The sequence below is a fragment of the Xenopus laevis genome, chromosome 1L (genome assembly GCF_017654675.1).
Source record: "Xenopus laevis strain J_2021 chromosome 1L, Xenopus_laevis_v10.1, whole genome shotgun sequence".
NCBI lineage: Eukaryota > Metazoa > Chordata > Amphibia > Anura > Pipidae > Xenopus > Xenopus laevis.
The window spans coordinates 162,356,896-162,428,984 of record NC_054371.1 but is presented as its reverse complement, the minus strand read 5'-3'; the positions used below and the strand labels follow the sequence as shown (position 1 = coordinate 162,428,984).

The following is a 72,089-nucleotide window of genomic DNA, read 5'->3' as shown; positions in this document are numbered from 1 at the left end:
ATTTACAATGCCTCTCGGTTCATTGCACAGATGACATTGGAGAGCCAAAGGGTAGGACTCCTGTTCCTACGTGGAGATCTCTTCATTCTGACATCTCCAACAGATTTGGGACTTTTGTGGCTGCCCTTACTTGAAAACTGTTCAACAAACAGATATTTTTGATGTCCTTTTACTACAGGGCCACTAATGATAGGTGGACTATTTTGCTTTAGGTTGGTACTTGCTTAGTGGCATACGGATTTCCAAGGCTTAAAGTAAACCTCATATTTTTTAAATTTTTGCCACAGTATGATACCAGTGTTAATTCTTCATCCAACAAGTATTTATGCTTCACTTTCCTCTCTTGTAATTCCCTATTTAAATCTGGCAAAACGACTATCTGGGTTAAAGGAGGGCTTTTTGTATGTCTAAATGGTGTATATTTTCTCTTTCTGCTTTATTTTGTGTTACATGGCTTGTTTTATGAGAAAAAAAAGTTTGATTTCCCCCTGTTGAACTAAATAAGCAAACAAACTGACTTTAAAAAAAAAACAACATTCAGTTCTACAGTTCAGACATTTATACCAAGAGGTTCAAATGTATTAAAGTTGTAATTGTTTTGCACATAACCATACAAATGATGCTGCTGTGTTGTTTGTTAGGTGTCTAAAACATACATTGTCTATCTAAAGAGATTACGGCAATGCTAATATATATATATATATATATATATATATATATATATATATATATATATATAAATATATGATGTATGTGTATGTTAAAATGATTTGACGGAGATCCTTGGTCTTCATTCCTCCAATGAGGTTGAATTAGATAAGAACATTCAGCATCCTGTACTTTTTGTTCAGCAATGGTCTGAAAGATCCATGCATAATTGAATACATTTCTTCATAAATGTCATGGGGGTAAAGATTGTCAATAAAATATATAATTACGTTTATTTGCTTATGGTGCTTATCATTTCCAGGTTGCAGCCATAGTCATTGAATGCAGTTATTTTTGGATACTTTGAACATTTAAATGTCCGAGATCTAACAACAATTCCCAATAGTTTAGTAGTTTTTTGTTTATAATCAAAAATGTACTTTATAGTTTTACTTTTTTTAATATTAGGATATCCCTGACCACTGGTTTACATAATATGCATATTAAAGTCTAATGCTATGCACATATTTGATAAGCTTGGCAGAGAGGATTTGGGCTATTGGTGGTGCTGGGAGATATATCTGTATAATAAATGCTACTTGCTCATTTTGACGCATAATTATAATTGCTTGCTTAAGACTTTTCCAGACACTGCTACAGGTACTGTTGTGCTATCTTTACATTCAAGTGGAAAATTTATGGTACCCATTTTTCTACCCGTTTTGTGTCCTTGCAGTCTGCAGGGACCAATGCAGTCACCTGTGCTTGGCCCCATGAAGATAACTCTGGCTATTACTGACAGTGAAAATCTGTCAGTAATAACATCCTTCTCCAGCCTGAAATTATCAACAACACTGACAGTGAATCAATCCGATAACTACCAGTTTTTCCCTTGAAATACCTAGAAATAAGTGTTGCTTTGAGTGTTACTGTGATCTTTGAGGTTACCCCATGTTTACTGTCCTGTAGTTCATATGGGGAAAAGAAAACATCAACTTGATTATTGTGACATACACATATATTTACTGTAAAATGGTAAACAAGATTGAATTATCAAGTTATTTTCTATACATACAACTATAGAAGAAAATCCTCTCAAGACCCACCCTCCAGGTCCTGCCCAGTAGTTCCTCCAAAAGCTCTATGTGCCACCTTCCTTCTGGGTGCTCCCAACTGTACGAAAAATGTTCACAACTAAAAGACAGCACTCTCGTATATAAAAATGATGGTTTTATTCAGTGGTCTGCTGAATGCACATGGCCTGATGCATTTCAGGTGTATTACCCTTAATCATAGGCTCCAGGAGTTTTATAAGGAGCATGGTCATATTTTCTGAATGGATTCACACCAAGAGCACATCACTCCCCAAAATTAATAACACTGGGTATTCATTATTCCATCCATGTCGGTATTCCTAAGGTGGCAAAAAGAGTCTTCTGGATATTACAACAATTCACCGAATTTGCCACAACGCAATTTGTTGCATTTATTTTGGTTCTTATATTTACTACATGAGCAAATATAGTGGCAATTTGTAACCTGCTGTTTAAATTATGGAAATCTATTATCTTCTGTTCTTATAAGACTAGGCTGTGGCACTCGAGCTGCTTAAAATTCCATTGACTTGCTTTGTGTTGCTTCCCAATTATTAGCAGCTTGCTAATAATATGCATGATGCAAAGAGATAGCATTAGATAATCATTTGGCTGATTGTTCACATCACTGAGGAAGTGACATTCATTGCTGTCACTGGAGGTCATCAGCAAACTTGTATTTTTTGGTGGACTGTAAAATTATTGTCCAAAACACATTTTTGAGGGGACCTACCTAAAAACTGCTGGTCATCCAGTTCAGTTGAAAGTACTGTTAGCTAATATGGTTAGAAACAAATATCTCCATTTTGACAGTTCCAGCCCTTGTTTGGCTTTGAGACTTGAAGGAGTGACTCAATATTCAGAGGGCTTCTTAGTAAACTTCTGATTTGTTTTGATCAACTTAAGAACCAGAGAACTTGAATTACTTACTTTCAGTTGTAGCCTTTTCCCTGTTCTGTGCAGTTGTCCTGTTTAGTGCAAGAAACAACAATAGGTGCTTCAATAGGCAAAAATGTTGTTCACCACAATCCATATTCATTGAACTACTTTTGAAAGAAGTAAGTCAGATCTGTAGGACATCTTTTATCTGAATGAACAATAACGATGTTTTAATAGGCGTACTCACTACCATCAGACCATATGTTTTGGAAGTCCAGCTCTAATTACCATTAACTAGTATTAAATGACATTTAGTCCATTAATCCCACTGTATATAAGTAACAGTACTGCAGTTTTCATAAAGATTGGTGGATTATGTTTCAGCATCTTTTGGCCAGAAATGTAGTGATAGAAATATTCTTTTTAACAGATCAATCAAAGGAAAATACTTTTTGAGCTTCTAAGGGAACTCAAGTCAACAACTTGTAGAGCAGTCTACATCCTTGTTTTTGGACCATTACTAACTAAGAGGCATGTTTGGCAATTTGTAATCTTGTGAGGGAATGCTGGGCAATCAACTGATGGTGTGACATACATTACTATCTTGGAACCCATTGCAGAGATATCAACTAATGCCATGTCACCTTCAAGATAACTCATCCAATTCTACTCTTCTCAGCTCATATAGTGATGTTTACCATTTGACATATAGTGGAAAAAGGTATGGATTGTTTATTTTTTACTTGTAACCTGGATTCAGCTTTCCCAAAATGTCACCTTTAAAATCAGTCCATATAATTGCAATAAAATTGTTAACATAAAAAAGAAACCTTTACAGAAAAGGCATTGGGATAATCTCCTTTAGCCTAGTGGTTAAAATTCCTTCTCTTCTATAAAGACTTTCTAACATTTATTTAGGTTCTCAGTTGATTAGAAATCTGCTGATTAAACCAAAAATACAGTATCAGAGCTATTCCATGAAAAGGACCTCTATTTCTATATATGGTTTATTTTTTTATACAAGCATAAATGAAGAAAGACTAGAATTATACTATCTGTACCCAAGAGTGAAGTCGTTTAGCTCCGCAGCAGATTATTTAAATATATATATATATTTATATTTATATTTATATATATATATATATATATATATATATATATATATATATATATATATATATATATATATATATATATTAACATTATATGTGTTCTAACCCATGAAACAATTGGGGGCACATTTACTTAGCTCGAGTGAAGGATTAGAAGGAAAAATAAAATCGAATTTCGAAGGTTTTTTTTGGCTACTTCGACCATCGAAATTGGCTACTTCGACCTTCGACTACGACTTCAACTTCGAGTCGAACGATTCAAACTAAAAATCGTTTGACTATTCTACCAGTCGAAGTGCTGTCTCTTTAAAAAAAACCTAGTTCGCCACCTGAAACCTACCGAGCACCAATGTTAGCCTATGGGGAAGGTCCCCATAGGCTTTCTAAGTATTTTTTTATTGATCAATTCAAAGGATTTATTGTTTGATCGAAAGAATTTTCCTTTGATCAAACGAAATACAGTAAATCCTTCGACTTCGATATTCGAAGTCGAAGGATTTTACTTTGATGGTCGAATATCGAGGGTTAATTAACACTCGATATTCGACCAATAGTAAATGTGCCCCTTAGCGTTTTACAGTGTTACAATATGAACATGTATAAAATGACTTAAATATTAACTACATAGTCGTGTTTATTACATAATGTAATGCACAGATGTCTGACCACTGTCATCTATCTGGTGTTGAATTGTGGAATTTGTAAGTCAGCAAAAGATGGAGCAATTCTCATCCTTCAGTTGAAGTGCAAATTCCTGAATTCTTCTGAAAAGTGGCAGGAAATGTACTTCTTCAATTATTTGAATTAGGTTGTAGTTAATGGATCTTAATATGAGTATTTATGCCCCAAAGTCTAATTAGTGGCAATCACAAATTAAGGTGACATGCAATAATTCACCATTTCAACACCAAACAAACCACCATGTTAAGAACATGCCAGTATTTGAGAGCTGTTTAAGACAGGACTGTTTTCTTGGAAGTATCTATTTAATGCAAAAATGGAATTTTCAAAAACTGGTTGCAAAAACCAATAAGTAATGTATTGAAAGCAATGGCAATAAAAGAGGCACCAAATCTACCATATTTTGAATTATTTTATTACAGACATTACATGATATTTCTTTTGATCTCATGTTTAATTACAAAAACCTAATTTTCATTCTTAAAAAACAAACAACAAAACATAAATGCAGTTACATAAATGACTCAATGTATCCTTGATTTTTTAAGGCTTTAACTTTGAATTGGACTTTTTTTAAAGCTCTCTTTCTCAAAAAATGTCAAATCATTTTTTTTTTTTTTTTACAAAACAAACAATACGATCCATGTCAAAATGTTATGACTTGTTCATACTTGCATAGGAGGTATCTTCATTATGTTTCATTCAATTGTAAATGTAGGGCCAGCCATAAGTTATTTCAGGTAGACAATATTGGATAGGCACTGACGTAATCTATTCTCTTATTTGCTAACCATTTGGTGATGTCAGTGTTGATATAAGGCTTTTTGGGAATGAGTGAAGGTTTTCTCTGCTCTCTTTTCATTTCTAGATGTCATATCCTGTCATTGGGAAATATAGTCTTGATGTTTATGATTACCTGTTTATCTATGTATAATTTTGGGTTTGGTATAATTTAACTGTTAAATAGAAGCTTTAAGGAAAATGGGAAAATGTTGTTATCTCTTGAGTGCCTCCTAGGGTTGCCACCTATCCAGATTTAAGACTTTCCAATTGTCTCTCTTGGATTCATTAGAAAAGCAGACAGATCACATATACTTTTACCACCACTATTCCACCCAGATTACTACCCATACACCCAAAGGTGAACTATGAATTTCATCATGTTGTCCCTTTCCTTCCTTACTTGCTCAGGTTATCAAGAGCATTCGGTCACTGTTTCCCATTTATTTTATATTAATACGAGGTATCAGTAGCCATTAAACACCACAATATGATTATGGTGGACAAACATGAGTAAAACAATAAGAAGAAGTTAATGCAAGTCAGTCATTATGTGTGGGATATTTTGGCTTGAAGGGTTGTTTTGGTCACCCAGATACACAATTCAGGTTTTTCATTAGCAGTGGTTTTTGTTTTGGTTGATAAGCATCGGTGCTCCTGTACCACTGGTTGATAAGCTAAATCAGTGATCCCCAACCAGTAGCTCGTGAGCAACATGTTGCTCTCCAACCCTTTGGATGTTGCTCTCAGTGGCCTCAAAGCAGGGGCTTATTTTTGAATTCCAGGCTTGGAGGCAAGTTTTAAGTCCATAAAAACCAGATGTACTGCCAAACAGAGTCTCAATCTAGGTTGACAGTCCACATAGGGGCTACCAAATAGCCAATCACAGCCCTTATTTGGCACCCCAGGAACATTTTTCATGCCAGTGTTGCTCCCCAACTCCTTTCACTTCGGAGTGTTGCTCACGGGTTCAAAAGGTTGGGGATCCCTGAGCTAAATCAATTGCCTTAAGGGGCCACACATGTGCAGGATATCTGGTTAGACACCAGGAAACATCTGGAAGTCAGTATTAGTATATTGTGCCACACTCAAAATGTACCAATTGATTAAAAATAAATTCAGGTTGTTAGCCTGCTTGGTATTATTTTAAAATATGTATTCTAGCATTTATATATTCTAAATATCCATATGAAGTATGTTTATATTTGCAAGCATACACCTTTCCACTGCTTCCGAAATTTGGCCTGAAGTGAATAATTAAACTTGGTTGGCTGCAAGATGACAGGGTGCCATTTTAAAAACGACTTTGGTATTTTCTTTGTGACAGCTCCCATACCCTTGACAGTTTTAGGAAATCTATAGAAGTTATGCACCATTAGAACCACTTTACTCAGAATGGGCTGATAATGACTGACATGCTTCAGGCTGATTCTGGTATATGCTCGGAATGTTTCAGCAGTGAATTTTCATTGATGTTTCATCATTTAAATGTATAGCACCTACAGCTCTGAAAGGGGCCATATGGATTTCAGATGTAGACTTCTTAATTGCTAAACTATCATAGAAAAGACCATTGATTAGAACAGTAACATTTGCTGTAAACCAAAAAATTTGATTTTAAGAATCTTTCCACTATTCCACAGTTATTTGTAAATATAATTGTTATTATTCTTTTTCTAGCATGTGTCTACCCCATTCAGTCCTCTGCACTGTTGGTCATGACTATAGAAACATTGTTCCAACAGTTCCCTTGAAATTACTTTTAAAAATAAATTTAAATTTACTTTTAAACATTACTAAAAAATTTAAAGAATCCGTAGAATAACACTGGCCTTAAACATTGGAGGAAAAAAGGACAGTCTGCCCCCATCCACAGTGCACTGACACAGACATAGCATTGACCTGGGAGCGCACACACACGGAGCAGATTTTTGAGCGGAAATACAAAAATATGCATCAGCCTTTTCTCCACCTGCCTTTCTACTCAGGCGGAGAAAACGCCTGGTGTGCTACTGGCCCAACAGTGTAGTATTTGTTAAAAACAGCTGTATACACAGAAACTCTTTTTTTCTAGAAATAGTGGTAAATATCAGAGGGGGGCATGCATGGTCCGGAGTTTACAGATACTTAAAGCAAATACTGTTCACAGTGATACCATTTCAATGGTTCATAGAGAGACCAGATGTTTTTACCTTTTAATCCAAGATGGGGCGGTGTCTCCGTGATTAGCCAATAGGGAATATGTTCAACTTTTAATGATACAGACTTATTATTATACACCACAAGCTATTTTGTTTATTCATATGACTTTTGTAAAACTCCTCATTGATTGGGCTACATCTTCAGTGAAGCGGTTCAAGGACTTGAAAAATACCCTTCTAACTTGTGTTTAAACAAACCCTCTTAATAATCTTTTTTACTCTCAAACTGGCCTACAACATTTTACAAACCAGGCTTAAAGATGGATTCTGTTGTACAGCACATTGGCCCTTTATAAATATGTGTTGTTAATAATAATAATAATAATAATAATAATAATAATAATAATAAATCCCCATGAGTACAATAAGTGTGTCTCTTGCAACTTCTTAAGAAAAATGGTACCAATTGGCTTTTGTTTTATCTGCATTTCCAGAACATCACATTAATGGCACTGTGTATAGTGAGTTTTCTTTTTTTTTAAATGATTACTTTTGTTTTTTAAATCTTTCTTCATATTTTTGTAAAAGTGCTGTCAAAATGGTTTCTTCCACAACCTAAAGGCAAAAACAGATGTGTTTTGAACATAAGCCCATTTGGGTATTACATACTGAATTTTTTTTACCCTCAGAGTGTTACAGCTTTAATATGTTTGTGAAAATTAAAAACGTATGTCTAAACAGCCCTCCAAATGTTGCCAAGCTATGACTCTTAAAGGGATTCTGTCATGATTTTTATGATGTAGTTTTTATTTCAAAATTACATTGTTTATACTGCAAATAATTCACTCTACAATACAAAATGTTATTCCTGAACCAGCAAGTATATTTTTTTAGTTGTAATATTGGTGTGTAGGCAGCCAACTCAGGTAATTTTCCCTGGTCATGTGCTTTCAGAAAAGAGCCAAAACTTTAGGATGGAACTGCTTTCTGTCAGGCTGTTGTTTCTCCAACTCAATGTAACTGAATGGGTCGCAGTGAGACCTGGATTTTACTATTGAGTGTTGTTCTTAGATCTACCAGGCAGCTGTTATCTTGTGTTAGTGAGCTGCTATCTGGTTACCTTCCCATTGTTCTGTTGTTAGGCTGCTGGGGAGGGGGAGGGAAGAGGGTGATATCACTCCAACTTGCAGTACAGCAGAGTGACTGTTTATCAGTTTGTCAGAGCACAAGTCACTTGACTTGGGGCAGCTGGGAAACTGACAATATGTCTAGCCCCATGTCAGATTTCAAAATTAAATATAAAAAAATCTGCTGTTTTGAGAAACAGATTTCAGTGCAGAATTCTGCTGGAGCAGCACTATTAACTGAATTTCCATGACAGTATCCCTTTAACATCACCCAAGAGCCAAAGGTTGGGAATTGAAGTTCATGAAATGCTGGAGTGGCATTGATTGGTCTACCATCTTATTTGTAAAATGAACACTGGTAATCAGTACTGCATAGCAAACCCTTCTTAAAAAGTTATTGCACATGTAAAATATGGGAACTTTACTTTGCTGTGTGTTAAGAAATCTGTAATCTTTTATTGAATATTGTTAAATTCATTTTTAAATGCTTGTTTGGAAGACTGTGACAATAGCTCATGATACTGAGTGTTATTTTTCTTTTTTTCTCTCTCTTTTTTTTAAAATATGTAAAGTGCAGTCTTCTGTATCCATGCATATTGTACATATATGTATATGTTTTGCTGAGCAATTAAATAACAATAAATATGATGTTAATGGTGATCTTTGTCTTGCGCAATATATTTGCTATTGCCTTTTAAATGGTGCATTTAAAGAGCGTGCTTGCTCCTTGGTAACCCAATTTTAGTTACACATAGGTCCAAACGGCCTAAACAAAGACCCAAAGGGCCCCCCACCAGCCCAATAAATAGTGACTATGGCAACTTACAGCAGCTCCTCTGGCATTTTCCAGAACCTAGAGATTGTCAATGCAGGCCTGGCCTAGGGCACCCAGCTGGCTTGGCTCTAAGCTGTTGCCAACCACTATACCATGTCATGGTAAACACCATATGGTGGTCCTACTATTTAACTCGGTGAAGGAACTACATTGTAATAAAGATATGACCTGCTAGTTGATAATCCCTGGTAGTCAATGCTAGTATGCTTGGTCACTCCTTGGTAATCCCCTGTAGCGAGTGCACACATGCACAGACAACACTAGTGTTAGTGGTTGGGGGGGGGCAAGGAGGCCAGCTGGGTTGTGTAGGGCCCAGAGCTGTTGCCAAGCCACTATACCATGTTAAGGCAAATAACATATGGTGGTCCTACTGTTTAATGCTGTTCATATTTTGAATCCCCCTGCTTGGTTGTATTTCTTGTTAAATGTTTCTCTTTAACAAAGCATTGGTCTCACAGGTATGTATAGCAACTGAGAATACAAAGGTCTAAAATAGTAGTTTATATAAATAATATAATACATTACACTTGTGGCAAATCCATATTTGACTTTTAGATGTTACTGTTTTAAGAACTAACGAGAAGATGAAAAGCAGTATGTACGAATCGTACAAATTGTCTATCAACTAAAAACTCCATTTCAGGTGATATTGCCATGAAAACAAAGGGTAGCTGCCTGCTTAGCCCTGCAAACATAGATAGATTGCACTGGGACGGATAAAGATTTTTTAACCTGGCCAATCAATTTTCTGACAGATGTCGGCCAAAAAATCGTAAGATGTTTGATCGTTTGAAGCCCACTAACCGCATGATAATTTTGAAGGATTGGTCGGATTTCGCTAAAATCAGTCGTTGGGCAAGAGAAATCTTTGAGTTTATGGGGACCTTAAGTCTTCTCCTGCACATATGGGATGCTACGGGTTATACCAACTCAGGTATGCATGATACAGAACATTCTGTTTCTATTGGACAGGATAACTGACCTCACTACACCTGCAGACATAATTATAAAGGTATGAAAAAGTGTTTTTGCAGGAAAAACATGTAAAAGTTGGTGCAAATGAATATATATTTAAAAAAATAAATTTAAATAAATATTTAAAGCTATGTTGTTATTTTTAGGCAGGAATTTATGCCATGAACTACAAAGACAAAAGCAATTTATTAAAAGCCAGTTGTATTTATAAAGGACTGCCTGGCAGGCAGTCAAACAAAGCACAATCAAGGAGGTACAACACAGCTATTAATTATGTCTAGAGTAGCATTTCTAAAAACATTTTATAGTGAAAATGCACATCATTTAACAGAACAGAACATCCATTAATATATGCAGCATCATTTCTCATCAGCACTGAATTAAAGGGAATCTAAAGCCTCCATAAAACTGTCCCAATGTGCCTCCTAGTTCTGAAAAGAAGTTGACCAAAATCTTGATTACAGCTGCAAGAGAATTCTCCAGTGAGAAGGCTGTGTTCCAGCACTTTGCAAGCATCTTGCTGTTATCTTACATACTGAGATTATTATGTAATATTGGCTTCATTAGATTACACTGTAATCAGATTTCAGAAGGGAGTACTTGTTGTGTACTAGCAGCACTGTGTTTAATCATTTCAACTCCAGCTGCAGGTAAAAAGAACATAGAGTTTGATTTACACACAGAAAGTCATTTTTTCATTGGAGGATTATTTAGCATTTAAGGTAGCTACTGGCTCTGGGAAGCTGGGGGTGACTGTTTAGATACCTGTTAAGACCCAGTATACTGCCTCTGTGTACATTGTCACAAAGCAGTGTTGTGTATAAAATGATTTATAACTCAGATCAGGTAATCATATTCAAATCAGTTTATATTCTAGTGATGGGCGAATAAATTCAGCAGGCGCGACTTTGCAGTGAATTTCCGCGTTTCGCTGCCAGCGAATAAATTTACCAGCAAAAAATTGGGCTCACCAAAAAAATTATTCGGGCGCCCATTGACTGTAATGCATTTGGACAAAATAGGAGCACGTTTAAAAATTGACGCAGGCTTTAAAATAATTTTGAGGCCCATTGACTTCAATGCGTTTCACAAATATGTCGCCATTTTGAACCGAAATGGGACAAATTCACCTATCACTGGGGAAGACTTATCCAAAAAGCCCATTGGCCTACCACCCATGTTGTGTATGGAGTAATAAGCCAGGCTTATTGCATATGGCCTTGAAGAGTAACAAACCTACTGTGGAATTAGACATTTTCAGAAACAACATTTGTGGCCACTTTGCCATATACAGTATTTTGGACATGCTGTAAGTTATTACAGTCTATAAACAATAATGGCAGGGTTCAGAATCATGTTTTACCCTGAGAGCACCTTGTGTTATTTTGCCTTTGGTTTAAGGTGCAGTTTGCTGGGATGACTCCTTGTGCCTTTCCAAATTTTATGGTTGATATGTACATACAGTACTGGCAAGCAGTTTAAAATTAGGCAAAAGCAAAAAGCCAAATAAATCATCTTTATATGTTTATACACTGTCTAGATCCTGGAGGGCTTTACTAAAACCAGCTTTCTAGAGTCCCTTTTTGAAACCAGCCAATGACCATGGAATGATCTGTTCCATAGTGCTAACTACTTGAGATGTGTTTTGCATTTATTCTTAATAGCATATATTACTATTGTACCAACACATTCTGATGGACTTACCAATTATCGTTATGGCGTGTATTCATCTGATAGTAAATGGGTTGTTCAACTTCCACCATTTTTTCAGTTCAGTTGGTTTCAGATAGTTCACCGGAAAAATACTTTTTCCAATTAATTTCTATTTTCTATGTGTGACTTTTTTTTTCTAATATTGAAGTGTCTCTTTCTAAAGCAGCTCTGGGAGGGTCTCGCCGTCTGTAACTGTTCTAAATTGATACATTTAGTTGATACATTTCTTATCTTTGTCCCTGCTGAGCAGAATCTTTGGGTTTCATTAGGGCACGAGACGCACGTGGAGATTCGGGGAGATTAGTCGCACTCAAAGCACTTAGTTTTCTGAAGTCACCTGAAGTTTCCTCATGAGGCAACTTCAGACGAAAAACGGTAAAAAATAAAAATCGGAATTGAAAAATAGGGCTTTATTTCTGAAAACAAATGAAAACAATTGAACTGAAAAAGTGTTTGAAAGGAACAACCCCTTTATACTGAGTGAGATCCAACCTCTTTGATCTAAGTCTAGTTGATGAGTTAGAAAAGTGAAAAAAATGACATTGCATTTGATCAATATAAATATTAAATATACTGTGAATAAAATCATTATCCATAGCCTTCTATGGGATTCAATGTATCTGAACCACCAACTGAACCAGGGTCAGGTGTAAGGGTAGGCAACAGAGACACGTGCCTTAGGTGCCATGGGGGCGGTGCAGTTGGACAGGAGTGATCAGCAAAGAAAGCAAGGAAGATGCCATGGGCCCCAGTACAGGGACCCATTATCCAGAATGCTTGGGGCCCAGGTTTTTAATATAAACATTAAATAAACCCATTTGCTTCCAATAAGGATTAATTACACCTTATCTTAGTTCCGATCAAGTACAAGGTACTGTTTTATTATTACAGAGAATAGGGAAATAATGTTTAATAAAATTTAATTATTTGCATGTAATAGCATCTATGGGAGATGACCTTTCCGTAATTCAGAGCTTTCTGGATAACAGATTACAGGACAACATATGTAATGCCTGTACTACTGTTGTTGCTCCTAGACATTTACATTTCACAATTTAATTAACTGATTTAGTAACTGATGTTTGCTTATTGCATCCTATAATGATGCCACATTCTTCTGCGTTTGCGTTTTGGCATACACGTCATGTCTGACATCATCGTGCTTGGCACGAAATTCAAATATTTAAAGGCGCCTTGTCTGTTTTTTCATTGCCCAAAGTAGGTCTATTGTGACATAGTTCCTGGGTGCGCTTATTGTTTGGTTTCCTGTTCTTGACCCTCTGTACTGTACTGACCTTAGTCTGCTACTGACTATTCTTCTGGATCCTGACTTTGTACTACTTTTAATGATTAGTTTGACCCCGGCCTGTGTCCTTGACTACGCTTCTGGTCCCTGATTCCACACTGCACCGTTTGATGACACCCGGCTGTTAAACTACTAAGTGTCATTTTTCCCCGTCCTTCCTGACACATGTTCCGGTTCCCTAGCCTGACCAGAACCCTTGCCTTGGTTCTATCACTATAAGATCTGGGGGCAACTGAGTTGTGTAGGGCTTCTCCTAAGCAAAAGTGTGAGCCGTGACAGGAACCTTGGAGTTTGTTCTGGGTTTGGCAAACCGGAATAGACATCACCAAAGTCTTCAGTAAAGGCATCCATGCACTCTCCAGTTAGGTATACTAATCCTATGGGCCAGAAAGAGTACAGGGAGCCACAGACTGCTCATCTTCACTTCCTCATCTGTCAAGGCACTAAGCCATCAGGAGAGAATGTTGTGGGCCCCTGATTCATTTGGGTCCCACGGCCCCTGGCACATTAATGGGTGACGTGGCATGCTGGAGTGGTGGGAAGATTGCTATTGCCCAGTCATTTTTGGTGAGGAGCTTGTGAAAAAGGAGACAAAAAGGAACACCAGAGGCGCCTGGCGTGTTTATACAAAGACACTGTTGTTTTTGTTCCCGTTCCATATTGCCTGATGAAGCAGGAAATGCCTGCGAAACGCGTTGCAATACTGTTTTGTGAATAAACTATTATTGAAAATTACCACTTTCGTTGGTGTCTGCTTGGAGGAGGTAAGTTCATTACTACCTCCTCTGAATTACCCATTGGGTTTTTAAGTGCTTTTAGATATTTTTATCCTTTTTGGCGCCTCTGTTTTGTCTTACTACCATATTGAGTCCACCCCGAGTGGAGGGGTATCATCCCCGTTTTCTTCTTCTACAGAGAGCGACGTTTTATTCCTGAGTGGGGTCAGGATAATCTCCCCACCTGCCTATACAGTGGTTGCCTATCGGTAACCCTGGTTTGTGAGTATTAACTTGTTTACTCTACCATTACTCCCTGTAAAAACATATTACACTATTGTTGCTCTTGGTGTTCCTTTTTGTCTCCTTTTTTGGTGAGGAGGAGCAGCAGTAATATGGCAGCAAGTGGTGGGCCCTTGACTCAAGTCTTCTAGTGGGCCCTGGATATACCCAAACCAACCAATATCCATAATACAAGGATATCAGTCAGGATTAGTGGGCCCACATATACACACATATAATCCTGTATTATGTTGGTGTGTGTGTGCTACTATAGAATTGGTACTATACAGAGAGGTAATATTCCTTTTTTACTATGATTAGAGATAAATAAGTTAGGGACCACCATGTGGGGTTTTACCTTGATGTGGTATGGTGGCTTATCAATATTATGATCATAACTTTGTAAAAAAAAAAACCCTGTTTCAAAATTACATGCACTTGCATATTTACTTGAATTATTTAGACAGGGCTTTAAACTTTTTTAAATTGGCCTCAGGTGTGCATCCACAACCCCCCCATAGTTATGTGTGCTACTATAGGGCAAATTTACTTACCTTCGAAAATTGCGCCAGCATTGGCTTCGCAGCACTTAGGCAGGCGAAGTTTCGCCAGGGTGCCGCTAATTTACTAAAATCTGAAGTTGCACTCAGGGAGGTGAAAGGTAACGAAGTTCCACTAGCGTTAATTCGTCAAGCAAAGCAAAGTTACGCTAGCTATGTCTAATTTGCATACAGCACCAAGTTAAAGTACAATGGACAATATATTGCAGCAAATACATTACACTACACAAGCCTGGGAAAGCTTCATAAAATAAAATAGAGTTGTTATTTGGCCCTACACATGTGCCCACTGTATAGTTTAGGTGCCAAATGTAGGGGGGAAGGAGGGTACCCCAAAAAAAATTACGATCTCTTTCAGCCTATCACCCTTAAAAAAGTAAAAGACGCCATATAGCAAGTCCTATCTACTCTATTGCACTTTGCCTGGTCTGAGGTGGCGAAGGCAAGTCTGGATCAAGGGATAACATTCAGTAAAATGCGCAAGTTATTGAATTAGCGTAGTTACGTCCCTTCGCCATATTATTATTATTATTATTAACATGTATTTATATAGCGCCAACATATTGCGTAGCACTGTAAAGTAAATGTGATTATACAACTACATCACATGAATTACATACATAGAATATATGGAGTAACAAACATCACAATCAATACAGGTACAAAAGGTGAGGAAGGCCCTATGCATAGGCATACAGTCTAAAGGGAAGGGAGTAATACACAAGGTGTGGGAGTGGGCAAGATCGAATTAAGTGGGAGAGAAATGTGGTATTGTATGTGGTGTTGCGTTTGGTAGTTAAGCAGAGTGAGTGTAGGCTTCTCGAAAGAAGTGCGTTTTCAGAGATTTCTTGAAAGTAGAAAGGTTGGGAGAAAGTCGGACAGACCGTGGGAGAGCGTTCCAGAGGAGGGGTGCAGCCCTTGCAAAGTCTTGAATGCGAGCATGTGAGGAGGTAATGAGAGAAGAGTTGAGTAGCAGGTCAGTAGAGGAGCGTAGTAAGCGAGTGGGTGAGTATATAGAGATGAGTTCAGAGATGTAGGGTGGGGCAGAGTTATGAAGTGCTTTGAAAGTCAGTGTCATTAATTTGAATTTGATTCTGAAAGGTAACGGAAGCCAGTGCAGGGATTGACAGAATGGCGAGGCAGAGGAGGAGCGGTTGCTGAGGTGTATGAGCCTCGCAGCAGTGTTCATTATGGACTGGAGAGGTGACAGTCTCTGGAGGGGGAGGCCAATTAAAAGAGAGTCAAGACGCGATATGATGAGAGAGCGCAACTTCGCCTGGCATAAGGGTGCGAAGTAGCGCTAGAGTAGGTCCACATCACGCTGTCGAATTTTCGCTAGCGTTAGCCACTTTAGTAAATTTGCCCCTATGTGATGCACATGAATTACTACCAGCAGTTGACATTAATCCTGGCAGGAAGGTTACTTCAGATACATATATATGACTGTGTGCTTAATTATAACCAGCAGTGCGAGTGGCTTAGTCAGTTCTTGTAATTTAAAGTGGGTTTCCAGATACTTTTGGAAAACATCGTACAGATTGGATCCATGATGAAAATCCTGATTATTTTCAGAAGCCATACCTTGATAGTAAAATGTCCTTGTAAACAACCAAATCCTATGAGCTTGTGTATAATTAAAGTTTTCAGCTGCATTCTGGTGCAGTAGTATTATTTTGCTTGCCTTTATACTTGGCTTCTTGCAAATAAACAAATACAATCTATCAAGTCAAAAATAAACAAAAACATAATATCATTTCTGGTTACCTATGGATTTTTAAGCATGAATATGGACCAAAAAAGGAACAAACTGGTGTTTGAATATAAAAATAGTGTAAAATTGGGTACAGTCACATACTACAGCCTTAAATGTTAGTTACTAATTACTTAACTACTGCATTAATTACTGCATTTTCGCTTTAAAGCACTGGAAAGTAAGAAATACCAGCGGAAAAAATAGACAATTTACTTCATGATCATTTTAAATCTAGTTGTTTCTGTGTAGGTCTGTTTTCCCTTCTGTCTCTCCACCTGGAAAATCCTTGCTTGTCCTAGTGAAATAACCTCACAATTTAATGTGTTTGGGTTAGTCAGCAGGGGGTTAATGAAATGCCCAACCCCATGGACACCCACCTTATCTAAAACCACGAATATATTGAAGAATGTGTTAATGTGGTTGATTTTATTCATCCGAGGTCAAGGCTTTTCAAATTCCTTCTGTGTCTCCTCCCTCCCCCATCTTTCCTTTCACAGGGAACTTAGAATGATGTTTAAACAAAGGTCTCCCAACACAAAGAACAAATTTACACAGTAAAGTTTTTCTGAAATCTCAAAGCTCTGTCTGGAAGCATTCCAGATTTATAAGGAGAGACTATAGAAGGGGAATTGTATTTTACCAGAAGCAAAAAAAATTCCCACCTTCTAGAGTGCAAAAGATCATTTCATGTAGAGTTGAAGATGGGAATAATATTTTTCTTTCTATACAATTCGCACCTATAGATTTTATATGGTACAAAGCATCAGTCAAACAGCTTAACATTTTCTATACATTTTATTATGTAAATTAACATGTATGTATTCATTATCTAGCCGTTATCTCATCAATTAAGGCATAATTATATATAAAGTTACAATAACAAGGGTTACTGTTAATTATGTCTCTTTGAAGTTCCAAATTCAAAAGTTTATGGATATTTCAGTTTTTGCTACTTATACAGCTAAAGATGCCCAAAATATATGCTAGTTGTCTGAAGCTTTTACAGAACCACGTCTGACCAGCTTTAAAGTACTTGCACAAGACACTGCAGATCACAATATGGTTGACTTAAAGGAAAATGTCACATAAGGTATTTGCTTGCCAATATCATCTCTGAGAAAATGGCAGCTTCACATGATAGAGGTAGAGCTTGTATTTGGGGCAAAGCACAGCACAAGGCAGCGTTGTCCATACTACTTGCACCCTAAGTCTCTTTTGCAGCCTCAGTACTTGAGCCCTTATGAATCTTAATGACGCACAAATTAGGGGGTGGGGAAGATGACTATGTGCCTCCCTCAACCCACCCTTATGAATACAGCACTATGGAACACAGGCAGAGATTTATTTATGGGGAAATACCAGTTCCTTGTGCTCCATTCTGGTCATAGGTGCCTACTTTTATCATCATTATCATCATCAAGAAAACAATCAAGCCATTCCTCAATTTGTTTAATGATCAACTCAAAAAAGTATAAATTAGATTAATTTCTATTATTATTATCCTTTATACTGTATATCGTTTCAGGGCATTCTATTATAACAATAACATCACTCACATGAAATGTGAGAATTGTCTAGAATCCAAAAAAAATATATTAAGCGAATAGGGTTATGGCACCAATGGTGGTTAACAAAATAAAGAATAAATGCAGTCTGTGGCATATTGTTCGTGGCTAGCTGGCTTTTCATTTTTATTAAAACTGCCCTGTTTTACTTAGTTTGCTCAGTCATTCTTGCAACTGGCTTCAGGCACATGGGGGGGGGGTCTTGACTGCTGCGGCCATAAGGCAGAAAACTGTGGTGGTCAAAATGTTCCTCTCAGTCTGTCACTACTTCCGAAAGTAATTTATGGCAAATGTGGTGCCGAAAGCAAAATAGGCCTTAGCAAACTCTGAGGACCCACCACCTTTCAAAACCAATGAAGTTGGCCTAGCATGAAGGCCAATTATAAAAAAATTGGAGGGTGAGTGCTTATGGAAGGTCTTGGATGTCACTGGAACTATAGGAAAGTGACTACTATGGCCATGTTTTCATTCATCTGTATCTTCATTATAAGCTAAGAAGACAACAAAATGTGGGAACAGAAAACAGTTTGAAGACCTGTGCCTTAAAATACTCACTGGTTAAAACTAGCCTTTGCTTCTTCCAAAAGCATTTAATTTGCTGCATTCGATTAATAAAACATTCTAACATTTTGGTTATTGTTACAGTCCCCTTTGTTTTAACTAACTACATGTTTAATTTAACATAAACAGATGAAATTTCACTAGCAGAGACTTTCGTCTTTGGATACTCAAAACAAAGACTACCCACAGGACTGGAACGAGAGCCTATTTTCGTGCACATCTCTGGAGCATTCAGCTTGATGTTGTGTTCAGCCTTTGGCTGCTGGTAATGTCACAAGTGTTTGCTTGGTTTTGTATGAGACTCAACTAGACAAATATTTATCCAATTGATTTCTAATAATTTAGTCTTTTTTTTCTCAGTTAGTAGGCACTTTGGCCGAATGTTGTAACAGCAGAAAGAGGTTTCCTAAAATACAAAAGGGATGCCACTTGCAAAATGGCAAATTATCCTCATGCATTAACAAAGTACAGTTTCAAGTAGAATTATCTATTGTTTAGTTCCAGTTCCTAGTCCACACAATTCCAACCATGTTTTAAAATTTCACTAAAATAGTAACAAGCTCATTTGGCATAAAAAAATACTAGTTTCCCGTCTATGTTTTATATTTCATCTAAAAAAACAACAGAATTAATATATAAATGTATGTATAAACATGCGTGTGTGTATGTAATATTCCCACCTAGAATTACTTCAGACCTTTTCATTGTCAACAGTGAAATTCTGAAACGTATCAAGTTGCCTTCAGTGCCAGTGAAAACATGCCTTTTTTGGGAAAGGTTAAATCAGTACACAGCATGGTTTATTTTTTCAGGAGATCTTTAATAGGGCAAACTAATGCTTACCCCATGCAAATGGAATTTGTCTGTATACCTAAGCAAAGAAGAAAAATGGAAAAAGAAGTAAATTCCCAGGAGATATAGCTAGAAAATGGCCCACGGTATATATTTGGTTTTTACAAATAGTTAATGTAAACAGTTACAAGGACCACAGTGGCTATCTGGCTAATCAGCTTTTCATTTTTGCTAGGAACAGAAGATATATTTAATGTTTAACTTTTCGCTCTCTCTCTGTTTACATGGCAGCTAATGTTAAACAGAATCATATCTTCAGTGCTTAAGAAACCTTATATTATAATATTAACAAATCTGCTGTCAATGGTATAAGATGACAGGGAGAGGACTGTGGCCACTACTATATATCTCGCATCCCCTACATGTATGATCAAATTGATAGGCCAATATAATTAGCAAAATGAAAAATACATCGACAAACCTTGCATCTGAAGGCTTGGTCTAAAGGAAACAAATCCCATAATAAGCTACAGGCACCCCATTTTTTTTGCCAGTGTTGAGTGACATTAAAATTGGGTCTGCCATTGTTCTTGCCCACGGGGGTCCAAAGTATGTGTTATGGTCATAATTGACTACAGTCAGTAATTATTGTTTCTCCCAGTTATATCCACCTTACCACTCACTTCTCTTCTGCCTACAATATTCCATTATTCCAACCTTTCCACTGGTTTCCCGTTGCTTCAGAATTACTTTTAAAATATTATTGTCTACGTATATAATACTCCACAACCTAGGCCCTCATTACATTTCTACTCATATATTAAAATACTCCTCTTACTCTACTCTAAATTCTGCCCATGATCAACTACTTTTGTGCTTTTTTTATGACATCCTCCTATACTCATCTCCAGAACTTCTTCAGAGCGGCACCTCAACTTCTTTATTACTTTTGAAAACTGGCCATATAGGGGCTATTAAAAGCTGTTGACCTGGCCCCTCTAAACTGTGTCAGCAACTTATTGTCCTCATAGTATCTGTCAGTTGACCCATCTGACCAATATGTGACTGAAAACCAGACAGATATCAATCAGGTTGGGTTGAAGGACTTTATATGAGTGCTGAAGTGGTCCTTTTCCAAAGATTAGTGTATGGCTTACTTAAGACTGTAACTGCTTTCAAGTAATCCCTTCAAACCAATTTTCCACAAAATTTTGTTCTCATCCTTAACAATAATTAACTCCACTCCCTTCTAAAATATTTCTTAAGAAGTTTCAGTGTCCATAGCAGCCTTGTTAACTCAGCTCTAACTTATATTGTGCATTGCTTAACTATTCACTAATACCCCATTTATGTTTTGTGTCCCAACATATACATTTTAAGGTATCACAGGCAGCGCCCTCAGACTTTAAGCCCCATATGTAATAAAAGGCACTACATTTTGGAGCAGTAACCCTTAGTAAACAATAAGATTTACGATGATGGACAAAACAACAAGAATGTTTGCCATCAACAAAAATTGCTTTTCTAGCAATATGAAGCATTTGTGTTAAGTAAAATGTCTAACATCCTCCATACATCAACAACAGAAGATGTCTACCTAATTGTTCAGACTTTAATTCTTAGTGTATCACTCACACGAAGTGGGTGACACAGACTGAAGAGACTTTAAGGTAAGAATTGAGCACACATACACCACTGATGTCAACAAAAAACAACATCTTTGATGGACATAAAGATTTGTAGAATAGGAAGTGGGTGTTTACACTTTTTCTTTAATATCAGTAAACATGGGTCATTAAATCATTCATACTCTGATGGAAAGGTTCATTTACTGAATTATATAAATCAGTTCAATTTGCCAGATGACAAAACCAAAGAATAACTAATGTGGATATTTTTAGAAAATTGTATCCCAACTGAATATCTACAGCAAACAGATTCAACCCCTACAGTGCTGTTTTCAAACAGTTTGCCCAAATTCCTTTATTGGCTTGTGCAAATACTATAACGGCAGGATTGTCTGTGAAGTTCTCATTCATCCAGGTCATGGTATATCTATAGTAATAAATCAAATCAACTAGACTTGCTGTATTTTCTTTTTCCTTGAGGAAGTTTTGTACAGTTGATGTAACTTATTACTATAGATAAACAGCAGAATAATTTAGAAAAACATGTATAATGTGCAGAAGGAAAACATGAGTTTGTGACTTGTTGATCTGATGCTGATCAGATCTGAAATTTCTGCCCTTTAGATGGGACCTTTGAAAAGCTTTTCTAAATAATCCTTACATTGTTCATTGTAAAAATAAAAACTGGATAAATAAATAGGCTGTGCAAAATAAAAAAATGTTTTCATTATAGTAGGAATATAGTAGGAATTATAATAGGAATGACCGAATGTCTAACATAATAGCCAAAACACTACTTCCTGCTTAGCAGCTTACTTGGTTTCAACTGATTGGTTAACGGCAGTAACCAATCAATGAGGGGGGACAATATTTGTCATTACTGTTTGGTTTTGATTCTGAGCTGCACGATGAGGATCAATTGCAAACTCACTGAACATATATGTCCCATGTGGGCTCCCTTCAAGTCGCTGACTAACTCACTCCAGCCTTTATACAGTAGATTACATTTTGAGCTAACTTACTATATTAGAAACATTTTTTATTTTGCACAGCCTATCTATTTACTCAGTTTTTATTTTTAAACTGAACTGTTCCTTTAAACAACAACCCCTGTAGAAAGGCAAGGATTAAGATACTAGCATATGAATATTTAAGCATGTAACAGGGCCTTGTAACTACAGAAAACAAACATCATGTAAAAATAGACTTTCAGCTTACTGAGGTTTTGAATAAAGCTACAGTACTTGACCAGTGAATATAAGCATTTCATCTTCTACTGGCTTAACATACTTAACATACTTAACATACATTCTGCTATTCATTTTGTGCTGTTGTTAAACAACTAGTAATTATAATGTGCTTTACAGTAAAAAGACAATAGCTGTATTTTATAGGTCTTCCTAAGTACCAGTGTGATTAGAGGAAAGGAGGTTTTATTTTTAGCTGTGGGAACTTTGACAGTTGTGATGCTGGCAGATACTGTTGCTAGCTTCAAGAAAGGGATGAGTTACTTCTCAGTAATTCAAAATATACAAGGCTAAATAATAAATGCAATGCCTAAGGTGTTGACCAAGAAACTGGTACAAATGCAATTTTTTTTTACTTTTTGCCACATTTAAGACAATACATTTTCTATACATTTTCTTTTACATAAACTACAAAAACAGCAAGGGAGGAATTCTATAAACGTGTTATTTTCCAAGCTAAGCTTCTATGTTGCATAGTTATTAATGGCAGGTTTACTTACAGTTCGTATTTACTAAACAGGCAGTTTGCTAATGATGACCCCCCCCTATAAAGAATGGAACTGTAGTAATGCAGGAGAGCCTCATGTAATCCAATATTTTTATTAAATTTGGGTTGGTTTATATGTGTATTTTCACTGGTGAAGTATGGCTGTAGTCATATAACTAATATATTGATATAATATCGGGGCAGTTCCAAGCTGGAAGATATAAGATAAGTGATATGATCATTTAAACTTGTGCTATATGATTTTATAAATTCCTAGTTTATACACTGACCAATACCCGGGATAGTTATTTAGGAGGGTGACTGTAGAATAATTGTGGGACAGCCAAATAAAACAAAGTTAAAGAAATTTTGCAAATTACTAATTATTTGCACACCCTGTGACTTCCATTCTAGTGGAACTTTGCACCTCCGGTCGAGCTCTTCTTCCTGCTCTTCCAGCTCTTCTCCAGCTGTCCCGCACATCACTATTTCATATTATGCATGGTTTCTGTTTATTTTTCTGTATTAATTCTTCTGTCTTGGTGATGACAAATGTTTATATGAACATTCTCCACTATGGGCCAAGTAAGTCCATATTTAGCATAACTGAATGTTCCTTCTGGGAGACAGCTACATGCTTTGGTATGGTACAGCTCTGTGGACGATTTACAAATAATAATTACATGTTGTACTGATTAACAGGGCACAATACTTAACCTGGGGGCACCTGAAGCTGCAAATATTGAACCTTATAATGTAGCATTTTTTCATACAGCTATGCATACGGCTATTGCTATGCACATTGAAACACATACAAAAGAGAAGAGAATAACTCAATTCCCTAATGTACACTTGACTCATAAACTTGATACACCATTATCAGTTTTCTTGTTTCATCTGTACCACTTACTCGCAAAAGCAATAAGTTCACCTGAGAGACTGTAGCTGTCTTGATACGTTTAAATATTTTATCATGGCTACAATTACAGATAATAGGAACCTGAAGGGAAAAGCATAATGTTTCCTTGAATGATTAGAAATGATTAAATGTACCGGTACAAGTTCGCATGACAAACAGAAATTGATTTATACGTGTGTTTACAAATAAATCTATATATCTATATCTGGGTAGGTGAGGTTTAATACCTAGATTACGATCATTCCATATGGAGTATATAAGGCAAACACATCACTTTCTGTGCCACAAATGCATTAGATTCATCACATGAGGCATGTACAGGAAAATATATAGTTAGAAACTGTGACTGACATAGACACATCCCTATAATATGCAAATTACATTTGTATCATCTAACCCAGAAGTCCAAACCAGCTGTTATTGAGCTCCAATTGTACAGGGGTGTGAGAGTTTTAATTAAGCAGCAGCTGAAGGTTATACAGTTGGAATCTAAACTCAGAGCACTACTGGGAATTGTACTTTTGGCACTTTAAGGAAATTCAGTCAGCCAAGAGCCGATAGGTATCATTCCGACTTGAACAAGCATTGTATAAGCACTGACATAGTTGCAAGCCTTATTGGCCAGGTAAAATGTATTGAGGCGACTTTTACCGTTAGATAAAAGATGTAGCAATAAGTATTTCAGCTAATAAACAATTGGTCCTGATTATTTATTTCCTTCTTGTCTTTGTTTTATTTTCTTCTTCTATAGGTGCATTAGTTGCTGTGAGCTGCTAATTTCTTCTTTCTGAATGGCTATGGGTAAAGCATTGGTTATTCTATAACCCCTCGGGGTTATTTATTAAACTCCGGTAAGGCCTTTTGGGGCAAAACTCAAATTTTTCTTTTTTTTAATTACAGCAAAAGCCTGAATCTGAAAATCTGCCATCTCAGACCTGCCAAGTTTGTATATAAGTCAATGGCAGAGTTCCCTATCCTATTTTGAAGTTTCTGTAGTCTGCGCTGCAATTATCCCAAAAATCCGACCTTTTCAGAGTTTTCAGGCAAAAATCTGAAAAATTCAGGCTTTCTGGGAAAAAGTCCAAAAAAAAATCAAACGATTCGGGAAAAACTCGGAAGAAAATCATATGATTTTGGTTTTCACTAAATTTTATCGGGTTTCTACCCAAACCGATTAAATCAAGCTTTTTTAATAATAAAGTAAATAAGGTCAAATAGGGGATTCTAGTTTGGTCTGGCTTTTTTTTATTTAGGTAATCAGGAAATATTAGATTTTAGTTAATAACCCTCCCCATGTTCAGATGAGCATCTTCAATAAAATAGTTTATTATTATAACATGTGGTACATTACTGTACTATTAGGACAAATACATTGGGCACCAGTGGTTATAAAAGTAAACCATGCAGCACAACAGAAGTATCAACAGTAACAATCAGTAGTTAATACTGCCCCTAGTTATCATACTAGGTGCAGTGTTGTTACTTTTGGGTCTGGATCACTTTAAGGAGAAACATTTCTATCTTGAACTCTTTTACCTGGAGCCTCCATACTAGATGCACTGCCACAAGAGTATTAGCTTTATTCCTCCTCGATGGAGCTATTGCACAGCTATTTAGTGCCTAATTGCCTTTGGTTCTGACAACAACACCACTTTAAGATGCCAATGTAACGGCTCTCAAACCTCCCATCTCTGACTAATCTGAGACCTACTCACACAAAGCTCTGTACACACACTTCTAAACTCATTCATAAGAGGGTTCTGTTAGAAACATATCGACCCTATCATTAACTCAATATAGTCCCCATGTTGGTGGCATTCTCCTGGCTGTCATATTGGATAGGGATGTAGCGAACTGCCGATTTGGTGTTCGCGAACACCGGCAAAAAATGCGAACGTTCGCGAACAGTTCGCGAACTTCGAACACCCGCTAAAATCGTTCGATTCGAACGATCGAAGGATTTTAATCGTTCGATCGAACGATTTTCATTCGAATCGAACGATCGAAGCATTCGATCGAATGCTTTTCATTCGATCGAATGCTTACAATCGTTCGAACGAATGGAAATCGTTCGATTTTTAGCGGTCGAAGGAATTCGAATGGTCGAACGATTTGTATTCGAATCGAACGCGAACTCAAAATGCGAACGTCGCACGACGTTCGCGAACATTCGGCGGACGCGAACGGTCGAAGTTCGCGCAAACAAGTTCGCCGGCGAACAGTTCGCTACATCCCTAATATTGGACACTTGAACACTGCCAAACAGCATCTGACTTACTCAACCACTGAACTGAACTCACCCACTATCTTATACTTCAGAAATATAATCAACATAAAGGTTAATTTTTTTCCTTCACTTTTTCACAGGGGGCATTATAACTAGACAAACATTCTCTTTCCCTACCCATCACATTATATTTCTGCATGCTTTCCATTATCACCCACTGTTCCTGATAAATTGAAGATTACATGGTCAGGATGGTAACCCCCACAACCTACTGAAGTGCTTCCTACAACAGTCTGTACAAAGTAAGCATGGTGCCAAAACAGCAATGAAGGCTACAGCAAATATATTATATTTGGGGGGAATATACTGTTTGCCTAAAGCTAAAAATCAACCAGAACAGTTGCAATGCTGAGTAAATGCGCATTTAGAAAATAAACTGGTCCAAGGTCACATGCTGCTGAAAGCCTGGATCTTTGACATCACTATAAAGCCAAGGGCACATGGAGCATTGGCTTGGCTGCTCTAAGTCTACAGAGAGAAGTGGACCTTCTCCATGCCCCATCCCCATTCATTTGAATAAGATCCACTTGTGTGCAGTCACAAGGAGTGGGGCAGAGGTTGACCGGGAAATGGCTGCGTTCGCATATTTGGGCCGACCTCCACTCCTCGTTTATTCAAATGAACAGAGATGGATCACGGAGGGGATTGGTACTCTCAGCCTGAAAAAAATATGCAGGCTGAGAGAAGTGGAGCCAACGCTCCATCTGCCCTTGGTTTTATTATTATTAACATGTATTTTTAGAGCACCAACATATTGTGCAGCGCTTAGATTACTTAACGTGTGAGTGCTTCCTTTAGGTCATATACAGCCATACAGACATGTTTGAGCCCTACAATTCCAATATATAAAATGGTTAATGTTGGAAAGAAAGATAATGTTCACTTGCAAAAGCAGACACACACATACACAATGCCTGAGTAGCAGAGCAACTACAGAAAACCAGCACGCACAATAGCATATTCCTCCCCCCTAAGAACAGTGACCATTCTGGCAGGACACATATGCTTCAAAATACAGAAGCTGAGCAGTGCAGCATATTGAATGGGTAGTGGCTTAACAGGGGTTAAACCTGTTTCTTTTATATGCTGGGTTTCCCACTGTGTCTACACCTCTCCCTGACTGTCACTTCACAGCTGTCCAGCTTTACTTTTTTGAGAATAAAATTTGGTAATATAATGAACTGTGTAATTGCTGCTAGAAATAAACTGCTAAACACACTGGGAATTCAGAACTTGAATCCCATCCACCCCTTTATCACAGCAAGATACAGCTCCAGAAAGCTTCCCTGAGGTGCCACCATGCACTGATGCAAAGTACGTGACCGTTTCTAGTCAGCACTTAGAGGTAGGTATATATATATATATATATATATATATATATATATATATATATATAATATGTTTAATATGATATTATTTGCACTAGCACCCAGGTTTTGTTACTAAACATGGTGTACAACCTTTGGACTATTATGTATATATATATATATATATATATATATATATATACACACACTCAATGATTTATATTAATAGCTTTTCCGTGCTCAAAAAAACTACATAGCACAAATATGTATTTTTTTAGACTTGGATTATGCACAAATGCTGTTGATCACTGGCTGCATAGTTCTGTGTGCATAAGTAGCTCTATTTTTAATAAATAAATAAATATATATACAGTATATACATATACAATACATGTTGTATGTATAAATATATATATTAGCATAAATCAGGATTTTAATTCCTGGAGAAATTCACTCTTCTAGATTTAGTTCTTCAAAATGAGTGGCTACTCTTTAGCTCCCAGACAGACTTTGATTATGTGCCATCTTTTGTTAGAGTCTTTCCTACCATCCTATTTCTCAGGGTCATGTTTCATAGATTGTTACAATACCTTTTATTGAAAGACCTTGAGGTCGAACCTCTTTTTGCATGAACAGGGCTCAGGTGTTAAAGTTTGGTTTGGGCAGCAGGGGGGCCACCAAAAGGATTATCCACAGTCTTTAATTTGTGGATTAGTGCGAGGCGACCTTCCCCCTACACTCTCTCTTTCTCACCGCATTTAATAGATTCCCTGTAGAGAATGCAATACGCATAATCAATAAAATGGCTGAAATGCAAATGTGCTAAAACAGACACACTGTTTTGAAAAGATGCCAGCGGCATGAAATGGCTCATTGTTCAATTCATTTTGCTATCTTAACTCGGACACCTTGATATGGTTATTGCTCTGCTAACGTTTGCCAGGTTGGGGCACAATTTCACATTTAGTTTCTCCTGGCTTGATGGGAATGGAATGCATACCAGTTGCTGCTGGTGACTTTATGGTAAATCATAGGCCTTTTTGTTCTCAGCTTGAAAGGGAGGGGTATTTGAAAAGTCATTAACTAATGATAATTGGCCTAATCAGTATGTCTAAAGTACTGGGCCAGGGCAGAAGGGGAGGAGAACTTCTCATTCTTGATTTGTGACCTTAGCAGGCCTGCAGTTAACATTTTCTTTACACAACAATCTGATTGACAGCTTAGTGAAAGTCACCTTTCTTGAGAAGTGCTTTAAAAAGAGTTTAAAAAAATAGTAGTAGTTTAGTCTCATGTGGCCCACTGTCACAATGTAATAAAGCATGCCTATACTTAGGCCTAGTCCCTTAACAAATAATATATGGCCTGAGGACAGGACAGGTAATGATAGGCCAGATAATTAAGGCATTTTATCTCAATTTGAGGTGTTAAGAAGTATCCCTTTTTTGTGATTTATGGAATTAGATCCTGACCAGAAGACTTAACCAGGGTCTAGTACAGCAGGCATGGAATGTTCCCAGTGAGACCACAGTAGGCCTATTACACAGAACATAATAGTGGCTGCCTCAGTCTTTCAGCACTTAAAGGCTGTTTGTCTTTGATTGGCTAATGCGTATCAAATGCAATACAGTTTCCCACTGGCTTCTCTGCTGGCCCCCTGATGTTTCTTTTTGAGGGATAATTCCTTCCTTCAATGAAATTTCTGATTTCATGCTAATGCAAAAAATAGGCTTTAAGGGAAATTTTAACCTAATTCACCGAAAATAGTCAATTTACACATCACACATCATTAAATAAGCATCACAGTGCATCCCTTTTAAAGGTATTTACTTAGAGACCAAATCGCACTCAGAAGCACAGATGTTAGAAGGAGCAGGCACAAAAGGCATGTTTAGCAAAACAATTCAACGCAACAGCCTGTGAAAAGGCAGCTCTGGAAAGAGAAAAATAATATTTCTTATGTATCCGTGCAGCAGTTACACGGGAGCTAGTTGCAGAAATAAACACGTCAAGGCAAGGCTATCAGAAGTCAGCTGCTTAGAATGGTTTCAGAGGCTAATTTAGCTTTTGTACACAGAATGCAAATGTTTAAGTGATAACATCTTTTGAGATGTGAGAAGCTGGGTGGGCAAGTATGGCACAGCATGAACGGGCTAAGCCACTAGAATTTCCTTCCTGAATTCTTCTTTGACCTTTTGCATGCCCCCCTTCAGCCACTGCCACAATATCCATCTGTTTTTCTCACCCTCATTAGAGGTCTAGGCTTCTCATCCAAAAAGCAAAGAATGCAATATAAATGAAAAACGGCCACCTTATTTAAAATGCATTCATTTTTTACAAGGCTTTAAATGAATAAATAAATAAATAAATAATGTAAAAACATTTTCTCTCCAAATTTAAATTCCCAAGCAAGCTGACCAAACAGCCAAAATCTGTTTTGTTTGTTTCTGGATAAACTGTGCAATGATCTGTTTTGCACCCCCTACCACAATCAATTTGGCTCTATCACAACAAAGTTATCATATTAAAGGAAGACTGGAAAATGGCCTCATTAAGCGCATTCATTTGGGTCAACCACTGACCCAGAAATTTCCTGGCTGCCCCATGTATTTTGAGTCAGAATCGAAAGTCTGCTAGAAAATCATGGAACCCAATAGTCTGGTTTTGTTTCAAATAAGGATAAATTATATCTTTAGATCGCTATGGGCTAGGGTTGCCACCTGGCCGGTATTTTTCTGGCCTGGCTGGTAAAAATGATGGCTGATCCCAATGTTATTAATAGGGAAAAAAGATAAATATATAGGAAGGCCGGTAATTTTTTACAGAAAAGATGGCAACCCTAACATGGGCAAAAACTGATTTTTCACCGATATGCCCACCTTGAGTGGGCAATATCTGGCTGATCCGATTGTGGCCCTAGGACCCAATGATCAGATCACAATGCTTGGAATGAATGGATTTTAAAGCCATCTGGAAATTTCTGGGCAGATGTCGCTTGGGGAAGCCTGTCTGATAGCCCCCATACACTTGGTCTGCTTTTATAGGCCTGTGTATGGCCATCTTCAGTTTGGATCAAGTACTAGGTACTGTTTTATTATTACAGAGAAAAGGAAATCATTTTTAAAAATGTAGATAAATTGGAGTCAATGAGAGATGGCCTTTCTGTAATTCATAATTTATGGATAACAGGTTTCTGGAGAACAGATCCCATACCAGTAGTTAACAGACAAGTAAAACTGCAATGCAGCTTTTTGGTCCCCTAGTTGTAACATGTATACAACATATGAAAACATTCATTTTGGTATGTATAGTGGGATTTTGTCTTTTTTCACCTAAATATTTTAAACACGATTCATGCATTTGCAAAAACGGATAAATGAAGATTTCCTGTAGTTTAAACCAAAGTTTAAAAAAGCATAGGTATCATTTCAGGAAAGTGCAGTCAATGTATGTGTCAAAATTAACGAACAAGTTGCTAGGCATTGTTGCTAGTTTATTAATAAATGGTTATCACTTCTCTAGTTGTTAAAACCTTGTGGCATAAATGTGTTTTCACCCTGTAAAAAATGGTACTATTTTTCAAAGTGCTGCTCCCGTATAACTTTGTTTTGAGCAACATTGATATTTCCTTTAATTCTTATGTAGTCGTGTAATAAAAAAAGGACAAATATTACCCAGGTCTAGTAACCCATAGCAGCCAATCAGATGTTTGCTTTCAAACAACCGACTTTAAAACATTAGCTGCTTATTGGTTCGTATAGATTAATAGACCTGTAGCAGATTGGTTAACACCTTCTATTGTGCCTGTCTGCTGTGTAATCGTTTTGACTAGCCTGAGAACAACAGAGGTCCAAAAAAAAAAACTGTGAAAAAACACCTATTGACTTTAGTGTATTTTGCATGAAAAAACGCCAATACATTTCACGTTTTTCAAAGTTTCACAACTTTTTCTGTGATTTTCCAATTTTTTTTGGCAAAACGGGACAGATTTACTCATCACTCCAACAGTGTCTGACAACTGGGTCTCACTTCTGTTCCAGGGTGGAGCAAGCAATGTGCAAGGATTTCACTTTAAGTTCTTTATGAGAAAAGCATCCATTGATGCCACTGAAACACCTGCTATACCTCCTTGTGCCCCAGACATATGACATGACAAAAGTCAGGCTTTCTGAAAACTTTATGCAAACAGTTATTTATTCTTCAACCAGTTTGTATGCATAAAGACACTGCGATAACTTGTCACTTGACTTACAAGACACATGCTGTACGTCTGAAGCCTCTTAAGCCTTCCCCTTCATCTTTCATTGTGGGAATTATTTGGAATTAGTCATAGTCACCTAACTCAATACCTACTGTGAACACTTGGGAACCTAATCTCTGCACAATGTATTTCCTAACACTTCCTTTCTTTGTCATGGGATCACTCTTGACATGAAGGATCACTGTCAAAATTCCCATCTCAGACCAGGTATGCTTCATGGTGATTAGCACTAGATGGAAGACTTTAGGTAAGAACTCAGATGACCACATTTCTCAGGGCTTTGGAAAAGGCTATCCATCATATAGCTTAAAGTTTTAAATATAAAAAATTAAACCTAAAGATGTTTTTGAAGGAATTACTATTTTTTTCTACTTAAAATGATCCTAATTGTTTGATCTTCTCTTTCTATCAGAAAGTGGGGTGGGTACAAGAAGTCAGTCCAGAAGGGATGAAAGTAGCCTACATCAAACATTTCTGAGCTAATAGGGTAAAACTATACATAAGGATAACCATTTAAAATAACAACAAAGATGAAGGAGGTACAGGGTTCCTTGGATGCCTGTTTGGGATCCACGAAATCAGTTAAAAAATATGTACCAGACAGAGAAAATAAGGCCTTTGTCATGAGCACTTATTTTGGGTTCTTTTGTGTAAAGATAACAGGCTGGATGTGTTTGGATGCAGATTGTTGCATATATGCACCATGAATCTCGGATGCATTCCCAGAATTAATTGCAGAAGCATTACTAAATCTTATAAAACTGTGGTCTCCAACTCGTGGCTCACAAACAACATGTTGCTCACCCACCCCTGTTATTCAAGCAGGTGCTTATTTTTGGCTTGGAGACAAGCTTTGATTGTATAAAAACCAAGTTTATGGCCAAACAGAGCGTCCTGTAGGCTGCCAGTCCACATAGGAGCTACCAAATAGCCAATCACAGCTCATGTTTAGCATCCCCTGGGACTTTCTTAATGCTTATGTTTTATATTATGTTTTAATATACAAAAAGTAGACCTCCTGAGGTCTGCGGTCAGTCCTCCACAGAGGAAAATGCTGTCCATTTCCAATTTTTTGTATATATATATATATATATATATATATATATATATATATATATATATATATATATATATATATATATATATATATATATATATATATATATATATATATATATATATATAAATTGAATATGGACACGCAAATTGAATACTATAAAATGTGACTTTATTCATCAGAACAAGATGGAGTCTGGTTCTTTGTGGAATTCTAAGATAACAAATTTTGATCCAGCACCCACCATCAAATTAACAGATCCGGATCAGAGTGCGGCTGCCTATGCTGAATTATATATATATATATATATATTCACATAAGCACTCATATTAGTTTTCCTTTTAATTATCCATACAAAGTAAACATTCCGTGAGACAAAAGCTATGAAACTGAAACCCTAGTGATGCTGCAGGATATCTCTACCAATGAACTTCAAGATCAAAGCTATGTATTTAGTTGCAACGTGTTGGAAATTTCTTTGACACCTTAAGACAATTTAATAATGCTCATGTTTAGTCGGTGAAATGTTTGCACTTGCACAGTATTAGAATGTCTTCTTTTAAAGGAATAATATATTGTAGTAAAATTAATATAAGGTAAAGGAAAATTAGGTAAATTATTAATAAGGCAAGGACACAAAGCACTTTCTAATTCGACTAGAATTACCATTTGTAGTGAACAATGTTCCATGCCAATCGTCATTAGTTTCTCTGAGAAGGAACTGAGAATTGTCACCAAGGTAATGCAGTAAATGTGATCTGCTAAGGCATTTCAGAGGCTTTTGTTTAAGTGCCTCATAGGAGGTAGCAGAATAAAAGAAAGGACTTGGGTGGCAAATTATGCACCTGAATAGAGACCTCTTTAAAAGACAGACAGCTGTCAGTGGATACTGATTGGATTAGTCTTGTAAGTAGAGTATCACTAATTTAGTTACTGTGATCATTGCTCCTTTTAACCTATTAATTACTTGGAAAGAGGTACGGAATAAGGGAGATCCCCGTGTCTTTTGATCCTAAAGTTACACAACATGTTTGGGTGCAGCACACAGTTTCCTTTGCCACAATTAGGGGCAGAACTTCTTCTTTTTTTTTTTTTTTTTTTTTTAAACTTCTTTTTATTAAGATTTTTTTTTCATTCCATTACATACAAAAAGAAAGAAAAGCAATCCACCCACACCCCACCCTCCCACACAGAAAATAATAAAAAAAAAAAAAAAAAAAGAAAGAGAAAGAAAGAAAGAAAGAAAAAGAGAGAAGGGGAGCTGGAAGGGATAACCTTCCTGCTACATTCTAAAGTGTAGTCGTACTGTTTGTTCCCTTATTTAATAGCCAAAGTGACCAAATTCCCGAAAATTTATCAATACACCCCCTGGAATAGTATGCTGCTTTATATTTGGGCATTGCTATATTTACCAATTCTTTCCAGGCATCCAGTGTGGGAGCCTCATGTCTATTCCACTGGATAATAATTAACTTCTTTGCATAATAAAATAGTATCTGGATTAACGTTCTCTTTTCTTTTAAATCTGTCACATTGTTTACACACCCCAGAAGTGCTATAAGTGGGTCCTGATGTATAGTACAAGCGACCAAATTGGATACAAATTCAAAAATCTGTCTCCAATAGATCACCAATTTAGGACAGTTCCACACCATATGTATCCATGAACCGGGATGGCCACATCTCCTTGTACATAGACCATTTCTAGATGGTGCTATACTGTGCAATCGTTTTGGTGTTAGATACGATCTATGTATAAATTTAACCTGGATTAATTTATCTCTTGTCGCTATACAAGGGGTTAAAAGGTTTTTCATAATCATTTCCCATTTATCCAGGTCCAGTTCACCTACATCCTTTACCCATTTAAAATAGGACTTGAGCGTTATCCTGTCTTCCCTAATTTGGAGAGTATCATATATAATAGCCAATGGTTTTTTTACTTCTTGTTTTTGCAAATTACTCTCCATTGTTGTAGTCTGTATTAAGACCTTCTGAATATTAAATTGTGCATGGGCGGCATGCCTTATTTGCATGCACCGAAACATAGTTAAATGTTTAGATACATATTTTGCCCGTAACTGCTCAATCTTTAATAGCTGGCCATCCTGAAATATATCTTTTACATACTTTATTCCTGCTTGCACCCATATGTGGGAGTCAAGTAGGCCTAACAAATGTGGAAAACAATTATTTCTCCAAAGTGGAGCATGCGGTGATACTAACACTTGTCCATTTGGAGATAGACGCCTTTGGGCTACCCTCCACGCTCTGATTGTTGTCAGCATAGAGTAGGAAATTCCTTGATGTAACTCGCCTCCCCTATATACCAGCAATCTTAATGCCTCCCTTGAGCCCAGGATGTTAGCCTCCAAGGTAACCGCAGCATTGTATTGATCTGATTCGAACCACCAGCGCACTGTAACTAATACAGCAGCTAGAAAGTATTGATATAAGTTTGGGAGAGCAAGACCCCCTGCTGTAGTTGATCTTTGCAAGACCTTCTTATTAATCCTCGGGGTTTTCTTGGCCCATATAAAAGACAAAATCTTCGAGTCTATAGACTTAAAGAAAGTTTTTGGTACTTCAATCATGGGTATGGAAATCAGAGGCAAACAGCAGAATACCTGCTAACAAGTGCTTTATTGTGCGTCCACACAACATGTTTCGGGCAGCAAAAAGGCCCTTTTTCAAGGGACTTTTTGCTGCCCGAAACATGTTGTGTGGACGCACAATAAAGCACTTGTTAGCAGGTATTCTGCTGTTTGCCTCTGATTTCCATACCCATGATTGAAGTACTTTTGTGGTGACTTGACGGAACACCAGAGGGAATCAAGGCTTGCAAATAATGCTGGGCGATTTGTGTGTTACCTTGTGAGAAAGTTTTTGGTAGCCAAACAGGAGAGTTCCTAAATACATAAAGAAATTTTGGCAAGAATTTCATTTTGACCAAATTTATTCTTCCATATAACGACAAGGGGAGTGTTGCCCATTGTTTAAATTTGATCTCCATATCTGTAACAATTGGGTCAATATTTAGCATTCGATATTGATTCCAGTCATGAGTAACTTGTATCCCCAGGTATGTAAATTTATTGACCCATTGTAAAGGTGAAAGCTCCGTTAATAGATTTTTAGCCTGTTGATCCAGTGCAAATAGAGTCGATTTGTTCCAATTAACTTGTAGACCCGAGAACTTGCCATACAGCGTAATTGTTTGTAAAAGAGAGTCTAAAGACTGAGCTGGATTGTCAAGATACACTAGCATATCATCTGCAAACAATGAAAGTTTTTCCGTTAAATTCCCTCTCAGGAAGCCTCCAATCTCTCGTGTATTGCGAATTATTTCTGCTAAAGGTTCTATCGCTAGACAGAATAAAAGAGGAGAAAGAGGGCAGCCCTGTCTTGTACCCCTCTTTAATTGAAACCTCGCAGAAAGCATATTGTTTGCTCTAATTTGGGCAGTCGGACAATGATACAGCGCTTTAATCCAGTTAAGATATCTGGGTCCAATTCCAAATTTGATCAATGTCTGCCACAGAAAGGCCCACTCGACTGAATCAAAGGCCTTCTCCGCATCAAGCACGGCATTTTGCATCGGAATTAATTAGAGAGATTGGACGAAAAGAGGAGCATTGCAACTGGTCCTTACCTTTCTTTGGAAGAACTATAATATAAGCTTGCGACATAGATTCAGGAACATACCCTCTCTCCGTTATTTTATTAAATAAATCTGTTAGGGGCTTGCCTATTAATTTTATATGATGCTTATAAAATTCGGCCGGGAGGCCATCTGGACCCGGAGATTTGTTTGCTGGTAGCAATTTAACTGCATCTTCCACCTCTTCAATTGTTATCAATGAGTCTAGGTTCTCCTGCGTACTTTTAGAAAGATATGACAATGGGACAGACTCTAAATATTTTATTATATCTTCATCAGTTCTATCGATTTTAGAATTGTAGAGATCCTGGTAGAACTGTTTAAAGGTGTCTATAATCAGTCTAGGTTGTGTAACCTCCTCCCCCTTCTTATCTGTAATGACCGGTATGGTCGCTACCCCAGTATCTTCCCTTACTAGCGAGGCTAACATCTTCCCTGACTTGTCTCCCATTTCAAATATTCTATTGGCCTCCCTCTGTATATTACTATGTGTTTGTTCCAATAATGCCAGTTTATACAGACGTGTAGATTGTAACCATATATTCCTATTTTCTTCTGTGGAGCAATTTAAGTAAATTCGCTCTTTCTCTAAAGCTTCCTTTTCTAAAACATTTAGATTATTAACAGAAACTTTTTTGGCATGTGCTACACCTGAGATATACATCCCCCTTGCTGTCGCTTTAAAAGCTTCCCACACCACAAACACGTCTGCTGTTCCCGGATTATTCTGCCAATAATAATTTAGAGTCGGGAGGACTACTGCTTCAACTCTTGGGTTGCCTAGCCAATAGGGAGACAGTCTCCAAATCCTGTCTACAGCATCGGGGTATAACTGTAGTGTTAACATTAAAGGTGAATGGTCTGATATTCCTCTAGATAGATAATCCACCTTTTGAATCATAGGAAGAACCTCAGAGGAAACAAAACTCATATCAATGCGGGAATGAGATTTATAAGTTGCTGAATAGCACGAAAACTCTACCTTGTTAGGATTTTTCCATCTCCATGCTTCAGTAAGTGAATTATTAAGAGCCCAGTTTACCAAAGGAAGTTTACTATAATGTGTGCCTGAGGTTGTGTCTACCTGAGGTGACAACACTGCATTGAAATCTCCAAACAATAAAAGAGGGGAAGGCTTTAATTCCAACAGAATATTATTTATATCTTGCAAGATCTGTGAATCTGCCGCAGGAGGAAGATATACAGATGCCATGGTAAAAAGTATGCCATTGACTTTGGCCTGGCAAATAACATATCTCCCATACAAATCATATTTAATACATTCCATTTGGAAACTTATTTTTTTATGCACCAGTATTGCAACCCCTCTAGAGTAGGAAGAATAGTTTGCCTGATAGATCTCCCCCACCCATGGTTTTTTCAATGCCAGTGACTTTTGCCCTACCAAATGTGTTTCTTGCATGATTAGGATATCAGGCTTATATGTCTTCACATAGTTAAAAACTAGTGAACGCTTCACTTTAGAGCCTAGCCCCCTCACATTCCAACTTATAATATTAAGCGCTACCATTTATAAATTTCCCAGAATACAAATACCGCTTCTCCCAAAAATAGAGAAAGAGTGAAGAAGGGAGAAAAAAAAAAAAAAAAAAAAAAAGGAAAGGTGACCCCCCCCCCCACACAAGGGAGAATTGGTTGTATCGGTTTGACCGGGTAACAGCCTTGCATATACGATACCATCCATCCACTAAACCCGGTATGGACCAACTCTCCCCTCCCCCCCTTTCCCACCCTGACTCCAACCACCTGTATGAGCCTTCTTCTCCCCACACTCCCCACACCCTAGCCTCTTGGCTGTCGGGGCCTCTTGAGACTATGTTAGCCCTGATTATATATAGCAATAGCCAGAGTTCCTATTTACTTATAGTAATTATAAAATATATTATCCAGTGTCTGATTGATAGTCATGTCCATTTAAGTTCCTGTATGAGTGCAGTCACAAATGTAATCATTTGGGGCAGAACTTAAATGCAAATTTTTAATTAAAATGATAATTTTTAAAAGCTATACCCAAATGCTTAATCAAATCAGGCTGATTCATACAGCCAATCCTATGGAAGCCTGTTGGACAATGGCTGAATCAAAGTACCTTGTCAATTGATATTTTCTTCAAAACCTGTTGGGCAGGTGAGACAATGGGCCTCATACAAAGGACAATGACCTACTGACTCGGCTCCTTAAAGGAGAACTAAAACCTAAAAATTAATATGGCCAAAAGTGGCATATTTTATATGCTGCACTTATTGCACCAGCCTAAAGTTTCAGCTTCTCAATAACGGCAATGATCCAAGACTTCAAACTTGTTACAGGGGGTCATCAACTTGGAAATTGTCAGCAACACTCACATGCTCAGTGGGTTCTGAGTAGCTGTTGAGAAGCTAAGCTTAGGGGTACCCTCCATAGTGCCCCCTCCCTGCTTTCTCCCTGCATGCGCAGTAGAGAGAAAATGTTGGATTTTTTGTTAAAGTGAAAAAAGAAGGAAGAAGGAGGTCGCTCGCTAGTGCCCCAGGTCTGTGCAGGGGTATCAGTTAAGTTATTACAATCCTTGGGGGTGCCCTAACTTTTGGCAGCTTTCATTCTCCTTCAAGACAGACAGCTTTTATCAACTTGTGTATGACTAGCTTAGGAGAAGTCAACTTGCCTCCACCAATACCAGCCACAGGTGGCTGGTTTTGGTGATCAAATTGATGGTGGTATTCCCCATGCTTTGCTATGGGCTGGGGTTTTTGGGCATTATGACAATCACTGTTCTCTACTATAACACCATAGTGGTCTATAAATTTTCTTTTCAATGGGCCTAAAGATTATCTCAAATTCAGTGATTAAAGAGAGCACTTCAAGCAAATCTGCTGTGATTCAATTTATTTGTGGACTACAATTCACACTAAAGATGGGCCTAAAGGGCCTAAAGATTACACTCATACTGAATGCTTAACGACATCTATCTGCTTATAAAAATAAGTGTCCCATAACTATTTGTTTATGGAAGAACTGTCTCATACAAAAACAAGGCAACATACAAGTGCAAGAATGGTACTATAGAGCTTCACAGCATAGATCCCTGACCTGTTATTGGGGCTGACTAGCAGTGAGCATTTCTGCATTCTAACAAATCTTTACAAAATGGGTCTTGCACAATTACAATGGCCAGTATGCCCATGTGAGATCTGGCAATTGTAGTTCTGCAACATCTGGAGCATGGAACACTGTCTTTCCCTGCAGCCTGTAGTGCTTACTGGTCCACCTGTTCTGCTGAGTATCCAGGAGACACGCACGGTTTCTCCATTATGAGAACAGACTGGTGAAAAAAAAATAGATGAGAAAATAAACATATTTCTCCCTCAGATTTTATAGTGGTTTCAGGCATGAGGAAAGAAATATGACACTCGAGGGGTAATTCACTATACTGCTGTGTGTCTGGAATAGTGTTAAATGAATATTTATGGCTAAACATTGTTTCACCTCACCAATTACAAAAAGGAAATCAAACAAGTTGCTTTAACAAAATGTTAACATCTTTTCAAAAATCCATCCTCACTGTGACAAAGAAGTACTAATTGTGAACTGAGTGTAAGTATTGGTCATAAATCACGGAAATATGTTTCTCCAAGGTAACCATTCATGTTGTAAGCATGACAGATATATTGTGCATGTGAAATTTCCCATTACTGCTCGGAACTCAATAGAACTAATACGGCCTGAGCCACTTTACCTTCATTTTTATAACTGGGTTTTGATAGTAAATGGCCCTCAGTGACTGCACAGAATAGTTAATGTAGTCTTGTGGACTATGTGGCCGCTATGTAATTAAAAGGAAATCATTTCTTAGTGACAGTTTCCATATATTTTGCAAAGAAAAATGATGTGCTTTCAGTATACTTTGTGCTCTCACTGACCCAAATGCTTCCTTTATTCTTACAGGAACCTGATAGGTTTCTTTTAGCCTCTTAAGAGTAGCATAATGATAACTGTAGTCTCGGAGTGAAATTAATAGCAATAATTCATAAAAATTAGGACAGTTTCATAACTGAAGGACCTGTCATGTAAAGTGGGCAGCTACAATCCATGGCCATTTAATCAGACAGTAACACCAGACTATTGCTCAAAATGCACTTGCAAATTCTGTTGACTTTGTCTTCTGCAACATTTTTAGAAAGTATGATATTTTTATTTGATAAATTCATTGCCTGGAGGGGCTTTTAAAGGCATGCTGTGAATGTCATTGAACGCTCTAGCCTTGGTGGGACTTTGTGTGGACAACAGATAAAAGAGGACTGAATGCACAAGGCCCTCCTTGTTATAGGTACTGTAAAAAATAAATGCTATGTCAAATCAAATCAACGATTTTCATTTTATGCTACTGACCATTTAAAAGGGACCTTTCATATTTAAATTTGAATAAATAGGTTTATGAATTTTTTTTTTATATAAATTGCTTTATTGAGGACTGTCTGATATTACATTGTAACTGTCCAAAGTCTGGCAACAGTTTAGGCATTCATATGTTCATATGGTAATAGCTTGGGGTTATGTAACAAAAGACACTAACTTTGCCCAGGAGCAGTAACCCATAGCAACCAATCACCAGGAAGCATTTACTGGTCAGTTGTTTAAAAGCAAACATCTTATTGGTTGTTATGGGTTACCGGTCCCGGGCAAACTTAGTGCCTTTTATTACATATGGGGACTAGTTTTTAAAGGTTGTCAGTTCCAGTGTATGAATCAATAGATCTGTGTTAGAATAGTGTTTGGATAACAGATTTTTACAGGGTAAGGGTGTTGGAAAGGTTAAGCTCCTATTTCTTTAGATAATGAAATAATAATAAGAATAAGAATTTAAGAAATAAGTTAAAACCTAGAAAAGTATCTTTTAGCTATTGAATCTGGAATGGTTGGTGAACCTAGCAATGCTACTTTAACAGTGATACCCTAATATGAGATAGAAGACACTACACTTACCCAGGTGCAGTAATCGAGAGCATCCACAAATATGTTGGCCTTTAAACAGGTGACCAGTAAATTAGGCTTTCTGATGGGTTCCTATAGGTGAATAGACCTGTAGCAAACTCTGCATCTTATAATACGTTTCCCCATATAGCCTCTTACTGCTAAAGCAAGAGTTAGTGATTTAATAACCTTGTTTGATGTAATGGCATCTTGGGCCATTTGGATGGTAATACAAATGCAAAATACCACTCATTACATGTAGTCTTTGTCACAGCTAGAGTGCATGGTGGGGTTAAGCAGAATGCAAACTGGGTAAGATTTGGGATGAATGCTTATTTGCTAGATATTCCTGGAAGTTTGTTCTGAAGGCCTTTTAAGGTTAGGTTTGCTGCGTAGAAATATTTGTAGCCTTACATATTTATGAAAGTGCTGCAGGATGACTGAAACGACAATGATTACTTCTAACTTGAAACATTTGAAGGCTCTAAAAAGCTGGATTCTTAGGGGCCTTAAAGACAGCAGGGTGTATATGCTCCATACATGCTTACCTTTAGTTTTGCAGACAACCCAAAGGAAAGGAAGAATGTGTTTACTTTTGCAGAAAATACATCTACACTCTCCCAAAAACCCCTGTCCAAAAGTGACCCTGAGAGTGCAAATAACTTCCTTTTAGTCGATGAAGAGCTGCCGGCTAAGCTGAGGTTCTCAAGTCACTTAATGGCAAAAACACCCCTAGGAGTTTTCCTAAGTGACAAGCAAGTACTACAATAATAATTCCACCTGGGGTTCTGAGCACTAATCTCCACATGTGATATAAGGCACAGAGGTTGTCTAGGTGCAGTAAGCATACCGACCAATTAGATGCTTTTAAACAGGTGTCCAGTAAATACTACCTGTTTGATTGGTTGTTATAGTCGATAGGAACTGTCGCAAACTTTGCACCTTATATTACATAATCCCCAATAGATATATTTATCAGACAAGTTTAAAAATATTGTTGAGGACCGTATTGGCTTGTTGATGCAGTCATCTGCCAGAAGCCTGTCTATGGGCCTACTAGGATCCAGTTGCTTGTTCCAAGGGCCAAGCGATTGGATGAACTCAATATTGCCCAGCACAAGGTGGTCATGTTGGGCAAATGCATGTGGCTATTTTGCCGTCCCGTGCTTTTTGTTCAGCAAATGTGAAATTGTTTATCTGCACAGTATTGTTATTACAGCAATGTGATTTTTCTGTAGTTCTACATTCTTTTCCCATTCCCGGATATTAACACTACTAGTACAGGACCTTCTGACCCGGGGATGGCATGTTTGTCATTAGTCATGTACATAGATTTTACTTGCTTTAAATGATACATATGCATGCGAATAGGCCGTGTGTGACATTTTTGCTGCTGCTCACTGTTTGTGGTGCGTATACATTTTCAAGTATCTGACGTGATTTGAAATCTCAGTATTGTTTTAATCTATTTACATATAACAAATATAACATTCACAAATATTTTCTGTTTCGTAAGTTTCTGTGAGTGTATAGCACAGACGACATTGTCAGGCTGTTTCAAGTTAACTCTAGTTTGGTAACAACATCATACATAATAATATTTTAGGCTAACACATGTATTCTGTATAACAACTGAAGATTTAAAGATACAATTAGTGATGGGCGAATTTATTCGCCAGGCGCGGATTCGCGGCGAATTTGCGCGATTCGCCGGCAGCGAATAAATTCGCAAAACGCCCGCGAAAATTCGCGGCAAAAACGGGCGCCGGCGTCAAAAACGAGACGCCGGCGCCGTTTAGTGAATTCGCCCATCACTAGTTACAATATAAATATGCATATACAACTGATACAATCCCAGTGCCCAGTTATACCCAGATATGCTCTTTTCTGCCTACTTATTGCTAATGAACAACAATGAATTAAAGCAAATATCTAGGAGTAATTACAGTTGTTCTGCCAAGCCAAGAACTGTTCAGCTATAGAAACAACAGGTCCGTGTCAATAGATCCGCTCATCACAGGCTCTGAGTTTCACACACTGTGCCCTGAGTCTCATTGACCTGTTTGATTTTTTTTGATGCTTTTTTAATGTCTCCTGTAGGCAGAATTTGTTGACATTAAATTTTCCGACAGTATCAAGAATGCAGGCACCCACCACTAGACTGTAACTGTGGGTCTGTGTTCCTGGTTTCCTGAGAACCTGCATGCTCGATAAGTATGAGTAAATACTGAAATATTCATGTTTAGTTTCTGGAGTCATTACATTTGCACAGATCTATATGCATATTAAACTTTGTAGTGCTTGAAATCCTTACCAAGTTTTATGTTCTGTGGTTTCTGGCCCGTGCAACGGCGCTCATTCTTTAAAATATTACATTACTGAGAGAAACAAGTTAGTGTGTGCAGTACAAGGGATCTACAAGATATGAATTACACAGGGGAGTTGGGGAACAGGAGGCTTTTATCAAAAGAAGGTTGTGTTGGACTCCGGTAACCTTGCCATATGTATCAAAAGACATGAATGTAAGTCATTTCTTCCCTAAAAAAAAACTTCAGAGGAATCAAAGGGTTGCGACGGTTGACCTTAGAATTTCACCAGAAGGAGGCATGTGACAGCTTTGAAAAGAGAAAAAGAAGAAGAGTAGCAGGTGACACCTATAGGGACACGCATGTTTTCTTTCCTTTTCTTTCTGTTTTATAATGCAGGATGATTTGAATATTGGATTTTGGAATATATGTAGCACAATGGAATATATTTAAGCAGTATGTTCATTTTCTTTATTTCGTTTAAATAAAATAAACTATATTTTCAATAGTTTACACATTTACGGGGTTATGTAATAAAATACACTAACTTTGCCCAGCAGCAGTAACGCATAACAACCAAACAGCAAGAAGCACTTACTGGTCACCTGTTTAGAAGCAAATAGCTGATTGGTTGCATTGTTTTTCTGCACCAGGGCACACTTAGTGCTTTTAATTACAAATAGGGGAGGGGGTGAGTAAAGAAAATGAAATATTAGGACCCACTTTACATGCAGAGGATGCAAAAATCATAAAAGGTATTTTTTTATGCATGCTTCTTGAACTGTTAAGAACTTGCAGGCAGTGCTGCAGCATCTGTTCAGCCTACTCTTATGGATAGTTCTCAAGCATGCTGATTAGGGCATATTTACTAAAGGGTGAAAGGAAAAAATGTATATATTTTCACAGAAAAATTTACAATTCACTTCAACATCGGCGATATAATAATATGACAATTTGCTAAGAAAGACTGACAGAAATGTTTGCCAAAGGTAATTTCACCAAGTTTGGGCTGGAGAGCTGCCATTATAAAGATAGAGCAGCTACTTTTGCATCTCATAATGTACATCAACTCCTCTATGGTAATATCCCACATGCATCATTGCTTTATGGCAGGGGTCCCCAACCTTTTTTAACAGTGATCCAAATTCAAATGTAAAAAGAGTTGGGGAGCAACACAAGCATGAAAGCATCCCTGGGGTACCAAATAAGGGCTGCAAAAGTGTTTATGTTTTTTTTTGTGTTTCCCCCATACATTTTAGAACATATGGGAACATTATTTTACAGTAGGGCATTATTACAACTCAATTGACTTTATAAGGGTCCTCTTGGCATGTGTAGTTATCGGTGTAAATGTAATGTATTGAATGCAACATGTAACATAAAGATGTGCATTCAACTTTAAATTTCCCGCTGTATGCAAATTAGCCTGAGCGCAAGACCTCTAGTGAAGTTGCGCTGGGCAGAATTGAACGCTAGTGCTTCTAAGCTTTTGCGAAATTGCGGAAGTAACGCTAGCAAAAATTCGCCAGTGACCGACGCATAGGACGAAACTTTGCAGTTTAGTAAATTGTCTGAGCGGATTTTCACCTGGTGAAGTGTTGGGATGGCTGAAAAGCCGTCGCTGGCGATGTTTCGCCAGTTAGTAAATTTATCCCCATTTGTCTGTGGGGGTGTGTGGGATGAATGAACTGATAGGCAACATAAAAACTACTGTATTTATGGCTAATATGTAATGCTATGTCATTCTGGCAATGAAGTAAAATTTCATAGGGGTACAGATACATGAAAATGTATCTTATCCTGTTGTGGTTTAAAAATATACATAGAATATCAAATACAAGATGATCCCATATCTCATTGAAAGAGATAGGAGTATTAATGGATATTTAGGACAGCAAATAAGCAATCACCTGACATATGGGCCCACATCCATTGCTTCCAGTCACCTGTTTTTCAATCTGTTCTAGTAATATAGTTATTTATAGCCTGAGATTTCTCTGCAATCTATTATGATGGCCAAACATGTAAAATAAAGCAAGCAGGGCCGGCCTTAGGCCAATTGGACCAATTGGGCCCAATTGGGCCCCGCACCTCTGGGGGGCCCCGCACCACAGGGCAGCACAGATAATATTTCCCTCAGCACATGATGCTGCCTGGCCTGCCCCCAACTTTGAGAGTCCAGCCCATCCCCAAATCCATAGGTCTAGCCTGCCCCCAACTCTCATAGGCCCAGCTTTCCTCCAACCTTGATAGGCCCTGCCTGCCCCCAATCCAACCAAGCCTGCTCCCAAGCTGAATCGGCCCAGCCCCAAACTAATTGGCCCAGTCCACTCTCCTATTTCCTCCCTCTCTCTCTTACCCTGTGTGCCCCTATTATGTTACCTTGTCTGCCCCTTTCCTTTCTATTTTGTGCCTGTATGCCCTTATTTTCCTAAATACTTGGTGTGTCAGTAGCCAGCAACACTTTGTCTAGGGGCCCCGCCAACATGGTCCCAATTGGGCCCCACATTTGATAGGACCAGCCCTGAAAGCAAGAGGCAGCATTAAAGGGACAAAAACAATGAAAAATGCAAAGAAACATACAATAAAGAAGTTGACCCTGTTCATTGTTTTTTTTATCTTAAAAGTGGCATTCAGTTCAGATCAGGTGGCAAACCAGATGACAGTAGAAAAATGGGAATTCAAGAAAATAACCTATGCACAAAACCTATGACCCTGTATTAAATATTTTTCAGTAGGTTGATGGGGAAAGATCAGATCCAAAATCAGTAGGGTCATATTTATAAACTGGCCCTTCCAAATCTGCTATGGAATGTGTCCCACTGGAAATTAGCAGTCAGATCTTAGCACTACGATAGATTAGAAGTTCCTGCTTTCACTTGACTATGATTCTAACACATCATTCTCTGTTCATGTGATCACCTAGTGCTGTGGTATAGAAGTAGAGGCTTAGTACTGTAACACCTTGGGTTGGACTCCTGTATCTACTTTGTGTACACAAACACATTACAATACCTGTTTTTACTGGTGCTTGAAAATCAGGGGCGGATTTACATAACAGGTACCCCTAGGCCTACTGAGGCTTGTTGCCCCCCCCCTTCATGCCCAAATTTTCATCATCAGGTCCGGAGCACTGGCAATTGACACAGGAAATTATAAAAACTATCATATCTTTTTTGCATCCCCAGTGTTTGACAGCATGTTACCCCTAAAATCCTTCAGTCCTAGAACCAGGTCTTTTTGCGGTCTTTCCACAAATCCAGACCTGTTGAAAATGGGACCTATTGCCCTACTAACTGCCTCACATAACCCACAGACGAGCTAGGCAGTTAAGGTGACCATACACGGATAGATCCGCTCGTTTGGCGATGTCGCCAAACGAGCGGATCTCCCTCCGATATGCCCACCTTGAGGTGGGCAATATTGGGCTGATCCGATCGTGGGCCCTAGGGCCCAACGATCGGATCCTAGCGTTCGCCAAACGGGCGGTCGGATCGCGGGACCGCATCAACGAACAGATGCGGCCGCGATCCGACGGGATTTTTAACCCCATCCGATCGAGATCTGGCCGACTTTCGGCCAGATCTCGATCGGGGAAGCCCGTCGGGGGCCCCCATACACGGGCCAATAAGCTGCCGACTTGGTCTGTCTGCAGCTTTTATCGGCCCGTGTATGGCCACCTTTACTGTATATTAATATATATATATATAACCTATAATGCCATTATTTTAAGGTTTAGGCTAATATTCTTGTCTGACACCTCTTAGCAGGCCACTCCTATAAACTCCTATAAACTCATAGGGGCAAATTCACTAAAGTGCGAAGTGCCGAACGCTAGCGTTAATTCGCTAGCGTTGGCCATTTTCGCTACTGCGCAAATTCACTAACGAACGCTGGCGTAGTTTCGCTAGTGTTACTTCGCAACCTTACGCCAGGCGAATCTTCGCTAGCGACGAAACTACGCAAATTCACTAACTTGCGCAGTGTAGCGAACGCTACCTTTTACGCTAGACTTTCTTCGCCACCTCAGACCTGGCGAAGCGCAATAGAGTAGATAGGGATTGTTTCAAAAAAAGTCAAAATTTTTTCTAAGTCCCAAAAAACGCTGGCGTGTTTTCTACATGACGGGTGATAGGCTGAAAAAGATCGAAAAATATTTGGGGCTCCCCTTCCTCCCCCCTACATTTCCTGACTCATGGCAACTTACCTAGACAGTGGGCACATGTGTAGGGCAAAATAAAATTTTTATTGGCTGATTTGAAGGTTTTCTAGGCATTTGTAGTGCAGATACAAATTGAAATTTGAATTTCGCGCCGTATGCAAATTAGCCTTCGCTAGCGCAACTTCGCTTTATATAGCAAAACAACGCTAGCACAACTCCACAACCTTTCGCTACCCCTGTGCGCAACTTCGCATTTTAGTGAATTTGCGTAGCGCTGGCGAAAATTTGCCTGGCGAAGTGCAGCGAAGAGCGGCGAAGTTGCGCTTGGCGCAACTTCGATTCTTAGTGAATTTGCCCCATAGTGTTAGGCACCGCCTTGTCTCGCTTTCAGAATTCCTGACCCATATAGAGGAAGTGTTGATCTTTCAGTCTTGACATGCTATTGAAAGTAATGGACCAAATTGGCCTCTGTTACAAATGAGAATAGCAACACTTAAAACCATGCAGACAAGGTTAACAAAATGAATGCAGGAGAGGATCATAGCAATATGAATCTGGCGGCAGATTTATAGTTTCGGACTCGTTGAGGCTAAATCAGGTCTGGCAGCATTCAAGGTCAGTAGAAATTACATTCTACTGATATAGTTGGTAGCCATGTTAAACAGTCCCTTATGGGTTCTCTCTCACTTATCGCAAAGTAGGGGCCCTTCAGTGCTAGCTTAAAGTCACATAGAAGAAGACCTTTTTATTATAATTTTTTGTTTGCTATTCACGGCAGCAGGACTTTCCCATTGTTTGTATTCTTGGAGTGTATTGATATGATTTGCCATTGTGGAATGAACCCTACCTAGCAGTTAAAACATAAACAGGAAGAAGTCTTTCTGCTTCCACTTCAGCTACTGACCAATTATCACATAAAAACATAGGTGCAGAGATAGCCATAAGTCATGGGGTACCTGTAAGATGTTATTGTGGAAGTCAAGTCTTTAAGTAAAGGGCACTGCTGTGATAAGTGAGCTATTTTTCTAAAAGTCACTTCCTCTCATTGACAGGGTAGTGAGGGATCAAAGTGTACCAGGTTACCGACCCTTGTTAATGATAGTGATAATAAACCCTTGTGTAAGTGACCCTTAGGAGTTAGTGATTGATTACACCACTGCCTTATCTGCAATGGTTTGTGAATAGTAAAAGTACCAATTTTATCATATAGGGCATCTTGCAGACCCTTTTTATTCCATCATAACCAACCGTTCTGTTTGTCACTCAGTTTTGATTGCCTTGAACAGATTTCTGACATCTTGCTCAAGCGTCTTCTTTTTCTCCTAATTAAAGGGGTGGTTTACCTTTAAATTACCTTTTGGTATGTGATAGAATGACCTGTTCTATGCGACTTAAAAATTAGTCTTCATTGTTTTTTTTTCAATTATTTTCCCTTTTCTTCTGACTCTTTCCAGCTTTCAAATGGGGATCGCTGACCCCATCTAAAAATCAATTAATCTTTAAGGCTACAAATGTATTGTTATTGCTACTTTTTATTACTCATCTTTCTATTCAGGCCGTCATGTTCCAGTCTCTTATTCAAATTTATGTATGGTTGCTAGGGTAATTTGGACCCCACCAACCAGATTGCTGAAATTTCAAACTGGAGAGCTGCTTACTTAAAAAAAAAAAAAAAAACACAAATAATAAAAAATTAAAACCAATTGCAAATTATCTGGTGCTGGTAAAATTAGTCATGCCTAGTAACAATTTTGTCCTTGACTCCACGTTTTTTAAAAATAAGTGTGAAATAAAAAAACACATTGCTGACTGTGAAAATAATGAAAATAATGTTTTTCTTTGAAAATACTGTATGTCTAAAATGATTTTTTTGATATGCAATGTTAAATAAAGTTTAAGACATATACATTATGTATCAGAGAAACTAACACAAAAACCCTTAAAACTACTTTTAAGAAGACTGTAGGCAGATGGCATGGCGAGAATGCGTTACTAGACTGATGTGTTCGAGGAGAGAGCAATCATGGGGAAAATCATTCTGTCCATCTAAGTTCACAAGCTTGTAAGCTCATATATTACTTGTACATGTAAAAGACACCATTTATATTCCTTGAACCATATGTTCAGCAATGATTGTAATTCTCAAGTACAAGACTTTGTCCAGCACTAACACAATTGCTCTTGAAAAAGGGTACGGAGACAAACGTTTCAATTCAAATGCCACCTACTTATGACTTTGATGCTGTCATTTTGTCTGTAGACAACAATGTAGTGCGGCTTACATTTCAATGACTGGCAAAAGTATCAGTCTATTTGTAATGTAAAGTATTTTGATCAATCAGCCAAAAATTTAACTATTTTTTTTTTTAAAGTAAAGTACTGTACATTACATGTCAGTTCTCAGATTAGCAATACATTTCTTAGATTAAGCCCGTTTAAAATGTTGCATTCCTTTGCTATCTGCGGCATCTTTATGGTAAATATATACACTCAGAAGTTCATTTATTATTCCCAGAGGAATTGTGCCACCACAAGAATTATTTGATTGGTTCTGATACATTTGCATGTGAGAGTAAAAAAAAGTGCAGGGAGACTGAATATAAAAAAAATGGCCGCATTTCTGATTTCCCTGTGATTTTCTGCTATTTAACTACATTCTCCTGCTCCCACAATGAGCAGAATGTTGAATAGTAAATGATCCTTCTTTGTCCTGTTTAGCGCAAGAATAGGCAGAAAGTACATTGAGCGCTACACCTAGTCATGGGACTTTATGAACAAGGGCGTATTTTGCCCCTTCAATGTGCTTCATTCTACTGGAAAAGCAGTTTTTAGTTGTGAGCATGTATGTGCCTCTCCTTTTATTCTATGTTTAGAAACAACAGCAATATCAATATCAGCAATTTCATCTGGTAGAGCTGCCTTAGATGAGAGTCCTGCACCGGGTTGGGTACCTGTGGAATACCTGCAAAACAGGTGGGTTTCGGGTATAAAATCCCAGATTCTCTAACCATTTGGGCAGTCCACAGGTAACCCACCTGGGTACCCAGCTAAGGTGCAAGACACACCCTCCCCTGTGGTGCAGGCAATTTTCTGTCCCTGTCCTGCTGAATTAGCACCAGAATGAGGTCAATTCCAGTCTATGGTGATGTCTCTTCCATTTTTGTGGTTTCTTAGGTCGAAAGTTAAGTTAACTCTGTAGGTCCCGGTTTGAGTAGTGGTTCTGGGTAGGGGGATGTGTTGGGCGGCAGGTGTTGGTCGAGGATAGGGGTCAGCGGGTCCGGGTTGGGCACGGGTCCTTCCTTCCTTCTTGATTCCTTATTCTGTTCCTTATAAGAAGTGGCCAAAGAAGCTTGGCCACTAGCTGTGAAATAGAACATATAAGGGCTCATTTACGAATGCAAATGCAGTGTATAAAGTACAGTTTCAGATGCAATTCACCATGTGTTTTATCTACCCACAATGCAGCTTTTTGTGCCAGTTGAACCAACCTTCAGAGGGAACTCTGGAATCACCATCAACTTGAATGTGGTGGTAGTAGCTCCAGGGTCCCACTGCTTCAACAGATGCACTTGTGTGCAATTATAGAGAAGTGCAAGGAACATCTTTGGGTGCAAGTATCATTAATAAAGAGTGCCAACATGCAACAGTCCACCGCACTTGCAGCTTCAAATGTAAACAAGCTGGAAAGGGACTGTAAATACTATATAAAAAAGAAATAGGTAAGAGAACTATAGGGACATATATCAGATCCCTTCATGTGTTTAAGGAATGTTTGATGTTATGCATACAGTGCATCTCTCCCAGAATGTAATTGTATCCCGATTCTACATGGCATAGCACTTAAAGGGTTAAATGACTGTATTATGAATGTATTATGAATGTATTATGTTTACAGATCCCTTGGACGCATGTATAGTGTTTTTATTGGCACAATGGGGGTTTCCTCCATAATTCATATAATGGTTATTTGTATCATGTTATGCTTTATTCAAAGTGCCATTTTACTGCTTTCTAAAGTCTGCTCTTTTGTGTGTTTATATTCCTGTCAGCAACCATGTAACCAGCAGGATTTGTTTGCAAACATGTTTTAAGTAGTTAGAATGCTGTATCCCTGCATGCATGATATATATATGTCTTTGGTGTGCAGATAGCAGGTGGGGGACATGCTAAAGAAGCCACAGGCAAGAGATTAAAATAGAAGAAGACATAGCTGCGGATTTGAAAATAGGCAAGAATTTCATTGCTGTTTGACCCCATCTCTGCTGGAGGGGCCTCTGGCAAACGTCTGTGCTTTTGGCAGCTGTGGATATTAAACAATGTTGAAAGGTTGCTGTGGCTACCTCACAGTATTCAATGGCACCTCTAAAGCATGCATGCTTGCTCTGTTTGTGCAACAACATAAATGTCTCGGCCCGGTAGATAATTTCATTTTGGCAAACTGGTTTACACTCATTTAATTACAGTCTCTCAATGACTGGCAAATATAATATTTCATTATATTGTAAAAAAAGCTTCTAAATGGATATTTATTCTCTTGTGACACTAGACAACTGTCCCTAGTAGCAGTTAAATAAGTTAATGAAGTGTTGTATTCAGCCAGTTAGTTAGGAAGTGTATATGTTTGCACTGTAACTTTCTGCTATGGTTTATGGCACCCCTGCAAGTCCCTTGTTTTGCAGAAGAGAAGTGAAGACTACTAAAATGAATTTCTGTTCACGAGAACATTGATTTCTCTTCGTTCTCTACATTCTTATTCCGATTTGTCACAAACCATATTTCATATACATATTACAGGCTACAACAGCCCTCTGGGAGGGCATTGAGCCAAATATAGTTCCTAGGCCTTGGCAGCAACATGTCTGGGAATTTCACTCTTCACTCAAATATAGTGGAGGCTCAGTAAATCTGTAAGCACCCATAGCTTGTTAAAATAGAGTCAGAAGAGGGCTGGACACCTAACCTAACCTATCAGAAGAAATGGGATTTCTGCCTCCCTTTAGACTTATTTTCAACACATGGTAGAATGGATGAGAATTACTGTTCCCTCATACTAGATAATTACTGGGATATAAAGTTAGGAAATAATGTTTATATGTGGATGTCATAATTTCACCTTTTAAAAGCTTAATTCTCTGTAGTGGGGATCACTTATATCTGTTTGGCATAATAAGGGGCTGCGTGGATACACACTATAGTTAAATATACAGGTATGTTATGATAACATATCCCCCAAAAGCAATAATCACTGAAAGAGACATGTGTTTAATCTCAGGTAATATACAGTATGTAGACACACGTATATATATTTATATAAAAGAACTATGGAGGAACACTCCCTAAACTTATGTAGCAACTTTCCCGGGTGCTGGTAAATAAGGTAAATAAAGTAACATAGTACCGCACTCAACAGAATAATCAAGATTTATTTAAAAAGAAATGATTATTGAATTTTTACCCCATTGAGGGTGGTACTGTGTTCCTCCATAGTTCTTTGTGTTTGTGTATATATATATATATATATATATATATATATATATATATATATATATATATATATAAATCTCATGGACCAGCACTCCAGTTTGTGGTTGCTTTTATTATATACATGCTATATATCGGACCTTTCGGCCCACATTAGGGCCTTGAAAAGATGCATACACAGGTATGGGATCAGTTATCTGGAAACCTGTTATCCAGAAAGCTCCAAATTACGGGAAGACTGCCTCCCATAGACTCCATTTTATCCAAATAATCCACATTTTAATTTCCTTTTTCTCCATAATAATAAAACAGTACCTAACTAAGATATCATTAATCCTTATTGAAAGCAAAAGCATCCTATTGGAGCTTCAATATTGAGCTTCAATATGGTTTCTTAGATCCCCGGTATAGACTTTTGTAGCAGTTGTCACTTCCTGTATTCCAGCCGAAACGTCAGAGTATTCCTAAAACCTGCGAGTGCTCCTTTTCGAGGACTACATTGACAAAACATTTAAGGATTGCACCCAGGCAGTCATTTATATTTTTTTTCATGAGTGCCGGCATCCCAATAGTATATGTATATATATATGGATTGTTTATATGGGACTGGCCCACCAAAGACGTTTGAGCACATAATCCCTACAAACTGCATCACACAATGGGTCCTGAAGGCAATGCTGTAATATCTGCATGTGTGTTTATTTTTACACTCACTCTTGATTTAGGGGCAAGGGCAAAAATGTATTGTGCAGCGATGTAGGTATAAGCCACCCAGTAATTAACTGCATGAGCACTCCACCTGCTCGTCCATTCCAATTCTTTGGTCTGTAGAAATGGGAAGCAGTTTAGTCAGAAACATCCGAGTTTGTGTCTGTATAAATCACGAGGAACCCAAAAGACTTGTGAGGTCTTGTGTAGCACTAATTAAATAATCATGTGCCTAAAAGCGGCCCTATACAAGTGAAATTTGCAGACTTACTTAGCTATTCAAATAAATAGAAATGCTCACTAATTTTCCTCTTTTCATCCTGATCTCATATTTCATCATTGGATCCTGCTCCAGCTTTTAAGTGCGGAGAAATATTGATGTAAAACATTTTGTTGCTAGTTCTTCTAAAAATATACAATGTTAAACTTAATTCATCAGTAAACACCAAGCTGCCATTACATTCTTCTCTCATAAACATAACACTTTGTTTCTGAGAGTGGCTTTCCTGCCTCGGTAAAGCAAATGCAGAACGAGGAAAAAAAAAACCAATAATCGTTTACAGCAACAAGCCACAGTTTGAGCCTATTGTAAAAAACAAAACAAAAACTGTGATATCTAACAGTTGCAATATCAAAACGTCAGTTTACTCATAGGGAAGAACTGAAGTCATGTTTATGTATGCAAGCGCTATAAACATGCTGTTAGCTGTAGGGATGAGATGTATAAACTAACAAGCCCTGTATTTATATTGGGTGCAGGTGGCATGCAAGGATGGGTAGTATAACCTGTCCAATCCCTAATTTAAATTGAGTGCCAGAATTAGGGGTAGGTAGAAGATGCATGTGCCAAGGACACAACAGTGGGGTGGGGCTTCTTCTGACTGTCTACACCTAAATCTGGCCCTTCTGTAGCTCCAGAGGCTTAGGGAGTGTAAGAGTGTGAGAGTTCTTGTGAAATTTCAGAAGAGTTCTTACTAGCTTTCGCGCTCCCCTCTTCACCTGCCTCCTGGGATGCTGTCGTGTAATGGGCTTGCCTTGGGCTTAACCATTACTTATGTTATCATTTGCAGGAGTAAGGGATTTGGACAATTTTTTGTTATATTGAGTGATAACTATAGTTCTATATGACATAATCATAAGAGTCATCAATATGCTTTAAGTTATATCCTTCTAAATTGTGCTTGGTGATGTCCTCAGTTATAACAGGTGCTTAGTGATTTGATTTGTGTCACATGACTTACTAAAATGTGTTTATCATAAGAAGTAATATACCCACTGCTGTACAATATGAGGATATTAGAATTCAACTAGGAGTTCTACAACCTATATAAAAGGGGCTTGGCCAAATACAAATGGTATATGGTATATCAAGGACCAGCACTCTTTAAAGGAAAAGAAAAGGCTAAAATTAAGTAAGCTTTATCTGAAATGTCTATATAAATACATCAGTAAACCCTCAAATTAATGCTGCTATGTCAAAAAAAACAGCATTTCTTTCCTTCTATTGTGTTCACATGGACTTCTGTATCAGACTTCCTGTTTTCAGCTTAAACCTCCAGGGTTAGAGCTTGAGCATGCTCAGTTTGCTCCTCTTCCCCTCCTTCCTCCCCTCCCTGCTGTAATCTGTGCCCAGAGCTATGAGCGAGCAGGAAGAGACTCAGGCAGGAAGTGATGTCACACCAAGCTAATATGGCGGCTGCTATCCTAAACAAACACAGAAAGCTTCTAGAGGTGTTTACTCAGGTATGGTAAAGCATTCTGCAGAGTATCGGGGGAATATAATTAAAGTTGCAAAGCAAAACAAATTGTGCCAATAAGACTAAAAAGCCACATCTCGCAATGTAATATTGTTCCTTAAACTGTTATTGCATTGCGAATTGTAATTGCAAGAAGTGCTTGAAGGTGTCGTAATCTTTTGGTGCAAACATATCGACTTTTTCAGTAAGAAGTTTTATTACATTGATTGCGCATTGTTGCAAACCATAAAATTTGCAAACGGTCTTCCACTGTCGGAAGTGGTCGCTAAACAGTTTCCGCGTTGGCAAAAGCTGTATTAAATTCGCGCAAAGCAAAATTTGCTCGCGCAAAGGCATAACTTTTCGCATTGCGAATAGTTTTTCTGTTATCGACTTATATTACATCCCCCCCCCTAAATATTGTCTTAAAGCTTGCACTATTGTGGCTAATCTATTGGCAATAAACTGCTTTAGTAGCTTTCCTTCTCCTTTAAAGATGGGAATTCACTTTTATTTCAATCACTTTGAATTAAAACATTTGATTCACATCTTTAGGCAATACTGCTTCTTGATATAGGCACACATGGTATGATTCTGTGTATGTATATACGCTATATAGAGAAATAAAGAGAGAGAGAGAGAGGTTCAAACCCATGACACGTTAGAAAGCCTCAGATCTGTGCATTTTTGGATGAAAAACGAGACTGTTTAGTGGATGATGATGATGTCATGATGACATTAGACATGTCTGTGGGCTTTTGAAGGGAGCATGATGGGACAACCTTTTCATATTCACTGGAAAGTGTTCTTGCTTTCTGGTTCGATTTGTTGCCTCCTCAGATCACGGAAAGCCTGACTCAAATCAAAGGAAAACCAAAGAGACTAGAAAACACATGTGCGCCTGACAGACTGCTGCCTTCAATATGTTTTGGGGGAGTGGCAAGTAATAGGCACTTCTTAATGTCACTTTGTTTTTTTTTCCCCCCATTGCAACAGCAGGGTCTTAAATGCATCAGCTCTTAGTATGCGGTCCAGCCTCAAACAGTAAATCTTTCTTTCACCACACTCAAGGGAGAGATTAACATTTTACATGTCAGTACGCTCATAACCAACTGCTCAGCTAGATGGCTACAGTTCAGTTATTCCCTGGCTATCTCTCTCAATGACAAGGAATGGATTAACCAATGCAGTAACCTTTGCCCTAAAGTTGATCTGGCGAGGCTTGGAGCCATTATTAATTTCATCAAGATTAAATAATGGGATACTGTAGTCTAACTGGCATGAAGAAACACTTTGTGCTGATGTGATGATGGACTGAGTTATTACAAGAACAGTTGCATGGTCTATAGTTTTACACTAAGTGAAAATATGGCATTCGATTGATAAAATAATATTGGAAAGTTGTTCTTGGAAATGCGAGTGTGCTCATTAACAAGTCTGAAACACTAGATGCATATCTATTTTGAGATTTTCTGGATTCCATTGAGTTGTACGTTCCAAGGGAAAATGGTTCATCTCTAACAATAGAAAAAAAAGACATTGTTTGGACTACATTTTTTCTAAATCTGCCTCCTTTCTGTTTGGAAACGAATTGCCTTCTCCCGTGCACATTCGTTTTAAAAGGGTATGCATTGTATTGTATTGTATTTATTTACATAGCACCACAAGAGTACACAGTCATTTACAAGGAGTAAACACAAACAGGGGTCCAGTTATTATAAATTAGACTGAATTACGGAAAGGCTGTCTCCCATTCACTCCATTTTATCCAAATAGCCCAAATTTTTAAAAAATAAAACAATACCTTGTATTTGACCCAAACTAAGATATAATGAACCTTATTGGAAGAAAATATTTAATGTTTACATGATTTTCCAGTATTAAGGCATGAAGATACAAATTACGTTCAAAAGTCCGTTATCCCTGGTCCCGAGCATTCTAGATAAATGGTCCCATACCTGTACACAGTTGGGAATGAGATCCCGGTCCCAAAGAGCACACAGCCTATTTAACCTATTGAAATCTAAGTAATCATGGCTGGTAGGAGCAGACAGTAACTCATTGAATGGAGAATCCCTTGCAGTTACATGAAGGACACTGACATTGGAAAGCATTGATCTAATAAACACAGTTGTACAGTATGTAAAGCCAGAAATATGAGCTACAGTTTTTTTAATATTCTATTTTTTTGCTGTCTGCCATTATCATATAGGGCAATTCACTGACTTGTGAGCTGTTCACATGAGGATATATTGTATAATGTATTTGTTCAGTCTTACTTAAATTGAAATATAATTATTAGCACAACTGATAAGAACATATAGACTGTCTGCTGGACTGTTACGCCTGGCTTAAAGGGAAAATATGCTGTATTTGGAGATCACTTAGACTGGATACCTTATTTACTTTTTCCTAAACTGACAGTAAATATGTGAGAGCAGCCTTGCTATCATTGCACGCACAGAATATTGTATGTATGCTTATCTACCTTTGTACATATCAGTGTGACTGGGAGTATTGCTCCCCTCAGCTGAGATAAAGGTGACATTTCTCCGTACGCAGTATAAAGGAAGCAAGAAACTCCCTATTTATGGCTAAAAGGGTGGTGTAGATATTGTATTCCAAAGAGAATTTTTGAGATTACTATTGCTGAGGCAAGCAGAATCCACTCACATGCATCAGTGGAAATATTCAGTACAGAATGTTATGTTGACACAGTAGGCTGCGGCCCCCACTATATGCAGCAGAGTTCACAAGTTCCAACATATAAAACCCAAAGTATATTTTAGTCCTGGCTGTCTCTTTCCTTGATACTACAATTTAATCAATATGTAGCTTATGGATAAAAGCAGACCAGGAACCACAGTACTGTACTGCAATTAACTTTCATTAGACACTACATAGCTCATTTCTATCCACAAGTACAGTGGATAACTTGCGCAGTAAAACCACTTTCATTAAAGAATTATAAAACATATATTAAGTCCATATGTCGTCTATGGGTGAGAACAATGTCTAGGTCCAATAACAATAATACATAATCAAATAGGTATGCACGGTTACTCACTTAAAGCATTTATTAGTGAACAAACACCACAGCAGTTGATTACAAAAAGTTGTAAAATAAATTCATATCATACCACATGGCAGCGTCTTCCCCCATCTGCATACCTCATGTTAGCCACTCCCTCCTCACACGTTTCGTACAATTGGGTACTTGCATCTGAATATGATGCTGCTGCGACTATGACACAGGAAAACAATGGGGGTATTGAGATCAAATGACCAGGCTGTATTTTCAAGGTTCCCTTTGTGCCCTGCATCAATACCTCTGCCTAAAGAATCGAATGCCACTCGCACAGTGAACACTGGAATTAACACCCGGTAGACTTTGAAAATATTTAGTGCAACTATGCCTGATTTGTGATGAACATAGTGCAGTTGCGACCATTTTGGTGAATCAGACGCAATTGCAGTAGGCACAGTTACATACGTTTGTGTCTGCAATGATGCCGGAATTCTGGGAAAACATGGCAAGTACAGTAGTGAACAGGAGAAGCCTACTTCTTGCTCTGTCCAGGTAAAATGAAACAAATACTCTGCCTGGAAATACCTAGTCTGATGGGATCCCTTTTTTATTATTACAAAGATCCTTTATTTATATAGGGCCAACACATTCAACAGCAGTGCAGTGCTCCTATTGATGCAGGAAAACCTTGAAGTTGACAGCACCTTTGAAGGTGGTAGTAGCTCCAAGGTTCCCACAGCAGTCTGTGTCAATTGAGGCAGCAAGTCCATTGAAGTGTATGGGAACAAGTGGTTACCAAGGATTCTACGCAGTTCATTAATTCTATCGCAATTTCCTTGCAGATTGCATGGTTTGCTTTAATACCAGTTTCAACCACCTCAAGACAATGGGGTGAACGATCTGGCACACTTTGTGCCAGTTCACCAGATGCAAAATCGTTACCAGTACGCTAGTTCACTAAAATGTGAAGTTGAGTCGCTGCAGCCGAATGCTGGCGAAGCTTCACTAGAGTTAATTTGTCAACGCGACCACTTCATAGTGATTCTTTGTAACATTCAATTTTCAAATCATTGTTAGCACTCTTACGCTTAGGTCAACTTAAATAGGGGGTACATATATGTCGTATGGAGGACTTTATTAGAGATGTTGGTGCAAATGCCTGGCCACTTATTATTAAGAATGTTCAAGGAAGCAAAATAAAGGCAAGGGACAAGTGTACCATGCACTCTGCTTCCCAAAATTATATTGTTTTACAATTATTTAAAATGCTAATTTTTCATTTAACTGTTAAGAATGTCATTATGATGGTCCATAAAAAGGGTAAATAGAAAATGATAAAAAAATGTATGAAACTGATCTAGTTTTGTAAAACATTTATGCTCAGAATTATAGAAAGGTCATCTCCCATAGATTCCATTTTATCCAAGTAATCCACATTTTTAAAAATGATTTCCTTTGTCTCTGTATTATTAGAACAGTACTTTGTACTTGCCTCACAAGGAAAGTTCGGGTGTCTTTGGAAAACGAAGCGATCCGAATGCCATCTCCCCGGCTATTTACATTTTTGATTTTCAGAGAGATTTCGCCCAAAGAAGAGGAAATTTGTAGCTGGGCGACTAATCTGCCACCACCCTAAGGCATTTTTTAGTATCTTAGGGCACAACATTTTGCAATGTCCTCAATATATTGATAATGGGTTGAGTTCAGAGAGAGGACCTCTCTCTCTCTCTCTCTCTCTGTCTCTCTCTCTCTATATATAAACACATTTTCTTTTTAATTTATTTTACAAAGTGTACTATATATACAAAGGTTTGCTTAAACACTGTACAAGCCATTCTATTACTTAAAGCTCAGTGTGATCCAGTTTATTTGCAAAAGGCATAGGTATTCTAGTGACCCTGGAATGTATTGAGTAAGCTGATACCTGTATCGGAATAACTTGTAAGAAGCGCACTCTGTGGTCTAACTGAGATGCTGAAAGCTAAACAGCCAACCACAGCCAAACCGCCACTTAATGATGTGGTTTATGTGTGTTTGTTTCTTTTATATCTTCTCTCTTATTTTCCCAGGCTGTGTGGGGAGAATTTGGAATCTAGAGTAACGATTGGCTTATTTTTCTGAGTGTTTTGGAAATGTATGGGATCATGTTCCTACTGAAAATATTCAGCATTTGTTTATCCCCATCCAAAAAAAAAAAACAGACAATTTTTTTTCTCTAAAAAGAAACCCCAAACACATTTGCAATATGATAACAAATTAAGATAAATATACTGGCACTTGAAATATTGCTGTGTACAAATGTGAAAGTCAACTCACCACGACATGTGTAACAGGCTTGCAGCTAATTACTGTACGGTGCGCCAGGCCCGACGCTTTCCTTTTTTTTTTTGTAAGCGGACTCGGATCATATGGTTGATGATTGCATAACTCCATAATAAAGTGCTTTCCCAACAGCTGTCAGAATGTGGCAATGGTTTTATGGAAATACAATCCAGATTGTTTTGAATGGAAAAGCCATGTGACCTTGGTTTCCTGTTCAGCACTCAGGTATAGGAAGCAATTGTTGCTTGTTAAACCAAAAATAACTTGCCTTGCCCGGCTCGTTAGAAACTCATTTAGACTTTTTCTTAAAAAACATATCATTTAAAATCACAAGCTATTGCTTTTCTTTATTTGATGCAGGAATTTAACTAAAAGTAGATAATGCAGTGCAATTGTTTTAACAGAAAATCTTCAGACACATTGTAGAACATTTGCAGATACAAACTTGGATCTTTAGCAAAACAAATGCTGTAAAATAAACTCCATGAGTTTAAAACAAACATTGAGAACTGTACTAATGATCCTTAAAGTAAATTCTAACAGCTTGACCTGTTCTGTTTGGTTTACCATTGCTTCGCATAACACAATTACACTGTACGATTTTCACAATTTTTATTTTTCTAACCTAAACATTACCGCATAAGGACTAACCAGTCTTTGATTGAGCAGAAAATAGACCATTATCATTTCTTACACTTTTCCTTCTATTTTGTTCCCTTAAGTAGTGGACCAATTATCCAATCTGATGTTTTCAGGCCAGATTATATTCAAATGAAGAATCCATGCAAAGATGCCTATGGAGCTCATTGGAATATAGGACGATAAACATGCCATTGATGGATATCTGACCCATTAGCCTCAGTTTGGATAGCCCTGTTCTAATTAATATTAATTACAGTAGGCAAATAATATAGTCAGGTACTGTCACAATTGGCACCCAAAATCCAGAACAAGTGCTAGGCTCCCTGGTCTCGGCTCTGCTTCCGCCTGTAGCAGCCGCCTTTCAATTCGGGAGGAGCCCTCTGCTAATTGGATGCCACCAGGTCTTAATAAGAGAGGAGCCAAGCAAGTGTTCTAGATGAGCAAAGGGGCACGATTGTTTACCAAGGATTTAGGGTGGAAGGCCACACAACTCAGGATGAACAAATGGAATAGTGTGGTCAGACAAGCCGGGTCGCTACAGGCAGAGTTCAAGCAAGGTTAGACAGGCTTGGACCAGGATTGGAGAGATCAGAATAGTCAGGCAGGCAGGCAAGGATCAGGATTGGAGAATTTGGAATAGTCAGACAGACAAGGGTCAGATTGGCAGAGTTCAGTGTAGTCAAGCAGGCAGGCAAGGGTCAATATCAGGATTCACAATAGGATTCACGTAGAATAACACTCAGGGACTAAACAAGTAAGCCCTAACAACGGACAGCTCAGGTTAAGTGTCCCTTACAGGAACTGCACAGCATGCACTGTTCAGTTTTTTGAAAATTCTATCAGTCTGCAAAAATTGTGAATCTATTTTTTTTTCTCAAACCATACTGCACAATGCAAAAAGCAGTGCATCATTTAGATGGCATATACAGACCTTCTTTTTGACAAGCTCCTCTTTCATGTGAGCTCAAAACTATTGTCTTTTTATTTCTTTCTTCCTAGAAATGCCAGAATCTAATTAGAAAAATGACTGTGGCCAATATGGATTCATACTGTCACCTTTACTTTTATGAAGTACTATAGTAACCGCACAATCTCTTAAAGGAGACCCGTCACCCAAAACAATGATTCCAAATCCTGTTTTATTACATTAGTCAAGTCAAATAAACTTTAATTACACAATATAAATTATTTGAATCTTCCTTCCTTCAGTCTCGGAATTCATAATTATAGCAAGCAGGCAGGAGCCATTTTGTGGACACTTTTATTAAGGCAAGTCTTGCATCATCTAAAAATCTTGTAAATAAAAATAAACAAAAAAGCAGAATAGTAGAGAAGATATCACAAGACATACAGTATATAGTATGTTGTACTTTTGTTTCACACACTGTTAAAGTGACACTTACACATTCCCGTCAGCTACCTCTGTGAGTTGTGCCAGTTACCATGGACTAGACCAACAGATATCGGATCCGTTATTCAGAAAGCCCTGAAATATGGAAAGGCCATCTCCCATAAACATCATTTTAATCAAATAATTAACATTTTGTACTTGATCCCAGCTACAATAGAATTAATCTTTATTGGTTGCAAAAAAATTATTTTGGGTTAAATTTATGTTTAAATTAATTTTATAGTAGACTTAACATATGGAAATCCAAATTACTGAGAGACCCCTCAACTATAGATACTGATGGGAGTGGCTGGGGGGCACTTTTCTATAAAGGGGGTTCGTGACCACTTAGGAATATTGGCACATTCCTATTGCACAATACTTACATAACAAAATGCGTGTAATTAACCACAGACCTGTTCTAAAATGTTTGCTTTTTTAGCATTACTATAGGTGACTGGTCTGCTTTACAACATGGTGGCTCAATGGTTAGTGCTGCTGTCTTGCAGTTCTGGGATCTAGAGTTCGATTCTGGCTTCAGTATTATCTGCAAGGTCCCTGGAAGCTATAGGTGCTACAGTAACAGTTGATACTGGGTCATTGTTCAATAGATGCTCTCAAACTAATTGCAACTAAAAGGAAAACCACAATAGCTTCAGGACAGGGCCTTCAAGAAAGGACAGCCTGGAGAGGTTTAAAAACAAAGGACTTCTCTTGTGCAGACCCCTATGGTGGTATCAATAGGTAAGAAGACCTAAAGACCACTATTTAATAAAAAATCCCAACACCATATGGTATGGAAGTATTTTACTAATTGAAGAACATTTGACTAAAGAAGACAGCCGCCTATTGTTGTAACTTAAGTTAAAGATATATGTTAAGGGTATAAGGCAAGAAGAAGCCTTCTGAAATTAGAAGGTGCCTCACGCTACACACATGACACTGCCTTAAAACTACAAAAGAGAGTGCTTAACCCTCTCTTTAGGAATTGCGGGAAAAAATTGAAATACTCCTGTATGTCCTTGTGGCCAATTACTCATTTAGAACTGCTAGTTTATTAGCACATACAGTATACAGCATAACAATCCAGAGCCATAAAGTCAAATATGCAGACAGTCTGTTTTAATCTTTTTAGATCTCATCAGTACAAGATATTGGGCAGTGGCTTCTAAGGGATAGGACTTGCAGGGCAGCCAAACAAAACCATTAAGGCTAGGATGAGAAGTGTCAAAAGGAGCTAAAAAGCCTTCTTTATGTATGAAATGCAATATGAATTCTTCTAAAAATAGAAGTTAACATATCTTATTTTTGTTGCTTTTTTGCTCTCTTTGGACCTTCTCAACCTAACAGGTTTTTTGTTAAGGGCAGAAAAGTTGCACATTAATTATTTTGGTCATGCACCAATAGGTATGCATGCTATACAGAACCAGATCTCTTATCTGACAAAAGACATAGATTAGGAAGTTAGTGCTGTCTAATAATCCCAAATGTTCTATTTGTCTGACTGAAATGGTTTACAAACGTTAAGTAAATTAAAGAGGTTGTTCACCTTTAAGGTAACTTTTAGTATGTTATAGAATGGCCCATGCTAAGCAACTTTTCAATTGGTTTTCATTATTTATTTTTTATAGTTTTATAATTATTTGCTTTTTTCTTCTCACTCTTTCGAGCTTTCAAATGAGTGTCGCTGACAAATGCTCTGTAAGGCTAGAAAATGTTTTGTTATTGCTACTTTTTATTCCTCCTCTTTCTATTCAGCTCCTCTCCTATTTATATTCCAGTCCCTTATGCAAATCAATGCATAGTTGCAAGGGTATTTTAGACCTTAGCAACCAGATTGCTTAAACTGCAAACTGGGGAGCGGCTGAATAAAAAGCTAAATAATTCAAAAACCACAAAAATTAAAAAATGAAAACCAATTGCAAATTGTCTCAGAATATCACTCTCTACATCATACTACAAGTGATCTCAATGGTGAACATCCCCTTTAAAGTAAAAACATTGCAAGTTCTTTACTTGCTCACATTTTCTGCCATTGATTTCTTTTTATTTCTTTGTGCAGTATTTTTTCAAGGATATCCATTTTCTTTCCTACTAATTGTAACCAGATATTATAACTCACTGGTATTATAAAGCAGTAGGTATGTAAAGAGACACAAAGAAGAACACTGATTGGTACACTAGGGACTTTTGCATTTTCCAAATTGAAAAAAGGATAAAAACGAACTTGAATACATAAAGTCCTTTGAAATGAATTGGCTACAGAGTTTAGACAACTGAAAGTGATGAGGGACATTGGATTTACATTATAGCAAGATATGCAGTACAAAAATCACATGGAGGCCATGGTGTAAAGTGCACAAAACAGTGGCAAATCACCATGTTTTTTTCCTCCACATTGCTCCCTCCCACCTCTCTTTAATACTCTGTCAGTGCCAATTTTTTTTTCGTTTGGTAAACAGTGGTGTAACTAGGGGTTGCTTGGGGTTGCTTGGGGGAAGGATGTGATTGCACCTGGGCCTGCACCCCCTTGGGGTCCACTGGAGCCAGTAAAAAAGGTAAATTGTGGGATGGACAGTGCACGTAACATAAGTCCAGTAAATTGTGGCTTGAGGAGTGCACGTGACACGAGTCCGGCTCGTGGAGTGAGGCCCTAGGTGCACATTCTGCACTCAAGCCCAGGCTAAATTAGCTACGTCACTGTTTGTAAATTGATATTTTATTAGGCAAGATATTGTCATTTCATAATTGACAAGGATACAGGTATATATGAAAGAAAAAGTTCAGTCCTGATTTCTGTGTTTCCAGAATGGATACAAAGATTTGTGTTTGAATGTGAATGGGGCTTTCATCTGGGATTTACACATTATTCATTGTCCCCATAAAAATGTTGGCAGATGGGGTGAGGGTCATGGTTATTTATGTGCCACATACTTATCAGCTCACATAGTATATGCATAAATAGCCCTACTATACATATGAAACAAACCATATCATGAGAGAACTTTCATCTTTTACCTTAATGTTTGTAAGCAATTGATCATATTTGCTCTAATGAAAAAACGTTGTTATAAGTATAGCATTAAAAACAGCCAATCATACATCTGGATGACGTGAGCCAAAGAAACGCAGAAATGTTAAATTTGATGACAGAAAAGAACCAGCTGGTCCATCTTGTTTCCCACTTTTATGAAACTAGCAACGTATTTTCGAATGCATTGCTTTTTTGTCCGCCATCAAAAATGTGGAGATACTGAAACTTTATTACCAAAGTAGATTAGTGTCAACAGCTAACATCACTATCAATCTTCAAGCCGCACAAAAAAGTGAAAACTGAAAACAATGTTCATAAAAATAACGCCGGGCCCAGTCTGCAGCTAAATACTGTAGCTCATGTGAGTTGACAAGGAATTGATTACCACCTCTATAAATCAGTTCACTACATAAAATGAAATATTTGTGCTATATTTCAGCATTTATTCTTCAAGCTTGTTAAACTTACACATTCTTTAAAGCCTTTTCTATAAATCATCCAATCTACTAAATGAGATATAGCAATTATTGATGTTTGACAACAAAGATAATCATTCGAAGGTGTATGTTTTCTGTAAACCTTCTATCCAGAAAGTTCCAAATTTCCCATAGACTCCATTTTTATTAAATAATTACATTTTTTAAAAATGATTTCCCTTTAATAATAATAAAACAGTGCCTTGTTCTTGATTCTAGCAAAATATAATCCATCCTTATTGGAGGCAAAACAATTATATTGGTTGATTTCAATGTTATATATAAAAGTTTTTTAGTAATTCAGGTATGGAGATCCAGATTTTAGAAGACCCCCTTATTTGAAGAAGGTCTCAAGTGTTCTGGATAACAGGTCCCATACCTGCATTAATTATAAATATGCTGTGATTGATGCTAGCTGGGTCTCTTTTTCCTTCAGTTACCCCCTAATTTTTCCATTCATAATTAGGGAAGAGCAAAAATGATTTCAAATATATGAATTTTGATTATTTTATGGCTGGTGAATTATTTTGTTAACGGTGAAAAACATATGTAAATTGTCCATAAGTCATGCAGGGAGTAGGCAATGGATACTGTAGGAGAGATATTGACAATAAATGAGTAGGGGTTGGAGAACAGCATTGCCTGCTGGATATTCTCACATCCTATGAAACAAATATTTGAATGAAGAATCCATTAAAGTTGTGAGACCCACTCTTTGAACTAGGAGGAAGCACTTCCTGGTGCGTTGAGGAGACATTTTCACAACTGTCTTCATTTTCCATTTTTCCTTTACAAATTTACTCTCTGTGCTGCTATGAAAGTTTCTGGTTTAACACCCAGTGGAGCTTTAACTTCGTTAACAACAGATAATACCAGATTAGTGTCATACTTGCTCTAGATCTTCATGCATGCAGAGGTTAGAATGCTTCAAGGCAAAACCAATTTCAAATGTAACGAAGCCCTTTGATACCTGTGGATATAGAAGAACCTTTATGTTTCTCATTTAATTTACTTGTTTTTGTTCTGTATTCCACCACTCATGCCTTTTGTTGAGAAACAGCAGGCTGGCCTTTGGCTAAGACTTAGAGGTTGGTTTTGGGTGTCAGCACTTTGTCTATAAGTGACTGATGTGAACTCTTGCTTAAAATTAGCATCTGGACTGAAAAGCTACATACATATGTGTGCTCAAGATAATTATGAAACAGCCTCATAATGCAATCTTTCAGATGTCATACTGTAAATACGGGAGGGGAAGCAGCATGTAACCTTATATGGCATATTTATCAACATCTTTTTATTTTTAGAATTTAATTAAAATTTAATTTAATTTAAAAATTCTGACCAAACTAGAATCCACAATTGGAGCTTATTTAATATTAATAAAGCAATCAGGGACAAACCCAAAAAATCATGTGAAAATCCAAATCACCTTGCAGTGCACTCTCTGTATTTACTTTCATGCAGTCTTCTCTTGATGTCTAGTGTAGGTAAATCTAAAAAAAATCTAAAAACAACTGGACTTGCTGAATAATCATTGAAGACGTTTCACTACTCCAAGCAGCTTCTTCAATTCAACTGACTGGTGTGGGAAGTTCTCGGCATATAAACTCTTCCACTAATCCAATCACAATGGCACATTGTAACTCTACAGAGAGGTGACATCTGAAGAAATTCACAGAGGTGAAGTTACTGTGATAGGATTATCCAATGTGTCATGCAAGTCCAGTTGTTTTTAGATGTACCTATACTAGATATACGTACCATGACCTGGATGAATGAAAATCTTCATAGTCATCTTCTCTTTATGGTGTTCACTTGTTTGGCTGCTGTGAAGGGGTTTCTCTTCACCATGGAAATGATTCTGTGATCATCTACCACTGTTGTCTTCCGTGGACGTCCAGGTCTTTTTGTGTTGCTGAGTTCACCAGTGCTTTCTTTCTTTCTTTCTCAGGATGTACCAAACTGTTGATTTTGCCACTGCTAATATTGTAGCAATTTCTCGGATGTATTTTTTCTGTTTTTGCATCTTAAGGATGGCTCGTTTCACCTGCATGGAGAGTGGGTGTTTTTTTCTCAATGAAACCTAACTAAATATTTCGCTCATCACTTATCATGGTTAATGTGGCTAAGAGAATGACATCTCAGCCACAACTGTCCCACAGTGAACGGCTTGTTATTTCCAATGGTTGGAGCAATTTTGAAAGCTTGTAAGCAAATCTGATCGTAGGAAGAAGCTAACAAAAAGGCTAAAAAGAAGGAACATATGCTACATAACACTCCTGTTTATGACTCTTTCTTGGCCCTGTCTGTATTTATTTTTTCCCTTTAATTCAAAGGTCACAAATGCTAAACAGAATTTCAGACAAGGTAAAAATATTTATGTAAATAGAGGAAAAAAGAATAAATACTGGGAAATACAGACATATCACAATAGAAGCAAAAATGTTCTGAATTGGTGGTCAGCTATTTTTTTAATATCTTGTTAACCAGTAATGGATTTGAATGGATACAATTCTTTGAAAACAACAACAGAAAATAACTTGGGCATGGGGCAGCACATCTAATCATTTAATTTGGACTAATTTCGTCTCACTATTCGTATACTGCTGAGATGACAATAAAGTTTACCTTTACTTTAATGAGTAGATTGCAAATTATTTGGCCAGAAGTTTGATCAAGCTTTGAGCTACTGTTCTGTCTGTTCTGCATAATTTGAACTGTCAAAAATAAATGTATATTTTACCCTGACATACATGATTGTTCAGATTGAGGGCGGCCAAAATATTATGCCTCGGACTTACAAGGGCCATTTCTCCACCCCCTAACTTTAGACTGGTAGTCATTTAGTAGCTCCCTCACATCGTTCCTTCACCTTGTTCTTCGCCTGGTGCACACCATTTACCTCTTGCAGTTGAGATGAGGATTAGTTGTGGGAGCAGGGGCGATGGTGCTGTTCCTGGCAGGGAGAGCAAACCTGGGTTGGCCAGTGCTGTGAGGCCCATGAGGGCCCTGCTCACTGGGTTTTACCTGGTGTCCCGCCAGCCCAGTTGGACCCTGTCAACAACAAATGAGGATGTTGGGCAGGAATGAGTCAGCCCAGGGAGATGGTGGGAGTGCTGCCATAATTGTGGTAAATCCCTTCTGAACCCCTTCATAATCTATTATAGTATTGTATGTAGTTTTTAGTTTTGGCTCATTATGTCCCAAGGTACTTGGTAAAGGTTTTCTGCAATATACATTCATAGACAGATACCCCAGTTATAATTTAGTTTAGATTTACTGTAATTCTGGTTGTAAGAACTTTTACATTGGGTAAGCCAACTATAATGCATTGTGGCAGGGCATCGTACAGACAAAATCACTGCTTGATTGGAAACGTCTGGTAATTACCCATAAGGACTGGTGTTAAATATAACAATTTATGAAATCAAACACTGTGAGGGGAAGATTTCAAGCTTTCAGCTGAAGTGCCATTTTTTCCTTTTTCGTCCTTCTTTACTAACCACCCGTGGTTATTTTTAAACTGAGCTAAATGTCATATTCTTAGATCTACTTTTGCTTTAAATGTAAAATAAATCTCCTTTGTGACCTACGAGTGCACAGCATAGCTCCTGTTTTCTGTTAGCTGCACTATGACAACCCACATGGATATAATTATGGAATAGAGAACCAATGACCTCTAGATTCCGGGGTGATGGAATAACATGAAGCGAAAAGAGAATGTGTGATTTCCAGATTTCTAGAGCATCGCTGGGTATATAGATTTTATAAAATGCATGGGACTAATATCCTATGGAAATTCAGTACTGATGCATTTCTGCCTCATGCAAAATTACAGATCTGAAAGGTTCATTCTGAGTTGGTTTTCAATTTTAAAGGGGTGCATTACTGCCTTGACAAGCTGAAAATATGTTCTGCTTACTCTTTCCATTACAAAAAGGTCAGTTGTTCCTTCAAATGAATTGTACTGTTGTTTTTACATTATACTTAACCACTACTTCCTCCTCAGATCAGTAGAGTACATTTAAAGCGGGCTCCTCACTGCAGAAGTATCTCAGATATGACCAGTGTCAGACTGACCCACCGGGATACCAGGACGCTTCTTCAGGTCAGTGTCCTATCTCAAGAAATCTAGCAGTTTATCTGGGAAATGATATAACAGATTATATAATAGATTGCTAAAAAGGTGTGGATTCTGGGATGCTGAACCTTTTGCAAAAATTAATTTTCAAGGTTTTTTAGCAAATATTTCTATCGTTCATTTCTACAGTGTGCTCCACCTAGTGGCAGCATGATAAATATTAATATTCATATGTTATGGATAAAATGGTTTAAATGAATAAAAATGAACTCAAACTCGAAACACTCTAAGGGAAGTTAAGTATACGAATTTTTCATAAAAAAATGACTGGACATTTGTAACATTTTCAATAAGCAATTATTAAGTGGAATGAATAATTTTTTTTAAAAGTTACTTACTCCAAACAAAAAATTCACTCAATGTCATTTCGGTAACTTTTTTTCTGATTTATATATCTTTATCTTTATTTATCTTTATATTTTGAGAGCATGTATCAATGCGCCTAGTTTCCCCTGGCGCTTTGGATGTGGTCCTTTAGTCAAGCAGCCCATGGAATGTCCATGATTTCATTGAGCTATTCAGGTAACATCACCCGCCAATGGTATTCCTAATAGTGTTTTAGCAGATGTGAAGAATAGTTAAATATTCAGACTTGTAAATGCTCATGAAACATTTCATTATAAAGGCAGCATATTCCGTTTTTCTTTCTTTTCAGTCAAATAAAAATCTAATATGATTTTTTTTTTAAATATAAATTGCAGCCAGTGCTTTCAGAGTGGTGAGGCCTGCCTCCTATGGGGATACTCTCATACATCGCAAATTACCGCTGTTAAACTAAAGCCATGCTAATATAACCTATATCCATGCAAATGAGCACTTTAAAATCTGATTCATTTCATTTAGTGAGGTCGACTGACTACAGTTAGAGGTGACTTCATCCTTTATATACTTCACTTATTTGACCTACAGTAAAACTCAGCGTATTAATGTCTGTGTGTAGTTAACAGTTGCGCATATATATTATCCATATACTCTTTAGCACTTTAGAATTATACGTGTATGGAGGGCCACCATCAGCGGGGGACAGGGGGAGAGATGTAACGCGGGGCCGGCTGCGCCACACTTACTTGATTAGCCATACCCCTTGCTTTCTGAGAGCTGCTGACTTCGGAAGGGAGGGCAGGAGCATAGGGGGAGGTACCTTCTATCCATTCCTTTCCCTTATTGGTCACAGAGTTCTGGTTGAGCTGTTCAGGGATTAGTTAACTGAGGTTTGAACTTCCTCTCAAGCTCATCCAATCACCATTCATCTTTACCGAGACTTAAAATTCTGTGACCAATAAAAGAAGAAAATGCTGTCACTGGAAGAAGATGCAGCCACCTG

General features: G+C 37.8%; 1 protein-coding gene across 2 annotated transcripts in view; it reads left to right on the top strand.

Moving 5' to 3' along the window:
* Nucleotides 1-943, top strand: part of mn1.L (meningioma (disrupted in balanced translocation) 1 L homeolog) — a 52,142-nt gene extending 51,199 nt beyond the window's left edge. The window contains exon 2 of one of the 2 annotated variants that reach the window (XM_018261328.2): nt 1-943. This exon is cut by the window's left edge and continues 51 nt beyond it. In XM_018261328.2, the coding sequence (XP_018116817.1) occupies nt 1-134 (134 nt within the window). In that variant the 3' untranslated portion in view covers nt 135-943. The other variant, XM_018261336.2, reaches the window with a different exon arrangement.
* Nucleotides 944-72,089: the final 71,146 nt, after the last annotated feature.